Below are 71,910 nucleotides of genomic sequence, written 5' to 3' on the forward strand. Positions count from 1 at the left end.
GTAGTTACAAGACACTTTAATAGTCTTTAATAGTTAGCAGGGTAACGAACCAATGAGAATGTATTCTTTGCTCTTTACATCCATTAATATTGGATGGAGGGTCCTGTCTAGCTCAACCGCTCTACCCCTTGAGCTATTGCATGGCAATTACACTGCCAGGGTTAGGGGTTCAACTCCTGCTAGACTTGCCTCAGAATTTACGCCATCACGGTATTGTAATAAATACAGTCATTGCGTACTCCCACCAAATGGCATCTAGAAATATAATATTGCCGGGTCATTGTTGAGGCATGTGTGGGGAGAACTTAACAGGAGCAACAACAGTATTTATTTAGATTTTTTTTATTTTAGACAGAGGTATTTGAACCTCTGTGTTTGCCAACCCATATTGGGTGAGCTCGTCCATCTAGTCTAGGCAGTGCCGGTACTGTGTACCGTGGCACTGCATAGGTGTCTCCTGTAGTGATTGTAAAACGTTCTAGAATGTAATTTCCTGTCGTGGTTTACATATGCTTTTGATGACCTCGACATGATTGCGTACGGCTTTGAACTGTACTAAATGACTGCTTTATTCTCCAGTATCTGGAGTTTTTTTTTTTATCCATTCCATTACTGGCTTCTCAGGGATTAGGGTTCTGATCCTGGTATTATCACCGTGGGAATCACATTGGGGACCTAAACCTCTGAATAAAAGTCCATCGCTGAGAAACATTACAGAGTTGTCTGTCTTTATTTGAGCGGGAAAAAAAAATGTGTGTGGGAGGAGAGTGAAGTTGTGTATGAATTGTGAGCATGTTAACGACCATTAATAGCTTTCACAAATGTTACATTTGTGAATGTAACGAGAAATGTGAAACGAGTGAAAACGAGAAAGGTTTTTGGAAATACATACAAATAAAACCCCTAAAATGCCTTAATTAAAAGGGCAGTTATTTTTAGTGTGAGGCTAAAAGCCTGAACCGGGCCAGGAAGTAAATTGTGATGCTAATGGAGAACAGAGCCAACACTTGTTGGGATGTGTTTATTGTTTCACAGCTCTGGGGAGTATGGGAATGGACATAATTACAATAGCAAACATTAAGGAAAACCTGAAACCCACCACAGAACTACATTGAAAATGATACAAATTGTAATTAATAGCCTTTAATGTACCGTCAAAGTTTATGCTATATATTTATGCTAGGATTCCACGCCAAACTGGAGAAAACACTATTTAGTCATTAAGCATACATTTTTATCGAAAGAAACTGAAGATACATGTCAAGGATGGGTATGGGATAGACTCTAGGATGCTTGCAGATATCGCTAATCGAACCCAGAACCTTTTGTCTGGTTATCAAACACCCATGCCACTATCTGCCCTAATTGTCCAGTTGTCATTGGTTAGCAATCATCTATTGTTTCAACTATTTCAATGTTTAATACTTTCAAATGTTAATTAATTACACAATATAAAACATTCCCCAACAAACCTATGCTGCTTTACACATGTAATCCCAGTAGGCAGAATGTAAGGGTGCTTACACTTGATCACTTTATCACATTAAAATAAATCTACAGCAAAACAAGCCTAGTTATTATGTTGAAACTGCTCTTATTTGTTGCTAAAGATCAAACTGCCCCGCATGGGATTACCAAGTACGCCTACACTTTCACAGCGTGCCAATTTAATAATAAAAGAGTTTGATTCTAAGCCTGGTCTTACTCATTTCCCATGGGAACAAGGCCAGAGGAAGGACTTCCCTGTCCCATCAACAGGCTCAGAACTCAGCATCAGCTGCCTTATTTAAAAATATCAAATCGACTATAAGGTAACCGATTGGTTTAACAGCTTTTCCCCATTATAGTCCTATGATGACATCGATTTTCCAAACTCCAGCTTTTGCTACATTCTTCCATGCGACCACAACAGAGAATAAAACGTGTTTTATTTAGGAAGAAACCCATGATGACGGATGTCTCTTTAACCATGAGATTCAGACACATAAAAGCCTCCAGCTTTTCCCACCATACAGCCCGGCTAAGCAAAAGCTATCATTATGGTCCACTCTGTGGTGTGGCTGTTTGCTTGTATAATTTGTCTCCCATGCTAGGCTTTGTTCATGTTTCCTCCACTATCGTGTTTACACAGGGCACCTCTGAATCAACCAAACATTTAAACGTTGCCATACGCTAACACGACGAGGTCCAAGAGATGTAGCCGCGTGTTTTAAGTGCTTTTATACTTTATGATGAACACGCGCGACTAGAGATTTTAACTGGAGAGATTGTGATCACAAAGTGACGACAGGAAACGGTTGCACTCCAGTGCGCGCGTGGGCTACACTTCTGTATAGCAGCCACCTGCCAGGATGTCTGGTGCGGCGGGATTTGCGGCTGTTGTGTTGTGGCTCATTATCTGCCGATGATAATTTAACCAGTAACCAAATATGTCTATTATGTCCTGTTTACAAAACACACACACAAGTCTCACACTGGTACAAACGCCGTTGGCGTCACAAAGTGAACATCCATCTCATGTAGGCTGGGCCGATCAACAGACCATGATGGGAAACAGAGTTGTGTTTAACATGACGCTTTTGCAACCACAGATTTTAATGATTTTATTTTCTTAAGAGGGGTTTTTATTCCTTAGCCCTCTTCTGACCACCCCGCCTCCTTGTCTTTTTCCCACGCAGGCCCCTTCAACTGTAAGCCGTTTGCTGTTGTAGAAGCAGAACTAAATCAGGAAATCCCTCATAACTAAGAATTAGTTAGCGGATACCAAAACACTAACTAAAGCAACCTTCTTGTGATTCACTTTTCACTCTGCAAATTTGAGACGGGCCTGTCGTAATATAAATAAAGATATAATTGGCAACCTCGATCGGAACATCCAACACGTGAACGGCTAACTGAAATCCCTTTATGACGGTGCTTTGTATTTGAACAAGCCGTGAACGTGCATAGCCTCCAGCTCCCCCTAACCCCCCCCCCCCCCCCCCCTCCTCCGCCTCACCAGGGAAGCCTCTTTGATAGCGGCTAGTTAGCCTTGTATACGGCGGGGGCCAAACAAAACACTTAGGTGTGCTTTTGACACCTCTTTTCAAAGGCGTCGGAAGGAATCCGTGAAATTTCACACGCGGTGGACGGCTGTGACTAATTGTTTTTTTTGCCTAACAAAATACAAAACCTCGGCACCGCAACTGTCAAGACTCCCGCGATCGGACTCCCCTGGTTTCCTGCCGGAAAGTCAACGGAAAAGTCAACCGTTGAGAGTTTTGGTGGAGTTCCGAACCCGGCAACCGCACGCCTAACAAGACGGCGGTTCGGCCTACAGGGGGACGTGTCGACCAATGAGAAGCGTCGGCCCCCGTACCAGAGAGGGACATTCCAGAAGGTGCCGTTGGGGTTTATGGGCGACATGACTTCCCCTCTCCACCTCTTATCGACCGGCCGTCCAATTAACGGGCCTCATCGCCCGCAGGATTACAGACACCGAGACGGCTGAGCCTCGGGCCCTGCGGGGAGATTTTACAACAACTGGCACAGGCCTTAATCCTCCTCCTCCTCCTCCACCTCCTCTTCCTCCCCCCCCCCCCACCCCGGCACAAAGAGCAGGATCAGAGGGGTGGGGGAGCATTTACGATAATCCTGGTATCACATGTCCATACGATAAACAGCCTTCATGTTCCTCGTAACTCATACCGGACGGGGGCCATTGTTTTAAAGGTCGGGACCCCTTTAGAGAGGACGGGGGGGGGGGGGGGTCTCGGCTGAGTAGCGTTGGCCCAGGCATTTCTATTTTAAAGCAGTGGTTGATTTAGGGTTGTATGTTGGGCAATACACAATATGTTAGGTTTGTTTAGCCTTTCAAAATCATTTTTTGGACAAGTGTTTCTTTTTAAGGGGGTCGTTTTCTCGAACCTCTGAGCCACTCACTTAAGTCTGTTTGCAGTCCGTCATAGTTTGCATATAGTCGGTTGGCCGTTGACAGGTCAGTATTTTTAGACGTTATATCCTGTCATGACAAACATGTCTGCGTGTGTGACTGCCTGTGTGTTTAAATCATAGCACTCACACTCACTGTCTCAAAGTACTTTTTATTTGTTGTTTTACGTTTACTACGCTGCAAACTTTAATTGATGCTGACACTACGTCATAGTAACGTTACGACGTGCCTCAAAGTGTCACACACTAGTGACATGTTTTGATTTGAATGTCTCTGGGGGTACAATTCTGACGTTGAAACATGAAAATAAGAACAATTGAACATGCAGCTGCAATTGGATCTGTTCCAACAATTTGAATGCAAACATGGAAATGTAATATTGTGCGTGTTCTGAACAAAAATGCAAAGCGAGATGCAAATAAGTCCCGCAGCCGGCACATTTCTGGCACCGTGCCAGACGTGGGGCTAGACTGAACGACTTCAGCGTCGTTAAAACGGAAGGAAAAACGATTCGTCCACCTGGCAGGTTGAAGATGGCTTCAACAATGAATCCATTAAGTATCACGGTTGAGAATCTAAACCGCCAGAAAGTTGAGTTCATTAAAATGATTCCTATCTTCCCCACTGAGAGACCACTTGGCACGGCCTGAAGGTAAAACCACCCCCAATGTCTGCCTTCTTCTGCTTTTTATCAGTTGGTGAGATAACGCATTTCTCTGTCTTATGCAAAGAGTGCGGAGCTTGAGGTGAACCACTGGTTTATTGCACGTCTTGCTCTGAATGTAAAAAGCAGCCCTTACACACTGATAAGGCCTTCTCATAGAGGCACTATGGAGTCTAATGGAGGAGGAGAAAGCTAGCAACCGAGATATGTTCAGTAAAAGAATAATAATAATTATTATTCACTACTTAATGTTTTTTTCTGAGGCTCAATCCAAATCGATGGGTGGGGGTCCCCTCGAAGCATGCAGTCTGTCCATGACTGGTGTGTGCATGTGTGTGTGGTGTACGTGTGTGTGCGAGAGCGTGTGCATGTATATGTGTTTGTGTATGTGTGTGTTTGTGCATATATGTGTTCGTAAAAGGTACAGCGTCACCCAGGATACAGCTTCTTCTCTTGCCACACAGACAAGAGGACAAGCCACACACACACACACACACACACACACACACACAGACCAATGAACACACTCACACACACACACACACACACACACACACACACACACACACACAAACCAACGAACACACACACACACACACACACTCCTTTAAATATCACACACATGGAAATGTTCATTTATGAGTGTACTCTGTGTGCCATGCAGCTGTTTGGCAGAAGATTGGAGCGGGCATGGAGTGTGTGTGTGTGTGTGTGTGTATGGGGGGGGGGGGGGGGGTGGTATGGTTGGAGATGGGTCAACAGAACCACAGTGTGACCACCTGGCCCGGAGCCCAGGCAGGGTCAGGAAGTGTCTGCAAGGACTCACCCCCACCCCCCCCTCCCCCCCGCCCCTCGTCCATTCAGCCAGTCACCTCAAAGCATTAGTAATGCATTCCTCCACTAGAGCTACATGCAGCGTAATTCAATTTCCTAGACACTGGGACCGTGTGAAATTGAATTCCTGCGTCTTCCCTCCTCATCAGTCTGGCAGGAGAAAGTCCAGATGACCACCTCAATGAGGAGCAGTCACCCCCCAACCTCGACCCCACAACAAACAGAAGAGGATATGATGTCACCTCTACATCAATGTGTCGCCATCTGTCTGCCGACGGAACGCGTGTGTGTGAGCTGGAATGAGCACACATGTGCAGAAATCTCCTGCACACATTCAAGAGCAAATGGCGTCAGGCGGCATTAGGATAAATGCATGCCATCCATCGCACTAAAAATACACTCAAGTTACTAAAACAAGAGCAGGTACGAAACAATGTCCACTGGAAACAATGTGCATGTGTTCCATTCTTTTTATGTACACCCCATTAGGCCCATCCCCATGGAAGAGGTACAATAATAAACTCATTTGTTATTTACACAAAACCTACTAATGTCTTTTTTTCTGTATCCGAGACCCTTTTCTTCTTCTTAAAATATAAAAAGTGCAAGCACCGCACATGTGCCAGATGTTTATTTTTCACTAAACTATTAAAAAAAAGAAATCCTCCCTATGACAACCGTAAGACTCCCCTCATCATGTCCCCCCCCCCCATCCTCCCCACATACCACATCGCCGGCACAACAGCTGGCCGTCGGTCCGCAGGAAGCAGACCGAGCCAGACTCTGTGGCCCGCTGATGACATGGCCCCCTCATTCGCCGTCTGCTCCGAGAGCGAGAGAGCGAGAGAGGAAAGGTCACCGAACACAACGCTCCCTCTCTCTTCCACATGGTCAAAGGAACAGGCATTCGGGGGGGGCGCCTCAGCCATGTTGAGGCAGATGTACAGAGTGCAACCACACAACGGTGGCCCCATGCCTATCACGCTAATCTGTGCAACAGCAGCTCTTCAGTGCTCTGCATCCGGGCTGGACGGATAGTGTGCTGTAGCGGGTGACGGGGTGTTTGACTGCCAGTTTGAAGGTTCTTCTGGGCATGTAGGCATCATTATTTCCCCTACTTGTAAAAAAAAAAATACCCCCCCCAAAAAAATAAATAATAATCCCATCGTTTTAGATAAAGGAGTCTGACAAATTACCAAATCTTTGGAATAATTTACATTACAGACATAAAATATACTGATAGAAATTTCTAAACAACACAAATAAAGAATTTGAGATGGAATGGGGCGTCTGTGTGAGAATGTGTTTGTGCTGCTACCTAGTGTTGTCGGGCCATACTGCTCGCATGTGGCAGCTGAAACAAACAGTTGTTTGTGAAGCCATAACACAGGATGAAATGGCCTTTTTCATCTTTTTTTTTTTTTTACTGTCAATGCATTTAAAACAGAAGCGAATTACAGTTACGATTTTGGTTTATTTTTTATTTTTTAAAACAGTGTTCAAGCTCAATGTAACCACAAGTTTAACAAACATTTTTGTTATCACAAAAAAGATTTATAAAACAATGAGTCAGTCTGCACTGGTCTTCTCAGAGAGAGCGAGAGAAAAAAAAAATGATGAAAGATGTAAACTATTCATTAAATTAAATGAAACGTACGTTTGCAAGATACTCTAAAATGCAATTTAAAAAACATTATCAAAATGAACAAAGCAAAATAAAAAAAAAACGTATGTTGTTTAAAATCAATTAAAATGATTGCTTAAGATAACGTCATCCAAGATTTTACTCAATTTTCAAACATTTATATTCTGTACAACATCATTTCATGACAAATAAACAAAGTGTCCTACCCCCAAAAACAGTAACATCGCGCCGGAATATTAACATTTGTATATTTTACAGAGCACAGAAGAGTACGCTAGTAAGTTTTTAAGTCACAATCCCGATTTCATCGCCCAGGCAACCCCGTGGCGGGAACGTCACAGACCTAGACCTAGATAAGTGAAGACATAAAAAACAAGATCTTGTGCTTTGTCGTTTGGTCCAGTCCTACACAAACCAAAGAAGGACCAACTCCTCCTTCGGGAAACTTGGTACACCATGCAGAAATATGGAGGCAGTAGTAGCACAAATATGTCACATATTTCACTTCAGATTCTTAAGGACTGTCATGCTTACGGAGGGAAAAAAATATGACTATGCAGAGGATTCACATGAACTCTGGAGAGGAATACACCGACACAACAAAACAACGCCCCCACGGCATCCGTCCTGCAGGGTCGGGCTAACTCGTTCACCACTCAAAATGCTAAAACACATTTGTGAGACAGAGCCAATAAAAGCGCCTGACTTAAATCTTCCAGCTTGGCCGATGCGTCAACAGCAAACCCAAACCGCATTCCATATCAACTTTCTTTAGGAAAGTTTAACGCAAGTGACTGCAAACCCAAACTCACAAAGGTGTATTATTTGACGTCTCGTGTATTACCAGACAATGCGGCACGCTTCAGGGGCCAACAGCACTTCAAAATTGTATATACAAAAAAGGGGCAGTTGTGAGTTTACAGACGCTCATTGTAGTTCTACCTGTAAGGCTGCAGATGACAGCAACATCATGACGCGCACTAACGTCTCCTGTCCGTTCGGTCCTCTGTAAGTCATCCTGTACAAACATTTGTGCTTTCTAGCGGTACAAAAGATTCTCTTCTGTAGTAAACGTGATCCCTGGTGGATACCACAGTACTGGGGGAGTATAGAAGGGTAAGAGAGTGGGGGTCCAGTCCAGTCTGGCTCCAATGGCTGGATGGAAATCGTTTTCAAACACTCTCCCCAGATAAACCTATTCCACATATGAACAAAACTTAAAAAAAAAAAAACTGTCCAACATGCATTCCAAATGCGCATCATCAGTGGCTTTCTCACCGCGTCGTAAAAAGGGGTTCAAATCAGTAAGAGATACACACAGGTAACGACATACTTCTGTAAATAAAAAAAATCACAGGCTTTTCTCATGTGACCAGACATACGATACGTGTGCAAGACTGCAAAAATCACTGGTCCCATACAGTCCCCATGTGGGCAGAAGAATAACATAAGACAGGTGAACGGTAACAAAAGTACATGCTTGTTTTATACACCACAGTGTACACTGGGTAGTGGCTCAAATGGGAGTGGCTGACCTGAATATAGCAGGCTGGATTGGGGGCGGGGGGTATGAAAGCACCACCACCCGTCTCCTCCCCCCCACCCGCCCCCGCCCCAAACCTATATCTGAAACAAAATACACCACAATGCGAGATGATGGATATTCAACGAAGGTTGTCTGTTGTTACACTCCCTGAAACACAGCAACGATGGAATGGTGTGAGACACGCGCTCAAGTGGGTCGTGGGTGTTTTCCGTGCCCGTACAGTCGTTTTGCACCCACTCTCTACGACATTTATAGACTAGCGCGGCGTCAAGTGGAACCGCGGGAAACGCCGAGTAGTCATCACCGACAAGTCCAGAATCTCGCATGGATTCCGCTCTGGACTTGTCGGCTCGTCAGATCCTACGCTAGGACGCATTTATCATCAAAGAATGGCCAAGATTAAATCAGAGGAAAACCATTTTGCAGAAAAAACAAAAAAACTAATAATGAATCGCACCGCAAATAAATCAAATTCTGCAATGTTAGTCCAACGGCCTTCTGATAACAGAATATCATCACAGCTGAATGAATGACCAGATGAATGAATGGATCTGATGTACAGATGTAGGGTCACTCTCAAACATGTGAATGATGTGTTCCATGCATCGTTTGTATGTGTATGGGTTTGCGTTTGTGTGCGTCTGTGTGTACGAGTTTTCACGCGTGTGTGTGTGTGTGTGTATGAGTTTGCGCGTGTCTGTTTACGAGTTTGCACGTGTGTGCGTGTGTGTGTGTGTGTGAGAATAGGAGTTTGCGCTTGTGTGAGTGCATGAGTTTGCCTGTGTGTGTTTATAGACGTGCGTGTGTGTGTGTACGGGTGGGTGGAGAGAGAGCGAGGCCAGGCGTGGTCTAGTGGGCTGCGGGTTCGTCCAGCTCTGGTGGGCTGTTGGCCAGGTACTTGGCCCTCATGCTGGAGGTGTACTGCAGAGAAACACAGGACATGGCACACGAGTTAGTTTCGCTTGCGTTTCTTTACAACTATTGCATGCGTGAGCTATTTGGGATTGTATCATTAGCTTCAACATCACAGAAAAATGTTGAAACTTAATAAAGGTGATCTAAAATCGGACAATGTCGATGTCCAACAAGAGGTTTGTAAACTACGTCTACAGCTAAAGTGTCTTAATCATGTATATGGCTGCCGTTTAGGTTTTTAATGAATCCATATTTGTAGTTTTGGTGGCCATCTTAAGTAAAACTACATTGCAAGCGGGCTATATTCCACTCCATACTCCGATACGGATACAGACAAGTCAGTGTATTTTTCTGCCAAGGGTAAAACATACAGTCCATCTTTCACCCTCAGTTCACTGCTTGTTCGACCATCGTCATCTCGTGTGCCACCTTCATGCACACTTCAGCCGGGGACCATGCGAGTCACAATGCAAGTGATCGAAGCTCCAAATACGTACGGGAGGAATAACCTGGTTCGTTTGTACGACCACACTCGCCAAGAAAAGTGTCATCGTACAAACCAAACGTTGGAATGAAAGTTGTTATTATTTACAACGCCTGTGCTGTAGTGCAACGTTGCGCTACGAGATGATATCAAACTTACCTTGGAGGCAGAGTGGCAATATTGTTTTGAATAGTTGTGTGTATGCTACATTACATCATCAAGACATAAGTGCACTGCACTCTACTGTGGTCCATTAGAAAAATGCAACGGCGGGCACTTTCATGTACGTATCAACTTTGGCCGTATCAACAGCCCGTTTAGGGATGAGGAATAAATCAATTGTAACCAATAAACTTAAGTACAATATTTTCCAAGAAACCGATCTATACAGCCCCAGGAATTAGCTTCGACGTACTGATACACCACATCCTAACGTTGTTAATACAATATCCACTCTCCGATCATAGTATCACAACAACAAAAGTTGGGGCCACGGAAATCCAGTTACTGAGAAAAAAAAAGAACAAAATGCGAATAACAAACAGCAGTTTTGTGTCAAGGATTTCCCCAACGTCAGGTAGGAGAGGCTATCTCGTCATGTTGTGATAGCGAGCGCAGGTTCATGTCTTAAGACACGCGGTGGTGCGGGGGTTCTGGGAAAGAGGGAGGGGTGTGGGGGGGGGGTGGGGGTTAAGATGAACATGCAGCCCGAGGCCACAGCCGTCCAGAGTGCAGGTGAGAGACCCTACCTCCAGGCAAACGGACCAGAAGAGAGGAAGGGAGAGTGGGGCGAGCCTGGGACTCTGGCTGGGATGCGGACGTTAAAGGTGCTACTGGGTAGGCTGGGATTTGGGGGGGGGGGCTGCGATTCCAGGGGTGGGGGGGGGGATATGGGAGGGGGTGGGTGTCCACAGTCCAGCAATCAGGGACAGAGGAGGGGTTTGGGTGGGGTGGGGTGGGGTGGGGTCGGGTTAGGTGGTGGTGGTGGTGGTGGTGGCAGGCATGAGTAGTACCTGTTAGCGATAGGAGATGGAGGTGATGGAGGTTACCAAAACGATCTGGAACTCCCCGAGGGCTTTAATTGCCAGCTCTGACCGCTGCTACTGTCGGCGGCGGTCAAATACAACTGGACGGATTCGGCGGAGGGGGGGGAGAGAGAGGGGGGGAGAGACGACAACAAGAACCACAAGAGAGGAGAGGAGGGAGAGAGAGAGAGAGAGAAAGAGAGCGAGTGGATACAACAACGCCGAGGCTCAGCTGGACATACCAGGAGGAGTTCTCAGAAGGACGGCAGAGGAAACCGGGGGAGGAAAAACCAGGGGAGGAAAAACCAGGGGAGGAAAAACCAGGGGAGGAAAAACCAGGGGAGGAAAAACCAGGGGAGTAGTCGGGGAAGAGGAGAGGAGGGGCGAGACTAAAGCTGGGATTTGCGACACAAGGGACCGACGCGATGTCAGAAACGTTCCATAAACCCCTGGGATCGTTTGTCGCCCTTGCGTCCAGAGTGACGGAGAAGACGAGTGGGTAAGGCTAGGGCCGCGGGGGAATGGTTCAACGTTACGAACACGGGTTCAAGAGGTGCCGTCGACGCCGCATGCTGCCTTTGAGGATACACCCATTCATAAAGGTGGCGTGTGTACGTCTTAAGGTCAAACAGGAAAATTACTAATTAGAAATAAGCACACACACACACAAAAAAAAATCAATAATAATAAGCCTACTGATTTATTTTCTTTTACGTTTAACAACACCTCTCCAAAAAAAAAAAGAGATGGACGGAATTAATTAACCAAAGCGTCGAAGGAAGACGCGAGCGAGCGACCGCAGACATTTCCATGCTTCCCACGTGCAACTAGGGAGAGACGCTGAGAGCACTGGTCAGCCGGGGCAGGGCGCGGCCCTGAGAGAGGACGACGTGTTCGGGGAGGGGAACTGATTACAGCCGCGCCGATCCTCCGGAGGGAGGGGGGGGGGGGGGGGGGGGGGGGGGGGGGGCGCGGTAAGGGGGATCAGACGGGGGGGGGGAGGGGGGGGGCGCTTTTCCCTTTTCTACCCCGGCGAACGGAGCACTGTGCTGTTACTTACAGAGGGGGGAGGAGACTCTCGTCCGATCAGCGGGGTGTTTTCGCAGCGCGGGTTCTGGAAGGCGGCGTTCTGAGCCCTGGGGATCGCACACACACACACATACACACACAGTATATTAATATATAAAGAAGACGAATAAATCCTTCTTCTTATTCACCCGTTGGCGAGCGACATAGGGAACATGTGGACACATTAACATTTTTTTTCAAACAGATGTTAAGCGACACACTTTTGGTAAAGAAACATTCTCACATTACTTTGGATAGGACCATGACTAACTGAAATAAGCTCCATAATACCGTGTTGCACGGAACACAACAAAAACGAATGTGTGAGAATATAAATATATACATTAATGGCACACACACACACACACACACACACACACACACACACACAGCTAGTAGGGTAACAGAGTCAGGGTCTTCCCCCCTCAGCATGCCAAGGCCAGGGGGCCAGCCGAGGTCAGCCCCCACCATCCCCCACCCACACCCCCACTAATCTCGCGCGGGGCCTTGGGTTTCAAAGACCGCCCAGCTGGGGAGCAACAGCTGCATGCGTCGGGCACCGCAGTCAGTACGCACTGGAGAAGTCTTCTCATTTGGCTCAAAACTGTGACCAAAACGGTTGAATTTGCCATCCTCTTATTATGTGGATAGGGCAAAATGACAGGGCGAAGTGGTGCCAGTAAAAATAAAAATAGGAGGCATAGAGGTCATAGTTCACCCAAAACAATATAATTGTTGCTAAGTTGGTGTCGTTTTCTTTTCCCCATTGTAATTTTAAAACAGTTAGATGTTAGATGTTTTATTGGAAAAACACTAACAACAACAACAATAAGAACAATGCAACATCACGAGTAAGTGCTGTGTGGAGGCAGTCAGTGGCTTTCACTCAGTTACCGCAGAGCTGCAACGCAAAGCGAGATCGCACACCAGACCAGCTACGGATCACCGCGTCGGGCAGCAAGAGAAGTAGAGCGACAACGCACGTCGGCACATTGAAGGTTAGGTCTTGTTCTGTGTTTAATGCGATGGGTTTTGAGCAGCGCTGCATGCAGCCACTGTGTGAGTGCTCTCACTGGAAACACGACCCCTTTAAGTTCCGCTTAGGACAAAGGGCTAAAGAAAAATGTGGTTTGTACACGGTGCAAAGTGTACATGTACATGTCAATGAAATTACGCCGCAGCACTAATGCTCATGCATGCGAGATAAGAGAATGCGAACACGAACACACACACGCCAGAAAAGATCAATCGTAACTGAGAGTATATTACATAATAACCAGCCTGGGACCACAAGTGGGTCGAGATAGTTTAGAAAGTAGGAGGGGGGGCGGGGCGTGAAGGGTTGGTTCGTGAGGAAAGAGATGTCGAGGTACTGGGAGTAAAAAAGAAAAAGCCTATGCAATAAAATCGGTTTATTTCAAGTGAGTCAGTCTTTTAAAAAAATGAATGTTCACAAATGGATGGTACGTGACAAAGGCCACGCTTACACTGCAAAAAGGCGAGACCCTGCTCTTGGGCCACCCTTTGGGGTGCTTCCAGTTTGCTCCAGAACCACGGCTTTTACCTGATATTGGGGTTAGCGATTATTCATTGCGATTAACCGAGCATCAGTTTGCCATCCCTGCCACATTCCTCAGACGGACACACAGACGGATTCCGGCGCTCTTAACGACAACGCCTGTTGACTTGTTAGAGCGTAATTGTTGAGTTGCTATCGTTTGCCGTTTCCTTTTTAATCCGCTTACACGGTTTCTCTCAGTGTATTTCTTTGAATGCATGAACCGCGACCTTTAACGATGACCCCCGGCACGGAGACAAAAAAAACGCAAACAACCGTGCGGCCCTTCCCAGAGGGAGGGGGGGGGAGGGCGTTGGCGTTCACACTCACATGTACTCGGTGACGGGCGCGTTGCTGACGGTGTGTGCGGCGGCGGGGATGCTGGTCTCGCTGCCGTAGCTGCTGCCACAGCTGTACAGGCTGGGCATGTGCACGCGGTACAGGTTCTCGTGGTTCTGCCGGCCGCCGTGGCCCAGGGAGTCGTCCTCCTCGCCGTCGTCCTCCTCGCTCCTGGAGAACAAAAACAACCAAGACCAAAGAAAAAAAAGAGGTCAGACGTGCAGTTACAACCGAACCGCCACCAGGAGGAGCCCTTCGCCACTGGGGATGGACGAAGGGCACTACAATACAAAAGGAAAAGGGAAGAAAAAATAAAAAAAGCTCCTCTTATCCACGTTTCCAGTGGATCGAATGTGGTTTCCTTTGTGCTTAATGCGATGGAAGACGGCGTCTAAAAATAGCCTCTCTCGGAACATGCAAAGCTCCCTTTGTGAACCAGAGTTCTTCTGACACTTTGGCACCCGGTGGTTTTCACTGCGATCTGGTGGGGATGATGGTGGGGACGGGGGGGGGGGGGGGGGGTCGGTAACAGTAACTCACATGACCAAGGCTGTTAAATAGCGGCAATAGAAGCACATGGTGCATCATGATGCCCCTCGAGCGTACAGTACCGCTTCCCCCCCCCCCCACCCCACACCCGGGGCGCTGTGCAGCATAGCCAAACAATGACATCACCGCCAGCCAATCAGTGCACGCGTAATAAAAAAGTACAAAGGGCAGAGCGAGAGATGCTGAGCTTTGCATTGTGGGGGCTCTTTAACTCAACGACTAATAATATTATGCTTCTGTATGTTCCAAATTTGCAGCGGTAGGGAAATATTATATAAAGAGCTGGACGGCTCCCAGGGCAGTTTGAAGACGGAGGGGGAACTCACAGAGAGGGGGAACTAAAACAGAGCGGGGAGCTCAGCCAAATGACTTAAAGGCATACACGTAGGCCCGGGAATGACCCACTGGACTCGATCAGGCAAGGCCATATGTCCACTCCAGTTAGGGCACGTGCTAGTCTCCTTCGATGATCAAATGGAGTATAACAGTATGAAGCACAAAGGGTTTTTATATTTCCTGTGTTAACCATGTTAAGCCATCCACTACTTAAAGGGATAAGTCATTTAGGAGCGGGAAGAAGTGAGGTGTCGTCCTGTACAGTTTCCTGCACCCCGTGTTTAACCGTGTTCATTGAGCTTTAGCATAGGAGTTAGACGGTTTAACCATGACAACATTTAGCTGAGGCCGCATTATGTTTTAATCCGTCGCCAAACGAATGCTAATCTCGCCACGGCGACGAAGGAAGCGTTAAGAGGACGAGTAGACTGGCCTCGTCATCGGTTATACCGATCTCAAAGCCAGCGCGCCCGGGCCCCCCTTAACTAACGCCGTGCCGCGGGCCTAGCCGGGCAAAAAGCCCACTTCCCTAAACCCAACGTTGCGCTCAAAAGGAGAGAACGGAAATCGGATGCGTTTCATCCCCTTTTCCACGGCGAGCGACCCGTTCCAAGAGCGCACGCACGCACGCACGCATGCACGCACGCACACACACACACACACACGTCGGAGGTAGGATGTGGAAAGATTCTTTCCTCCGGCCCGGGGCAATTAGGTGGGCTGACAGGAAGCGGTGTCTTTAGAGGGAGCAGCTGGAGTGGGCTGGCCTGGCTCCAGCTGCTCTGGGGAGCACACAGCGAGTCTATCATCGGCGCGGGGCTGGAAAGGCAGACGCAGCAGTGGCCACGCTCAATGGATTCATCCGGCGGTTCGTTAGGGCCGTCTGCCCGCTCCGACGCCGCTCAAAAAGCACCCAGAGGTGCCCTGGACCCCGTGTCCTGATTTAAATTTTTTTTTAGTTTTTTTGAGTTCATGAAGAGGGCCGGGGCGAATAGCGGAAACCCTAATGTTTCACTTCCCCCCCGTTTTAATGTTGTTTACTCGGAAAGACGGAGGGGCGAGGACGGCTTTTAGAGCTTTTTTTTGCGGAGTCACCTTTTTTTTTCTCCCTTTAATAGGCCTGCTTCAGAGTAAAACGTGTATTAAGCAACTCCACACGAGTGGAGTGGGAGCTGGTTGGATCGTGCCGGCGATGAGCGCATCCGACAGGCTTTATGTGACCGCGTTGGTGAATGGTGATGTGTTATTGGCTGGATTACAGGGTAAGCCGGGCCAAGAATTCATCACTTCCAAAATAAAGAATCTTGGATATATTGGTTGGAGATTTGCGATTCGCCACATTGCCAAATAGGGGAATAATACAACTGTACAAAAATGACTATTACTATACTGTCATTTAGCAGATACTTTAAAAAGAGATTTACAGGGAATTGTATAAGAGGTTTTTAATGAGCAGGTAGGGGGTGAGGCATCGTGCTCAAGGGTGCCCTCAGGTAGACTGCCGTGACAGTGGCTTTCAAACTCGCAACCTTTTTCGGCTGGCAGTCACACACACACACACACACACACACACACACACAACACCGTACCAAGCTGGGGACGACCCTGCCACCTGAACCCGGGTGGAGAACCGATTCCATGTGAGCCAAAACGTGGGCGTGCGTTACCCTTTGCTGTGCCAGGTGTGAGGGATGCTGCAGATGATGGAGGTGAACATGAGGGCCGTGACGAAGGAGAAGAAGAGCAGGTAGATCAGGCCCTCCAGCCCGTCGTAGCACAGGCCGGTCATGGCCTGCACGTAGTCCTGGAGCACACAGGGAGGAGGAGGGGGGAGGAGCTTTGGTGAGGCAGCACGTGTTGATCACGGTTAAGACGATTAAGATCAGCTTTTTGTTCCGAACAGCTTTTCTTTATTTGCTTATGAGAGACCGAGGCTGGATGTACAGTATGTGCCCACATTTTGCCACACACACACACACAATAATGACTACTGAAAAATGACATTCATAGGGAGCTACTTGAAAAAACATTGATTTTCTCTCTTCTTCTACACCACAAAATGCGTCATGCGATAATGGAAGACCCATTTTGCTTAACCAAAACCAAGCAATTGCTTCAGCACCACACGTTTCTGTTGAAAAAAAACCCCCTCATTTACGTAGAATAGTAATGTTGTGTGGAATAATTTATGATATGCACGGTCGACACTGCGGCTAGTAGACAACACAGAGGACGGTTTGAGGACACGGAGCAGGGCATCAGACAGATGCCCTGTGTGTGTGTGTGTGTGTGTGTGTGTGTGTGTGTGTGTGTGTGTGTGTGTGTGTGTGTGTGTGTGTGTGTGTGTGTACCATGTGCAGGCTGCGGCAGTCCACCAGCGCCGTGAGCTGGTGCAGGCCGATCTCCGTGGTGTTCAGTACCCCCTGGATCTGCTCCAGATTCGGCTGATGAGAGAGAGAGAGAGAGAGAGAGAGAGAACAAGAGAGAGAGTAACAGAACAAGAGAGAGAGAGAGACAGAGAACAAGAGAGAGAGAGAGACAGAGAGAGGTAAACCCTAAGAATCGGCACAGGGTTGGTGTTCCGTTCCTCTCTCTGGTGTCTGGAGAACGTCTCCCTAAGGGCCCGGCCGTGGGACCACACAACGGGGTCCTTGGTGAACGGACTACATTTAAAAACAGAGCTTTTCTAACCAGTGGCCACTCGAACTGCTTCACAATATTGCCCTGACATTCATGCACACACATTCACACACCGACGGCGGAGTCAACCATGCAAGGCGACAGACAGCTCGCCGGGAGCAGTCTGTCTCAGAAGTGCTCTGTGGTCGTTCTGGGTTATATCGTCAAGGCCGAGAGAAATAACGGGAGAATCTCGTCACACAATGATGCGTTACATCTCTGGTGAGAACGAGGCCCGTTTCTCATCTATTTTATAGATCGGAAGATTACCAGTAAAATTAGGTCAATCGGTTTGAACCTCTTAACAATATAATTATTTTTGAACCTCTTTAAAAAAAAAAAAACCTAATATCAACAATTGAACAGATTGATTAATCAAGGAAAGATGCTTAAGAGTATAAAGAGTCAACGAGAACGCCAATCAATCTCCTCTACATATCCTCCGGGGAAATCCACCCCCCGCCCTTGTGCCTGTTTACTACTCGTTGTAATACTACTACTCCTTCTCCTACTGCTACACATGTCCCATGGCAGCGTACACGCATTTCCGATGACGCGGCACATTTCTCTGCGCGGGCGAGCGAGCTCCGCTGATGAAGCACGGCTCGCTCTCCCCGAGCTCATACCGCCGGCTCCCGCTGCAGTCCCACAACGCTGCGTGGTGGGTACCGGGCAGAGAGAGCATAATACGGTGGCAGCGGACAATCACACGGCCCCTCTAGTTCTCCCCCCCCCCCCCACCCCCGACAACAGGCCCTTTATGTAAACAGGTGCACTTCACGATCTGTCTTACCCCCACCGGGTGTGATTGTGATTGTGTGAGATTGTGTGCGTGCGTGCGTGTGATTGTGTGTGTGATTGTGTGTGCGTGCGTGTGATCAGGCTGTCAAATAACAACCAAAGGGCGGACTGTAGGTGTACAGCGTTTCCTTTTTGTGCAATGTTTGGGAAAGCATGAAGACACAGGCTGCCATGGTGAAGTGACGCTCATGGCTCTTAGTGGACATTCTTTTTTTTTTAGTTTATAAGGGGTACTGTGCTCCATAAAAAGTCTAAAAGATAAGGGGCACATAAAGACCTGCGCGCGCGTACATAATAATAATAAAGAAATGATGAAGTCTAACTAAATCTTTTTTTCAGAACTCAATAAAAATAAAAAACCCTTCTCCATAAAGACCTGCGCGCGCATATATAATAATAATAAAGAAATGATGAAGTCTAACTAAATCTTTTTTTCAGAACTCAATAAAAATAAAAAACCCTTCTCCACATGTATTTGGACTTTGTGTGCGTCAGCAGGTTGGCACCGCTCTGTCTTCAGCTGCTTATGGGCTCAGGATGGACTTGGTGCAGAGCCCTGGTGATGTTGCTACATGCTGCTGGTGGAGAACAGTAGAGTACAGCGGAGCACCCACCCCCCACCACACACACACACACACACACACACACACACACACACACACACACACACACACACACACACACACACACACACACACACACACACACACACACACACACACACACACACACACACACACACACACACACACACACCTACCTTGGTTTCCGTGTACTCCCTGGCCGCGGAACGCAGCAGCTCGGACACGTCGTCCTGCATCTCTACCAGCGCCTTATGGCTCCCGGACAGCTTCTGCATACATGGGGGTTTAAAAGAGAGATAGATATCTATATATAAAACAACACCAGACACACACACACACACACACACACACATCAGTCTAGAGGTCTGCTATCGAGCGCTTAGCGAGGAGCGCGGTCCCGTCACTCTCCCCGCTGTCTGTGCACTCTGAGGCACCGCTGGTGGCGGACGGCGGTGCGTGGACTGTGTACATGTGGAAGCAAAACGCTGTGCATTATACATAACCCGGCCTCTGCAAAAAAAAAAGGGAGCTGCCCGGGGCCTAAGTGGCACTCAGCGGTTTTCATTAATTCATGAAGGCCGCGAGGGTGAAATAGATGATGAATGATTTCAGGGCAATCTGCTGTTTTTTTGGGGGGTTTTCTTGTCTCCGAAAGGATGTTTTATAGTAGCAACATGATTGGATCGGAAACTAGTTCTCCTGTTATTCTCGTATCCCGTTCTGCATGCGTTTTTTTTGGTTTTTCCTTCCTGCTGCCGAGGTGGATGGGAATGTACTTTAGTCTGAAGAACGAGAACCCTTCTCCTCAGGGCCCACGTTTACTGGGGCCGAGAGAGGGATCACTCACGGCCTACCAGCCGCAGGTCATAAACAAGCCAAGAGACCATACGCACAAGTGTGTACGCTTGTATACGCCATCATGCAAATGTGTGTGTACGACGGAGGACTGCTACTCTTGGGTGTACGGAGAACCACAAGATCCCCAGACGTAAATACGGCAGTCGTCATCTTTTTCAAACCAAAATTTTAAATGTCAGTTCCACAAACCTGCTGGAACGGGTTGGCCTGCTCCACATTGCAGGTCAGGTAGTACTGCAGGATATCTGAGGGAGGCGGGGGAACACAGAAACACAATAGGCGTTGGAGTGTGTGCGTCAGCCGCAATGACAATAACACTCACGACCGTACACTTACGCCACCGGTTTAACAAACCCGATTTGAAAAGGGGCCCGTTTCAGACATGTGACTTTTGAATGTGTACCTTTGTGGTGGTAAACAGCCAGCCCTCCCCCTGTTGCCTCCTGTTGACGCGCCGCGCTCGTATTCCATGTGATTAGAGGCGTGCCGCGGTACGTTTATTTTGGTTGTATCGTCTTTCATCAACAGACGCAGACTCGAAAACGATTCCCAGGCCCCGACGGTTTCAGTTTTGGTGTCGCAGGCGCTACTGCCGAGCCCGAGGGAAACCCCGCGGTGGGAAGGGAGTCTCGGCGGTGAGGCCTTGAAGCAGACATTTCCAATCAAAAAAACCCACAATGCCGTTTGTAAATACGTCGTGCCGTCTTGCCTTTCTGACGAATTTTAAAGTCTGGCTTGTTGTTAAAATTCTGGCCGTAATTTTAACCAAGAAACAAAAACACGGACTCGTCGTGCGAGACTGCAGCGAGCGGGACACATTCATCAAGGGCGCAAAAACAAGACGATCATAAACCGTGTCTCTACCAAACGCACACACGCAGCCGTAGATAACAGAGCGGGCGTGTGTACGTGAGGCGGAAAATAGGAGACAGCAGGAGGGTCACATGCATGACTGAACCCTGGGGAGGGGGGGGGGGGGGGCGATGTACAGTACAGCAGCAGCGTACAATGCGAGCGCACAATAAAAGGACCATGGAAATCGTGCTTCGATTTAAAAAAGGCAGCCATGCACCAACCACAGCTGCAGACCTCGTCTCCATTATTCTGGCCCGGGCACAAAGACGTGCGCGCGCGCCGTTGTATTATTACCCCCCCCCCGCATAGAATTGGACGAGAGGACGAGCGGAGATGGACACACTGTGGAAGCCTGCGGGGTTTTGATAAGGCAGGCGTGTGTCGATAAAAAAAAAGAAAAAAAAAAAGGGTCTCTGGCTTTTATTTTCCAAAGTGGCTGGAGAACGACAGAGGGACGGAACACGCATACTGCGTTTCAATTGTTCCGCTCGCGCTCCGCCCACCGAGGGAGCAGATTGGTCGATTAATTACCGAAACGGCCGCACTGGAAAGGCGAGGGTTATATATGGGAAACCCAACCCATTAGCCTGTTAGCCAGAGACGCAGCTGATCATTCATTTTTTAGAGCCCTTTTTATGGCCCCATTGAAAAGACAAAGTCCCCCTCGCTTTGGTCCATAAAACAAGGGCCTTTTTTTAATGGTAATCAGGAACCGCGGGGGCGTTGAGAAGGCACCGGGCTGCCTACGCAAATAAAGACAACCGATGATTAGCGCGTCGTTAGTACCTGGTTTCATCACGCCATACTTCGCCGCTAATTCGGTCACGTAAAGTTGCGGGGAAACGCAGAAATCGCTGGAGGCCTGGAAAAGAAAAAGGACAGAGAATGTTCTTTTACACCCTGCAAAAATTTCACTTATAAAAAAAAAAAAGCTAAAAGAAAAAAAAAAGAATGAAACGGAACAATAACTGCAACACCCAACGGTGCGGGCTCGTTCTATGCTCTCCCTGGAGACCAGAATCATGGTTTCCATGGAGACACTCACCGCGGAGACGGCGAGCTCCAGGCCGAGGGAGGCCCAGCTGATAACCAGGGCCAGCACTGCAAACAGACACACCCTGGAGAGGCAGGAGAGCAGAGGTGCAAAGACATTTACCAATCATCCACTTCTCGGAGTTCTATATTGCATATGGTCTCTCCTGTATATGTGCTCACGTCTGCACTGCTGCTAATGCCTTTTACCCGTCTGCCTTCGTCTACCTCTCTAATATTGGGTTGTGTTGTTTGAGGCCCTTAAATGACCTCCCTGGGACCAGTAAAGCACTGAACCCAATCTCCTCTACGGTGAGTGGAGGAGGGACCTCGGGAGATCAACATTCTCCATCAAGTACGGAATACATAGGTGGGGTCGGATGAAAGCCCATACATTTTCCACCAAAGTCTTCATTGGAGTTCTTCCTTTTATCATTTGGTTTAACATATCCCAGTCAAATATCCCTGGATAGTTTACACAATAGTTTTGCACATGTATTTGGACATTTTGATGTCTTTCAATTTGGCAAACAGTTTTACTAGTTGTACTTACAAGCCTTGTTTTACTAGACACCAGCATAACACATTGCCTTTAGTGCTGCCGGGTGTGCCATTCGAGCGGTACTCACCCAATCAATGTTCCTTTGGAGTTGCGGATCAAGCCAAACAGCACCAGAAGGCAGATCAGCACATCGAACAGCAGCAGGCCTAAGTAGCCTAGCCATCTGTGGAACAAAACAAAGGAAAGATAACCACGGTGATGTCAATTAAATGAAGGCAGAAGAAGCGTAATATCATCTAAAACATAGACTAACAAACCAGATCTGGCTCCACCACACAGAGTGATATCACATCTATACTGCACTATATAGATCACCGAAGTAGATCACTCTTTGAAAGAACATATGGCCAACAGCAGAGGACCATATCTATCTAATGTTAAACCATTTCTAGACAAACCGAGGCCTTACAAGGAGGCCTAAGGAGCACATTTATCGGCCAGTGTGTAGTGTTTGTGTTCCAGGCTATAAACTCGACCTGCCAAGGTGGAACCAACCCTTTGCTCCGTCTGTACTTGCAGAGTCTGACGTGACCTCATTGTTGCAGAAGCAGGTCAACCAACAACTTGAATTACAGTCACGCACACACACGCACGTTATTCTGACGCTAACGTGGACTGTTGCATTTGGATACGTAATAAGCTTCCCACTGACTCCAAAGCCTTGCTCCTTCTCAACAAAAGCCTTCGACGTTACACTTTTGATTTATTTAGAGATTGCAGTAGCAGTCTTGGCTAGCATGGCGAGTATAGAACGAAACACCGGTTTAATGAGTCGCAAACCGAGCCTTATTATTTATGGATTGTTTCAAATTGTTCTAAGGGGGGTTTGGTTGTTCGGTGCGGTCTATTCACACACATGCCTTTGAAACCAATGCCCTGGCTGTGTTGGTTTGCTTGAGTGTCGCGCTAGAGGCTCAGTGCAATGTTAAATCAGCCGAAATGCAGAAGTTTGATGCAGATGTATAGAAGTTTTACCGCATCCGCTTTCTCGTGGCTAACGATCCAGGGAGATTCAAACATACGAATCGTTTGCAAGCGAAAAAACATGCGATGGCCTGACAGGGAAATTTAAAGATTCAGTTTGCGAACCCTGATGTACAGGAATGTACACGGGATAATGTTGTGCAACATGGGACTAGGGGGACAACAGGAATGAATTTGGAATAATTCAACTCCATGAAGTATAACAGATGTTTCTAACGAAGAGGAACACATTCAGGTCAAGGGAAAATAAATAAATCTAGAAATCGCATAATATTACTTCTTGAGCAAGAAGTAATATTGACATCATCCACAAAACTGCAGATATAATATAAAAACATGTGGTGCTTGTAAATCGTTCATTCCACTACCATCGTCCTTACTTTCTGCCGTCGTTTCCCATCCGGGATTCACAAAAGGACCAGCCTTAATTCATTTAATTAAATTATAATCACTGCATCGGCACGTGGTCCCGGTCCCGCTCCCCAGTGACAGCCCCTCACCTGTACCAGTCGTAGAGCTCCACCTCCGTGGCCAGGGCCTCCAGGGAGACGCGGCCGTGGTCCCAGAAGGTGATGCCCGCCATCTGCTGCACCAGATCCTCCAGCTGGCCCTGCAGCTTCCGGGTGATGGACAGGTAGTCCGTGTGCTTGGTGTACTGCACCTCCAGGTACTGCAGGTCCCCCTCCACCGTCTGGTTGAGGGAGAACGCACCCTCCGACACCTGGGGGGGGGGCATGGTTCAAGGGATGAAATCCAAAAAGGGCTTCGCTGCTAGGCATTGTGGGAAGCATTGCAGAGGGCCAAACAAGTGGGATGCTGTTTAAAAAAAAATCTATATATACATACATTGTTTTTATTTTTGGTTTTGCATAATTTGGCAGTCTGATCGTTTCAGGTCTTACCAGTTTCTGCACCCCTGTGACTGTGCGGTTGGCATGACGCAGTGAGTACGTCAGGCGGTTCACACCGTCGCACGTCTCGCTGTTCCCATAGAAACCGACGGCTATGCCAGCGCTGGGGGCAGACAAAAGAACGGATGGGGGGGGGAGAGGGGGTGAAGAAGAGGGGAAGAGAGAGAGAGAGAGAGAGAGGGGGGGGGGGGTGAGCCAAAATAAAGTAGGGGCAAGCAGGAGGAGAGGCATGTGAACTCCACATTAACCCCGTCAGTCCAGAGGTCTGTGAACAGACAGCATTGAGTTCCTGCGGCGCCATGGTAACCCGGAGGAATGGGCTAGCGATGCTGCGTGGCCCGCGCTGCAGAACCCAAACAAAGACTGCACTGAGAGAGCCGACCAGAGCCCCGGTTCTTGGCCCTTTACATTGAAATAGGAACCGTTTAGGAAATCAAAAAAAAAATAAAAGAGCCCAGAAAAAAAATGATGTCAAACATTTTGACCAGGGAGAAATACGACCAAAAATGTGCCCAGCGGGAACGACCCAGGGTAACCAATCTGATGTTTTCAGCAAGCTGATGTTTTCTGTTTTTTGTTAAAAACACACACTCGTACAAGTTTCACATTTAAATGTCAGCCTCCATATCCTCTGTGGTGTACACGAAACCAGGGCACGCAAAACCATCTAAAATGTGCAGCGATCAACTAACTGGTTGATGCGTAAACATGCTGCACATGAATAAAATAAAACTACTTCCAATTGACATTGATTTGTGTATACACATCCCTTTATACTCTCTCTATTGTAGAAATAAATAACGTTGAAAACCACACAAAATCGCATTATACAGCCAGTCCCGTACAAAGACACTGTGCCATGCAGAGAAGGCCTTTATAAAGCACCACATTGATAACGAAAGTACATTGAGCAACGGAAAAAGCGTTTTGTGGTGTGTGTGAATGGGCATGCCCATTTCCTGAGTGTTGCTAATCTCTTCCTCTCACACCGCTCACAGACGAGTAAAGACACTATCAACATGAGAACTCCAGGAAAATCCTCCCCCGTTTTTATGGTATCACAACACCGGGACCTAAAGGAAAACTCGGCTTAATGCTTGTGGGTTTTTAAAGGAGAGGCTCTTGGTGTGGGTATAGCCCTGCCTACCAATCAGTTTTCCTGTTTACAATAACGCAATCCTATTGGATAAAGGACTCAAGGAGCCTTTTGAAAGTGTGTGTGTGTGTGTGTGTGTGTGTGTGTGTGTGTGTGTGTGTGTGTGTGTGTGTGTGTAATTACTGGGCCACAGAGAAGCAGTGATTACAAGAAATAGAGGAAAACTTTTCATCAGCGCTTCTTCACATCGTCTGCAATACTGCTTGGAGTGAAATGACGCAATGGACTCAACCGAGATAGCTCCCGGGTGAGCCATCAACCGACAAATGAGGCCCAACAGGAAATAACTGAAGCCATGGGCTCTAGCTAGAGAAGGAAACAAACACTGAACAGTCTTCACAAAACAAGGCTTCCTTTTCCATTTAAAACACAAAAGTCCACTAAGGGATTCATGTAACCAAGTACTGGTATCATGTCTCACATTTCAAAGGTTTTGGTGTTGATGGTTGGTCTTAGAAGGAGAGCCTAACCATGCTAAAACAAAGAAGATAAAACAGGGAAGGGGTTTTGGGAGTGTATTTGGAAGATACTGAACAAAGAGAGAGGTACGGGAGGCCATTAGTTATAGAATACATTGGTTATGGAAAAGGATTTTATTGATAACATTATTTAAATCACTATCGAGCTACAGAATTGTCCAGATAATTTGAAGCTACCGCCTAGTAGAAATGTTACACATCGAGAGACTATAAATAACAGACCCCATGTGAGAAAATTAGGAACCTGGCATTTTCTTTTGCCCCGTCAAACAGCTGAACTGAACACCCACTGACAAGAGGTATACAAGAACAGCTGTGGAAGTACAAAAGTGAGGACCTTTAGGGCCAACCTCTTAGCACTACATTAAACCTCCACATTGTCTGCCACACCACTCCTTGTAGACCTTCAATTACACCAAGAGTAATAGACCATCCATCAACATAGCCTTATCGTGGCAATTCAAATGTCTGCGAAAGTGTGCTTGTGTTGACGTGTACAATATTGAAACTGCAATACATTTCTGAATAATTTAAATCCTGAGGATATCAGGTGTTGTGGTACAGCTACTTATGTTAATGAGCACAAGCTGAGCTTTCAACTTCTGTGGTTAAGCCATTGGTCGATTAAAAAAACTTGAGGAATTCCTTAACATGAAGAAACCTATTCAAAAATACTTTGCAAAACCAACATACCTTTGCTTATGAGATATGGCAGGACTTTGCTGCAAAGCTGGTTACTTGAACAAGATGTATAGAAATGTGAATCAGAACTTATGGCAATAATTAGGTAACTTAATATTTATAACACGCCATATGAATGTGTGCATGGCAGAATGTGTTGGTAGAAGGATAGTCCAGTGGTTAGGGTGTTTGAATCTGATCTAGGTTTGATTCACAAAGTCCTAATGGCAGTCTAGCAGTTAGGAATCCGGATGTCTTCCCTCGATCTGTTCTGCAAAATGACGAAATGCTGATGCAGATACTGCAGGCCCCACATTGCCAACATTTTGGTTGAATGAGGAAATGTTAATGTTGTCTATATTTTCCAGTCCATGGCCCTAGTGGAAAATACGCTGTCCTACCACATCCAGCACACACAACCCATCAGCTCCCCCAGAACCATTTCTTTCATGTCTATTGAGCCCAAGTTGAAGAGGCCCTCAACTTTTTACTTCAGCTGGCAAACACTGCTCTGATCATCAACGGAAGTTAGCATCACAGCCATCGCACAAGGTGCATCCGATGGCTCCCCTCCGTCCAAACTAAAAACTAAAATCTCTTAGCTTCAACTCTTGACGAGGAACGCCAGCATCAACTCACCACTTTCTCATGAATGACAACGTCAATCTTTGAACAAGGATAGTTTTTTCCACGTACACAGAAAGGCTTCGTGCGGACCCTCAAGTGGGATCACATAAAACGTCGAGTCGACGTGACACTGATGGCCAACGCCACCCGGCCGGCCTTTCCAGGCGGTCAAGCACCGGCGTTATCTCTGCGAAGGGCTCACCTGCAGACGAGCGTGGCGACGATGACACACCAGGCGGTGCAGCAGCAGTCGGCCCTGGCGGACTCCTGGCTCTTGGTGCGCCGGCAGCACAGCCAGAAGGAGTAGAAGAGCAGGAAGACCAGGTCCAGGGCCAGGCAGGCCAGAGCGATGCCGGCCAGCAGCACGATGGACTGTGGGGCGGTGGGAGCACGTGGACAGGAGGTCAGAGCTAAGGTCATTCATGGCGTTTGAGGTTAGGATCAAATGCCTGCTGGAACTTTTGCAAGACAATACAATACAAACACGGGATGCATTGGATCAGCTTTTGGATGTGTTTTTAAACCCTCAAATCTGTAAAATAAGAAATACAAGGATTTTTCCATAACTACTGTACATCATCACGTGGTTATTACACTTTTGACGTTACTTACTTGATGTACAGCATCTACAATTACAAATAATCTTTGGAATCCCTAGAAACATTGACTATATCACCATGTGTGGTCATCTCTACCCTAAAATACAGCTGTGCGTCACTCATTATGGCCGTGCTATATAAATAAAGTTGCCTAAAGGTTTGATAAACAATACAGCATCTTGAGAAGGAGGGGAAGCATAGTGCCCTTGGATGACCTCTGATCATTTGCCCAACAGCTGAGCATCTTGGAGTTATTCTGTCAGACATCATGACGTACCCAACAGCGGCTAGCATGGTGGGCCAAGTAAGAGAAACAGAGAGCTTTGCCCCTGTTTATGCAATGCGACTCACTGTTAAATTAAATGTTCAACGTTTAGCTGGTTAAAGTAATACAGATTAATTCAGGAACGTGATACATAATCACCACTATCATTTCAACACAATGTGTGGTCACAATAACAATGGAATCAAAGGCTATGTGCTTCTTGAGCCAACCAAAACAATTCAATGACAGATTTACCTCTTGATATGTTGGATCTGCAGGTTGAAAATCACTGCTGGTCTGCTCGAACCGGAGGTTGAAATGGGGAAGTCTGTGCAGGAAATTCACCCACCATGGAGGTGAGTAGCTCACAACTGCTGCCATCGCCACTCAAAAGTCAGTGCCGCTGTTTGCGGAAGCGCCTCGGCTTTTAAAAAAGGAGTGTGTTGCCGAAAGACACTTCGGATAGCGATGTTGTTGTTGTTGCTGTTGTCATCAATAAACCCCAAGGTTAGATGACTGACATCCTGATCGCCAGGCAGAACAAGTCACAGATGGTTGTTGTTTGAATCAGCACGTAAAGACCACTGACCAGTGTCTTCTACATAATCTAATAAAATAAACCACACGTATAACGCGACAGGCCGTTTACGCAATCTCCGATGAACACACGCAGATGAATCACAGCGGGTGAATTCGCTTCCTAATCATACATCACATCGCTGGAGAACTGCGTCCACTGGCTTAGCGATAGCATGGTACCTTGCTAGCGGTTGAGCCAGGATTAAAGTATCCCGTGTGACCTCGGCCGAGGTGGAATATAAGTGGAGATCCCAGTGTGTTGTGGCGTATCAAGTGTCCGCGACGGGTTTCAGTTTTGCTTCTTCAGACGTCCCCTCACCGTCTTCCGAAATGTCTCTTCCCTTCTTCTCTGCTAGCTGGGTTAGCCTGTAGCTAGCTCAACGGGGGTAGGTTACTCCACCGGTGATTTGTCAACGATGCAAATAACAGAGCCCCCCGTTGTTCCACTTTGTCGACATCTTGGTCTTCGGGTCGATCTTGGCTCATAGAGTAAGATATGTATGCAGTTGACTCATGTCATCTTTCTCCGTTGGTTTCAACCACGAAACGGTGAACGAGAAAGCGGTGGGAGATCGCCTCCAAACATTGAACAACGCAATCAGTAGCGCCAGACTATGCCTGCCGAGCACTGCGCCCAATGGAGGAGCTGGTAGGCAAATCGTCAGAATCAATCACACGCTGGGCTGAGAGAGGATGCTGAATTGTAGCGTTATCCCGGTCTACTGCAGTGTCATTTCCGGTGTCTTATTGCCTAAGAAGAAATGACCACGTTAGAAGAATAACAACATGACGATAAGAACAACGGCAATAGCAATACATTTGGAGTTTGTACTAATAATTTGACAAAGCTATATCTCAAACCTATCGAGCTCTCTGTCAAAAATCCCTCCCTCTCACCCTAAACCATGTAACTGAAAGTCCCGCCCCCTTTCTCTCTCGACAATAACGCTCATTTGGGGGAATCCTGTTCCAGGGGGACCGCCGGGAGATGAGCGCATGGGAACGCTCACACACAGCTCCACAATGGAAGTGGCGCCCCGAAGAGGCAAGACTGCGCTACTGACGGCGACGGATTAAAAAAAACCTAATCGGAGGGTTTCGATAGTCTCCCCATCAGCATTATTAGCGGAAAACACCACAACACACACCCACAGCCACACACATCTCAACTCAGTCAGAGGCCTACCAGCGTACAATGATAAATGAGCAGACATTTACCCTTTCTGATATCCCGAGTTATAAGGTGCACTATACTTAGACATACACACGTGTTATTCTAAACCGTTAGATTCAAACGTAAAGCTTTGTTTTTCTACAACATATAACACATTCATGACACATTCGTTAAGTCACTACGCAGCGATGGGGCATGGCATTATTTCTGTGGACGTGTTGCCTCTGCCTGTCTCTGGGAATCACTACTACTTTAAGGAAGGAAGAATACGTTTTTCTTTTTTTTCTACTTTCTTCAGGAAATCACATGGGGGTGCTGTGGCGCTCACATGACAAGCTGAGCCATGGCAGGAGAGATCAATGAAGGTATGTACGAAATCTCAGCGGTGTCCAGCGACACACTGTTTTAACGTCAACTTCTTTTTAAGTTGCATTTGGTTTGCCAAAACGTGTAAAGCCTAGTCAGACGCCGACTGAAAGCACGGCGTTGACTTGGCAGAACGTGGTGTACTTTTCAGTGGAACTCACTTATGTAAGTTTAAATGATTATTGCATGGCAAATTGTGTAGGCTACTTTATAAAGATGCATAGGCAAGTCGTTAACTAAATGCGTGTAGGGTTTCGCCTCTCTTTTTTGGTTTTGTTTACAGACGTGTATTTCTGTCGGTGATCCACGTTATGATTTAGGATACAGTTTGACAAACAACATGTCTCAATTAATTATTATGTGCGCACGTAAATGTGTCACCATGGTAGTCCGACGCTCGATCTGTGTGCGACTGAAACAACGTGATTTCAAAGATCTTTCGGGGGGATTTTGGTTTGGTTTGCAGGGTCCGTACCCCCGTACTACAGGGAAGTGTATGAAGCCATCCGATGTAGAACGGATGAGAGGGTGCAGGTGGAGGTGTTTCAGAGGTTACTCGACAGGACGGATCTCCAGAAGGCTGCGATAGGACAGGTGGGAACAACGCACCCCGATGGACTCTGATAAACATACAATTGGCAATGTTGTTCTTAATCTATTTTCATTTAGCCTCTTTCAGAAAGAATCCAGTCGATTAAAGATTTGCATGTCAGAAAATATTCTGACATACAATTGTTTCCTAATTGCGTCATATTTCCAATATTGGCGTGGTTTTTCACGAATGTCATCATCTTTGCTTCATGTGACTTGTTTTTATAGGCCTACTAGCGTTTTTTCAACATTTACATAAGTATATCACTGTGTAAAATGTATTGAAGTCATGGCTAAACCTCGGTTGGTGTTATGTATAAACCTTGACCTCTCGAACTTTATTATATGCGCTTGATTTTTTTGCGACGGCAGATTGCTGAGCACGTTGATTCGACGGGAGGCTTTCTGAGCAAGTTGTCCCTCTATAAAGCACTGGCCTTGATTGCTCTCGCACAGCAAGGGAAGCAGCCGAGTCCGAAGCTCCTGGAGAACTGCATACAAGGTCGGTGACAGCACACTTCTTCAGGCCGGGACAGCAGTAAAAACATGGGTTAATGATTAGCTCTGTCACTCATCAACGTCTCCATATTTTACGGCTTTTATCGAATCAAAATTATTGTATCAACACGTACAGAATATGTTTGCATTATTCTGATCCAGACGTTTATCTAGACTACCTGACTGTTTAACTGGTCAAATGACTGTATGAGAAATGAGTGGGCCCATATCCTACCATAACTTTTTGGTGCAATAAAAAGCCTGTCTTATTTTAAGCAGTTGGTATATATAAGTGCTATTGTGGGTTTAAAAGAGAGGAACCAGTTGCTCTTGTTTGTGTTTCTATATAGAGGTAGCTATTATATGGTGTCCTGGCCCGGGGTTATTTTAACTCACTGAAATTGAGGCACACTGTGCTATTCCAGGTGTTGTTAAAATGGCGGCTGACTTCCACACTATACTACCTATCTTTGTTGAATACGGGGAATGGGTTGACCTCACAATTGTAAGTGCTTGGCACTTGTTCTATGAACATCCTTACTGTACTGAAACCAATATATTGTTGTTTCTCTTTTTACTGGCTGTGTGTGTGTGTGTGTGTGTGTGTGTGTGTGTGTGTGTGTGTGTGTGTGTGTGTGTGTGTGTGTGTGTGTGTGTGTGTGTGTGTGTGTGTGCATACGCATGTTTGGCCGATTTTCATTGGCAACAACATTACATTACTTCTCATGATTTAATTGGACTTTGCATTGGTTGCATGGTTTTAACATGACTCAGAAGCAACCGGTGTCTGAACTATGACTGTACAGGCGGGTCTATTGGTGAAGAGAGCACAAAGTCAGCCACAGCTTCCGTTCTGACCAGTTTGGTTTGGAACACAACTTGACCTTCACTCCTGGGCCTTCAGTTGTACTATATGGTCACAAAAACCTAAGCAAAAGTTGATCGAACCTCTTAGAACCGGTGTGTTGTGCATATATTAATTGATTTGATACAGCTTATGATTACGTGATAGCCACACAAACACTAGCTCACTCACTCACTCTTACACACATCAGCAAGTTTTCATTAATAGTGTCACTTTAGCGTTTTGCTCGTTCAATTCATCACGGCATGACATGGCCCCTTTGTCTGTGTCTGCCTGGACACAGAGCTGCCAAAGCCCCAGCTCGGTGAGCCCAAGGACCTGGGCGCGCTGAGGATGCAGCCGACCCCAGATGACCCGCTCACGGTGGCTCACAGCCTGGATAAGCTGCTGGTCCGGGACTGCGTTCAGGTCGAGCTGATCCCCGAGAAGAAGGGCCTGTTCCTCAAACACGTGGAGTACCAGGTCACCAGCCAGGCAAGTTTTATTATTTTTTTAAAATGTATTAATCTCATGGGAAAATGATTGTCAATAAAAAAGGCCATGTTTTTGTTTGTCGTCACGATCAAAGTGTTTAATATACATTTTTGTGTCTGCCTCCACAGCATCACAAGATATCTGTTTACAGGCGCTACAGTGATTTTGACGTCTTTCATGAGCTGCTGGTGCAAAGATTTGCCTACAGAATGGTGCCGGCCCTTCCACCGAAGAGGATGTTAAAAGGAGGTTTGTCCCAAGCTATTCTGTTTTTATTTCTATTTTATAAAACACGTTTTATTCTTTATTTCCAAAATGCAACCTTATGTCAACTTTTTCATAGTAGTCATTTTCAAAAAGCCATTCCTATCACAAATTCTGTGGGATTTTGGTTGAATTTCCTTCGGATTACTTCGGAAATGATTAAATCCCTTGTGATCCTGTAAAGAGAAATTAATTTCCGGAACAAAAGCAGAACTGGAATAGAGATGTCAATAAATAAGATATGAGAAATAATGCTGTGGAATAGATGCAACCAATTATAGAACAATGTATACAGATAAAGTGTGTTGACAGACTTGCAGGTTGATGTACTGTATGTATGCTGTTGTGTGCAAGTGCAAATATGTGGGCTATTACTTTTTCTGGTGCACAGATGGCAGAAGGAATTAATTGACATTTGTGTTGGAGTATGTAATTGTAGTTATTCACAGATGAGGATGGCACATTTCAGACAGTATGTGCATTCGATAAGTATGATTATATTTTGAGAAAATTCTGGCAGAAGATACAGCTTTCAACATTCAAATTAGCATTCCAAGCAGATGTAAACACTTGCAGCTGGTATTGATTGATCTTATGTGACAGAAATTATTGTAGACAAAATGTATTGTTTTTACATTCTGTTGATTTGATGACTGTTAAAGTTAAGTGAAAGTTAATTGTATGGAAAACATTTCTCACTTTATCTCGACACATGCTTTGGTTTTTCCATTTGTCATCAGTAACATGTGTTACTTCTGTTTGTCATTTTGGGCCGAGATCAATGCTCTGTTATATAACAGCAGATTATAAAGTCATATTCTGCCTTCAGGCTATGACAAATAATCATTGAAGCACTGCATTTTAATACTTAAGGCAATTCCATTCTGACAGCGTTCCTTACTATAAAATATACAGCGGCAATATCTCAACGGCATTGTGAGATGCCTTTTGATGTATTTATAAATCAGCTGGTATGTGAGCCCATCTGTCCCAACTGTATTTCATTCTCCTCATGTTCCACTGTTGATACTGATGAATACTTTTTGATTTGCATCATAATCATTCTAGTTCTTTCCACCCACAGTCCTGACTTCTATCTCGGAGCGAGAGTTCATCGAGGGGCGGCGGCGGGCTCTGGGCCGCTTCCTCAACCTGGTGGCGCGCCACCCGTTTTCCGCGGACGACGAACTGGTGAAGATCTTCCTCGTCTTCAACGGATCGGTATGCAAGCTCCCTTGAGCACGCGTCGGGTTGCGTCCATGGTTATTTGTTTTGGGGAGGCGGTTTGGGGGGGATGTGGTAGAGTTGGGAAATGGGTGTTATCAGGACAATCAGCCAAAGAAAACGTGTGTCACATTCCGATGGCTCCTTATCTTTTGTGCAACAGGACGTCCAAATCAAACTACGTGACGCCTACAAGAGAATGGGCGACGAGTTCATCACAAACCGGATTGCAACCCAGGCGAAGGTGTGCGTGCTGTTCTGTACAATGAGCTATTTCAAATGTTTGTTTCAAACAAATGCATTTCAAACAAATGAATGAAAATGAATAATATAGTTGTATGTATTTTTTTTAACAGGACTAGACTAATGACAAACTAACAGTTTGGTTTCCGTGGTTATTTTAGGAATATCTTCCCACTGACATCCAGAACCAATTCTCAGCCAGCAGAGAGTTGATAAGAAACATCCACAACAGCTTCCACAAGCTGCGAGACAGAGCTGAGAAAATGGCTGAGCGCTCTAAGGAGAACGCAACCGATTTGCTCATGTTTGGCCGAGAACTCAGGTATATCACAAGATTTTTTTGTTGTGCTACACTTTTAGTGCATTTATGTTTTTTACTCCTGGATGTGTAGTTGTAGGAGAAGTGAATGGGTACTGGGTTAAATCCCTAACCTACATAAGCTACCTCAAGGCATCCTTGAGCAAAATGACTAATCCATATATACATATATACCTTCCCCTTAACGGCATGAATCTGAATTCAATGCAAGTCATTCTGGACAGAAGCGTCTACTTCATATGACCAAAATCAAAATTCCTCTCTTGTTTTCAAAGTACGCTGGGCTCAGATGCCTCATCGATTCCCCCCCTGGCGTCCTCTCAGAGCACCTGGGCGACCCTGAGGAAGTCTCTCAAAGGCCTCTCTGTAGAGTTTGCATTGCTGTCGGACAAAGCCGCTCAACAGGTGAAAATCTGCGTCTGCGTCTTTCAAGCACCTTTTTGCAAAACTTTTGCCAAGGACCAACCTTCTCAATGCCAATGTCTTCAGGGGCGGAGGGAGGAAGACGACGTGGTGGAAAAGCTGAATTTCTTTCTGGATTTGCTGCAGTCCTACAGAGTAAGTACAATCATTGCTACACTACACAATATAACATGCCACCTGGTAGGCGTTCTTTATATTTGATTAAATGTTTATCAATCAAATCAATAATAACCTCAATCTGCATCCACCCGATCAGTTCTTTAATCCTGGATTAAAGAACGCATGTATCTTGAGTGAATAAGTAAGGGATAATGCACCCCTTGAGTCCTGCATCACCCTGTCGGGTTTATTTTCGCAAATAATGATGGATTATCCCACTTATTACACGCCACTTACTAAAGATATCAAGTCTCTGATCACAAAATAAAATGACAAACGATTATATTGCTTCCGCTCAAATATATAGTCCTTTAGATTAAACGGTTGGAACTGCGTCCATAGCAACCGTCATTCATCGACAGCGGTCTGCTGTTACGAAACAACAGACCGTAGATTGCCGTGATTGACCAATCACAATCAAGTATTCAACAAAACGGTGTAATAAACGGAGAGCCGTCTCCATGGTGGTGATGCTGTGCAGGACCTGTGTGAGCGGCACGAGAAGGGCGTTCTCCACGAGCACCAGAGAGCCCTGCAGAAGTACAGCGTGATGAAGAGGCAGATGATGAGCGCCACCGCGCAATCCAAGGAGCAGGTGTCTGTGGAGCAGCTGGAGTCCCGCATCGTTCAGGTGATTCTCTCCTTTTGCGCCCACTGTAATCGAAGCCTCTTCTTTTTAGTCGGTCAAGGGTATTGACATGTGAGTAGGTGCGGTCCTCTAGCTTTGTCGTCAGGCTGAGCAATTTGCGTGGTTATTTTGTTTATTTTTATTTTTAGTTATTTATAGCTAATGCCAGATTCATGGAATATGTAGGTAATGAAGCAATACTAATATTAATTATAACATATCAATTCAATGTTGTAATTGTATTGTAAGATGGAGCGTGCCCTTCACGAGTCGGTTATGAGGCTGAAGACCTAAAAAAAGTTCTAATCTGATTATGCAGTCTTTGCTCCTGGATCACTAGTCTCACAAAAAACCTTTACAATATGTACAAACAATTATAATAACATGCTGGTTCCGAGATTACTTGATCGCACACATTGCTTCATACACTGGGATAGCCCTGATCATCCATGATCAATACAATCATCGTCTCCTCCGATCACAGCAAGAAAACGCTATCCAGACCATGGAACTGCGCAACTACTTCTCCCTGTTCTGCCTCCACCAAGAGACCCAGCTCATCTTCACCTACCTGCCCATGACCTACCACATCCTGGGGGCCTTCGTCAAGTCCCAGGTCCAAGGACACACAGAGGTAAGGCCTACTGAAAATAACAACCTGTTCTAATCAGTGAACGACTGATATATCGGCCGCGGTTTTTACGTGTATCGGCCATTGGCCGTTTTTTTCCTGGCATGATTTACAGACAGTTCAATAAATGTTCCTTTTTTTAATTAGGCTTGTAACATTTGTTATCATTGTGTCATTTTTATGATAAAGTAAGGGAGCAAAAGCAGTATTGGCTCAAAATATCGGCTCAAGAAAATCTGCAGCCCATATCGGCCATCGGCTAAGGCTGATGAAAAAAAAAACGGTATCAGCATCGGCCATAAAAAACCCATATCAGTCTATCCCTAGTTCTAATTATTACTGTATTGTTAGTGGAGGTTGGATGTTTTTTTTTTTTGAATACCATTTATAGGGCTTGTACCGTCATTTCCCACATATAGAGCGCATCGTGGATAAACCGCAAGCCTTTAATTGATGTATAAGCATAAGCCGCACCCATATATAGGCCACACAAGTTTCCAATGGCCTATTATGTAATGAATAGGCATATAAAACCCTTCAGCCAAGTGGTCACTGCAAATTGATGTTAAACTTGAACTTTCTTTTTCCCCTTAACGTTAACGTTAAGACCGCCTACTGCTTGGCACTCATGCATTTTTGTGCAGGAGAGCGGCGAGAGCACATTAAACCCACACATTAAACCCAAGCAGCTACAGGACCGGTCTTTCTTAACTGTCTCCGAGTGCGTGTCGCTGTTAAACACCTGACAATGAGCTAGTTTACCATGATAAGACCGCCATGTGAATCTGGAAAAAAGGAATAAAGACAGCGAGGATGCAGTGAGTTCAGCAAGGCTACAGTTGAAGATCAAGGTAAATCGTTGCCGATTTATTTTAAACGTCAGCATTAGAGGAGTTGACGCGGTGTTCCCCGATGGACAAATTTAACACACCCGAACCCTGGCTGCACAGACGGCATCACCCCATAAATAGTTTAGAATGCTTTAATAATCAGATTTCATGGTCATGCATGCGCTACACTGCATGCGCATGAATTTCCAGACACTTTGAAAACTTGCAAAACTATTATCCCCGAGCGTCTAATAGTCTACCTCATCAACCCTATTCTAGTAGACTAAATGAATACAGAAGTTCAAACGGAAATCTAGTCCCAAACAAAGACGAGATCACTCAGGGAAGAATGGTAATGAGAATTGGGCATGATGGATGGGACGCCGCTGGAGGCTTTCAGATATGCAATCTTTTTTAGTGATTTTTAGAAATTGTTTTGTATTGGCCGCACCCATACATAAGCCGCATAGCTTACGGAATTATTGAAAATTTGTGTATAAACCGTGGCTTATAGTCAGGGAAATTACGGTACGTTGTAACGTCACATGGTAATGACTCCACATTGGAAGAATAGTAGCATTGGAATGTTAGTTATTGTGTTTTAAGTAATGATTGTTTGGTCATTGTTCAGTAAAGAATCGTGAAATGATTGGTCCTTATGGAGAGACATTGTTGTTTGATACTGCCACAGTGAGGCTCATGCGAGACGAGATGGGTGAAGTAATATTTTCTTGCATTACAATTATACAACAATACTACAACTCTCTTGAGTCCTCTCAAAACATCCCTGGAGGCTTTCTGATGTACAAGCCCATTCGTTTTTTTTGCTTTTACAAATTGGCCTCTTTTAAAAGTTAACACTTTGTATGGTATTGTAGAGGCTACTACTTGTGTAAAACAAGCTCTAACATCAAGTCAATATTTGGAAAAGTTTAGTAACTGTTGAGTAATGATTATTTCAAGGAGAACTTTCAATGTACATTCAGCACTTTTTTAATGGCATAACTGTCATAATAAGTAACTTATCTTTCTTGCTTTCTGTCTAGATGGGTGAAGTGTGGAACGATCTTCAGCCTAAACTTGGATTTCTCTTCAGCAATAATGGGATTCAGCCACCGTTTTAAACCGCCAATCTACAACGGGCTGTTCATGCAAATCATAAACTGACAAGTCCTTATCGCTGCAAGCTAAAAGAAGACGTAACCCAGCATTAAACTTTTGCTAAAAAGAGAAAGTATCCAGTGTTCTATATTGCAAATTATTTTTGCAACATAATCATATGCAAGGTTTTTGTTGTTACTGTATTGCCTTGAAACTGAAAACTGACTAAAGTAATATAAGAAATGTATATTTTTTTCTTTTACATATCACTGTAAAACATGCAAAAGCTGATGAGAAGAAAAACCCTGTACATTTTAATTAAGGGTAGAAGTCAGATATATTTTGTTCATTCCATTCTCTTATGAGCCAAATGTGTAAATACTTTACAAAGTACACCCAAGATAAATTGCACAAAAGTGGAATAGGTGCCTTTTTATCTTGAGCTGGCCATGTATGTAATCATATTTGCATGGGAACATATTTGCCAATGGCCTTTTACATCTGACTAACTGGAAAACACATGGTTATATTCAGAATATATGAATTTAACTGAAATATATTTTTCATAAACAGACATAAAACTTGCAGGTATTTGTCAAACACAAGTGGTATTCATATCATTTACCTGATGAAATTATATTTTCTATTTTGTACATATTTTTAACAATGGGCTGTTGACATTCATTCCAACAATTTTTACCAAAATGTGTTCTCACTCACTGTATTGTCTATCGCTGGCTGTGATAACAGGGCAAGATAAATCATTTTGTGTATTAATACCTTATTCCATTTATGGTATTGAAACATGTGTACAGATTTTTCTATGGAACATCATTTCTAAGCTATGTCAAAGGGATTTGTCCTGTCTGATTCTGAAGCTATATGTATTACACTATGATTCACTCGCATGACTGTAGCTAATACTTTTTGCACAGATGTTTGGTTTAAGAGTTAATGAAGGTAAATAAAATTATTGTTTAATGATGGTTGGATGATTGAGGATATGGAGGCAAAGTGGAAAATTGTGACGTATAAAGATCTATAAAACGTTTATTATGCTCAAGATATATTTACAATAAGGGTTTGAACATTTTCGTTCTGTGAGTGTTAAAACAAAAGTATGTGGAAGAAATTTAGCTCACATAATGTTTACTCTCAAAGTGTATAATACAGAAACTGTAACCCTAAACAAACTAAATAAAGGTTTGCTCCATTATGAGGCCATCCGTGGGTAACGTTATCCAGACCACCATTGGGTGCTCACTCAGAGGTCCTCTACCTCATCCAATGTGTGGCTCAGGATCTTGTCTTGACCCTGGAACTTGAAATAGCCGAGAAATTTCTTCCCTTGTAACATGAGTGGAAACCAGAGGATATCGTCTGCCCACATCAGGCTGAACGGTATTTTGTCAATATCAAACCACTGAGGCCGCATCTCTGGTGTGAGAGAAAAAGAGAATAATCAGTCCTAAAAAGACAATGACACAATCATTTTCAGCCTGAGTTAGATAGCTACTGCTAAAGAAAGGTTAACATAAACATCCTTATTTTGGACTATGAGTGAACTGAAAAATGCGGCTTCAAGAAAAATAACTAGAAAATGTTGATGGGAGTAGAATCTAGGAGGATAATCACTACTTATAGCCTACTTGAGAATTGAAGTAGACATGTCGCAAAACAATGTATAGTTATTAAGGAACAAAAGCTCCCGTTATCATGACCTGAACTATCTTCATGTTAAGACCCATTGTATTATTAACGTAATAACCGGTTGGTTTCGCTTCGCTGTTGATGGTCCAAGCACGCACTGTGTGTGTTGCTTGAATGAAATAGCAGTGTGGTGAAACTTAAAATCAGTATTTTCAAGATAAATTTAGTGAAGTTAAATATTTGCTTTAGATTGCATTATGGAATAGAAAAAATGCTGGCTTTAAAGTACTTGATTACTTTCTTCTGTTTGTGATTGTCACAATGGACCTTTATCTATATTGTTCATTATATGTTTATGTTTCTAATATATATATTTGTGTAGAACGTCATACCATCAGATTCTGTTGGTTCTCCATTATAGGAGTCCGACCTGAAAATATGCACATCAAGCAGTTCTTTTTCGCCAACAAATTCAAATTTGATATTTCCAATCTTCTCAAGGACGTCCACTTCCAGACCACTTTCTTCTTTCAGTTCCCTAAAAAATAAATAGAAGTTAATGAAGTTCAGGATAACATTTATCACATAAAAAAAAAATACATACACACACACACACACATACCGCCTGGCACCATCTTCAATGGTCTCTCCTGTCTCAACTTTGCCCCCAAAACCATTCCATTTCCCTGCCCCAAAACCTCGCTTCTTCATGCCAAGCAAAACTCGCCCAGGCTGGTTCACAATAACCAGGGTTAGTAGTTTGGAGGTTGCCATTTCACCTATAGGGAAAGCGCAACAAAAGCGTTTTAAACATTAAAATGGTGTGCATCATGCTTAGCGGCATGTTTTCTTATGGAACATTGTGTTTACCAGTCAGCGCAACCTTTCAGGGGATCGATACGTATGATCACAACAGGGCCACGCGGTGACTTCCTAGACTACTGATGCAGAAGACTGTTATCATGCTGCATCCAATGCAGACCAGACGTGTTACATTCAAGCATGCTCGACTTAAAACGGAGTGGCTTGTTCATAATGAGTGAAACGGCACAGCAGAGAGTAATGGCTTGTATTTACAACTTAGAATTCGACTACATATACGTGTTTAGTGTTTTGTATATTGTACCTTCGACCATATGTCTTTGCTCAACAAAAAACGATTGTGTGCTGCTAGGTAGGAACTATTCATTCAGTGCGCTCAGGGAAGGGGGACTCTTTTTGTCTACAACCAATTTATATGTTGTGGTTGTAGTGCGCAGTGTGCACGCGTAATTTACCTTGCTTGATGCTAAATGACCTATAGCGATAAATGACGTTTCCTAGCCAAGTATGCAATATTCAAGTTTTCCAAAAAGATATCTGCATACCACACTAGCCTTTATGAGAAAGACCCCACATAACCTGAAAGGCAAGACTACCTCTGACCAAAACTGGCTAGTGCGGCAACTAAATGACCCATATGTGAAGGCATCTCGCGTCCACAATTACCGATGTAGAAGTGCCTTCAAGCTTTTGGAAATCGTTGACAAATACAGACTTTTGAAACCGGGAGACAATGTCATAGATTGTGGGGCAGCGCCGGGTGCATGGAGTCAGATCGCGGTACAGAGGGTTAATTCAACTGGAGCAAGTGAGTGTTACTTTTCACCCTTTCACTTAATTCTTTCATTCTCGTCTTTTAAAAAGCCGAACCCATTCAGCTGCCGTGTGTTATATGCAGTAGGACACATGTCGCGATTGCACGAATAAGGCACAAACCAATGTTCCTTATATCCCAGATGCAGAGCTGCCCCGTGGTACGGTGATTGGGGTTGACCTTCTGAACATAGCACCTCTAGATGGCGCGCACTTCCTTTCCAGTCACGACATAACTGACCCCTTCACACACGCCAGGCTGCAAGACCTGCTGCCCAACGCTAAGGCTGATGTCATCCTCAGTGACATGGCACCCAACGCCAGTGGATGTAAAGATATGGATAAAGAGAAACTCATCACCATGTGTTTGACACTGATTGACCTAAGTGAGAAGATCCTACAACCTGGCGGCTCTCTGGTTTGCAAATATTGGGACGGCTTCCTGGCTCAAACGCTTCAGAATAGACTCTCTGCTGTGTTTGGCAGTGTCCGGTCTCTAAAGCCAAAGGCAAGCAGGAAGGAATCAGCTGAGAAGTATTTCCTTGGGCAAATGTACAAAAGAATAAAGTAATGAGTTTTGTAATGCAATAAAATCTTTTGACTATACATTTTCCCCTGAACTATTTTTATTATCACTATAGGCCTACTCTTCATCTATTATTGCAACGCTGTCCACTATTGTTAACATAATACACATTTCTACCAGAAGATGGCACTGTTGTGACTTAGAATACCATCCTGACAATAGTTCCTCGGCCAGCTTCTGGTTTTTGTTACTGCGATGTGAACACTATAAAGACTAACTAATGCAATATCAGCCCATGCAAGAATAATAATCAGAAGCCGATTTCTCAAGAGCACAATGAAACCCGTGCACCAGCAAAGTTATTGTTTGCCCAGAGTGTTTCCATTCTCAAGTCAATACCCTAAAGTCAATAGGGTATTTGTTTTATAAAAAAGTAATTTTCCAATACAGATTATGCTAATAAACGACAGTCAATCATGTAGAAAGATGTAATCAGTCTCCTATTAACAGTAAATGGAGTGCATAAAAGACCCATGTGCAACCTTGAAAGCCAATCCACAATGCTGTTACTTTTTGATTTTTGACTCCTAGCTGTAAGAAAATACCGCGCTATCTCACTATATATATGAGGTTCAGTGGAATATGAAACTATCTGAATTTAATGATGTGATGAGGTAAATAAGAGATGAGTTTATATATATATATATATATATATATATATAGGGTGGCCTGGTTAAGACCACACTTGTGTCTAACCAACCTTTTGGGGGGAAAGTGTGTGCTTCAAATTTGACCCTTTCCCAGTTTTAATAACAGTTCAGTTACACTTGCACAGTATTATATATGAGTGTCTCATACAGATGCTACACATAACCATTAAAACAACCCCCTATATATCTATATATATATACTGTATATTATACTCAAGTGAGTAGAAAAGGAGCAGTGTTAATGTACAATTATTGGATTCGGCTGAAGTAACAACTTGTTGTGCTTGGACCTGAGGGTACACTCCAAGTAACAATATATTAGTTTCATTATAGGAAGGAGGCTCTGCATGTTGCGACACTTGGGGGCACTTTAGCTTGAGATGTTGGATTTTCAATTCACCGTCGGACATTTCCTTGAAGGACACGACATATTTCCTTTTCTCTGCAACACGTAAAGACAACATTAGACGAGATGGTACTGTATCTATCTCCGAAGGGAAATTCACTTGAAGCTAACACAATAAAGCAGGCAGGGGAAATTACAGTACAAGGGGAAGAAACGTAAAATAAAATGTAAGTGTCTGTATTTACAATAGTATGAACAATAATTATAAATATTAACAGTTTAATTAACTTGTCAAAAGCAGTAGGCCTATAGCCTCCGATTATCCTGAGTAAACAGGGAGAACTGCAATGATTACCGAGCATTCTTACATCCAGCACCTTCAGCAATAGTCATCCGCTGATGTAATACACAACAGTGCTCCTGTCGATGTAAATATTAAGACGTATGTTTTGGTGGAGCGGTTGTAATATGCCCTGGCTTGTCTACAGAACACAAGCTCCTTCTCGCTTTTCTGTGGCGGCGAAGTATGTATGTAAATTCTGTCTTAATCATAGTTGACAGTTCAACAAACACTATGATAGTGAGTTTGCCATGCAAATCATATGCGTGTGTGTGCCAGCGTTTGGCATATCTGCTGATGGCGTTTTTTTTTTTACATTATGTGTGTGTAGGTGTAGGTGTGGGTCTGTCTGTTTGCGTGTGTGTGTGTGTGTGTGTGCGTGCGTGTGTGTGTGTGTGTGTGTGTGAGGGGTCGAGCAAGGTGGGTGTGGGGGGGGGGGGGGGGGGGTGTTATTAGCAGAGTTATGATCAGTAATAAACATAGTTATCGCTGAACTTGCAGGAGTTTTGAAATACCTAAACAAAAAAGAGAAATTGATGAATGACCTCCTCCATCTCAAACATCATAAGCACGGGTCCATTTTCCTCTATACTGAAATATGGTTCGAACCGATGAACCACTTGGTTTAACTGTGAAGGATCATTTATTGGGCAGGGAAATAATGAACAAGCTGAGCTAAACCATCTGTTCTGCATCTGACTAGTTCACTAGTAGCCTACCTCTACTAGTGAACTAGTCAGATGCAGAACAGATGGCTTAGCTCAGCTTATTCATTATCTGTTGCTTATCAAACTCTAGTTCACTTCAATGACTACAAACAACTCTCTGAAACAAAGTGACATTCCTTTGAGTCTGAGTCGTGGAAGACAGCAGTGCTAGCCCCTAATGATGGGCAGGTCAAAGGTTAATTCACTCTTGTCTGGCCAGCTGGTGGATTGTATGTCAATATTAGTAAATGAATAGGAGAATAAGAAACAGCTGGTGTGCCTTGAATATAAACTCTGACGTGATCAAGTTAATTGGGACTCTGAAAACCTTTTATCCTAAAACGTCCAAAGTTAGCATGCACTTGAAAAGTTTAAAATGTTACCCCAGTGTTAAAAGCTTTTATTCCTGGTGACTTTTGCTAATGTGTGACAGTTCCTTGTCAATGAAAGATTTATGGGTATTTGTGAATTCAAATATAAAGGTTACATGGAATAGGAACATGAGGCTGCATTAAAAGCAGTTAAAGCTCACCTCTAACTACTTTGGAGAATGATCTCTGCATATTAACACATTCTTAGAGGAAGAGGATATTTCACATGCATTCACTTATGCATTTACCATGCATTCGATAATAGATATTTTCAACCCAAATTGTCATTTTTTACCTATTTACAAATTTCTCGTTTTAATCTATGCGGACAAACAAAAGTTATTTTTTTTGAATGCGAAGCCCCTCTCAAATCTGATGTCTCAAATTCAACAGGAAATTAAAGAAAAGGAGCTCTCCGCTAAACCCGTTGTGGCCGTTGATTCCCAAAACTGGCTGTGTGACTGCCAGGATGCGATGCTCCAATGACAACATTCATCATCCCCCCTTGAACTGCCCCTGTCCAAATATGTTGGCTGACTGATCCAATATTGCATCCAATAACACGGAGAAATGACTTGATGATGATGATAATCCTGGTCTTTTTAAAAGACGAGAATGAATAATGATAATTACTATGCAACCCTACCTGCCCGCTGTCCAACGTTAATGACCCCCCCCCCTCCACCCAACCCTAACCCCCATCCCCCCCCCCCCCCCCCTCCTTTGGCGTCATGTTCACTTTCATATATTTCTGGCAAACAATTTGACATAATGGCATTTGACAAATATCATTATTATAATTATTATAATCAAATTAATAATATAATCAAATTATTATAATTATCTATATATGAAATATACGTATATATGAAATATAATGTCGAGGGGTAATATAATGTTGCCTCTCGAAGAATGTGGGAGGATAGAGCAGCCTGCAAGTGAATATTCCAAGGCTACCTGGTGAGACAATGTGTTGCCAGGTTACCGATAGAAGTGTTACGGCGCATCGCATGGCCGGAAGAGTTTTAGCAACAGTGAGGAAAGCTCACAGTGTGATTCTTCTACTGCTATTATTTACATCCTTACAATAGAGCGCAACAGTGTGGTTCCGGAAGTAAAAAATCCCATTAATTTTCTCCATAGAGGTTTTGATTAAAAGCCATTATGTCGTAACCATCCAAAGTATACTTACCACGTGCCGTAATACTTTGAAACGATGCTATATGCTCCAGTAGAAGTTAAAAAGATAAACTTCTAGTTTTTAGAAAACACGTTTTATTCGCAATGTCATTTGAAACCACTACACTATCCACAATCCTAAAGTGTAACATGACATCTCTGATTGGTTCGAGCTCGCTGTTACCATGGAAACGTTTACCCGCACACGCAAAAGTCAAATTGTCGATGGCTGCTGCTACTGAATTCGATCGCTTACCACAGATTAATGGAAAGTTAGAGTACAGGAAATGAGCCGTACATGTTGAAAAACATGTTGATATAGATTACATGATCAAAATAAAATAAAAAATATATGATATAGCACTAGCAGTGTTTTTTTAGTAATTTTGGTAGCATAAAAGCTAGGAATCCATAATATTGAATGAATACGTAACTGGAATACAAGACGGAATTCCCATGTATTAAAAACGATTATTCTATCATTATAAACAATATAATAATGACAGAGTTCTTCCGTTTTCCAAATAGTTTTTTGCCCCGAAAAATTGCCCCCAAAATTTGATGATCACGACTAGCCTGACGGATGATTGGCTTGGTTCCAGGCTTAAAACTCTTTATATAGCGATTTTCCGAAAAGTAAATGGAGAAAATGATTGGGAAATGTACTTCCGGAATCAGAGCTGCGGTCACTGTTGCGCTCTATAGGAAATACATAAAAAGGTAAGCGCACAAGTGCACGAGAGTTTTGAATAACAAGAACACACAGTAGCCCACTGGTGAGAGGTGATGGGGTAAAGTGGTTATTTCAGTTAGCATATTTTATGCAACCCTGAGGATTACAGCGTAAGTGACACAAATAGAAAATGAGTGATGATTTTTTAAAAGACTCCATTATAAAAAAAGATGGTAAATTCTGCAGGAGACCCCACGCATCACAAATCAATCAACGGACTATTAATGGACTTTGATGATCCTTGGGATAAAGGTCAAGGTTGCATTTCAAGGACTTATTTTACACACACTGTGTATTGATTGATTATACTGCCCGTATGGTCACATAAATAACCATCTAAACTGTCACCAAAGAATGTCAGGCAGTATATTCTGCATTGAGGTGAGGCACATGTATTCCTGAGCATTAGTCATCATGTTTAAACTTGCTAAATTTAAACAGTAACATATTCTGTCTTACACACTTACATTACATCTTACATTCTTGCATTTTTGTGCAAAAAATATAAATACAATTAACAAAGGGCACGCATGAGGGCACCAACTTTGTGTGGACATCTTGGATTTGGAGTAAAATGAAACCCCCCCCCCCCTCAAAGAAATAACAATTTTCTATTCACTTCATCGCTACCATCATCGTCATTAGCCCCCTCCTCCTCATCCCATTTTCATCACCAATCATCCCTTCATCAAGGAAACGATAAGGAAACGATAGCCCCCCGTTCAGACGTTTGTAAACACCTTTAGTGAATCTATTTATTGCTCCCGGCCCCTTTGACAGCGTCAAGGAGGGACTCCTCGGGAAAAGTAGCTGAGATCAGAGCAGTGGGATGGTCATTAACCGAGGACCCTCATCTGAATGCCACCCCACACACACACACACACACACACACAGACATGCGTGCCCACATACACGCACACACACACTTATGGGAGGCCTCTTACACATGCACGCGCACACACACATGCACACACAGGCAGGGGCACACACACACACACACACACACACACACACACACACACACACACACACACACACACACACTTATGGGAGGCCTCTTACACATGCACATGCACACACACATGCACACACAGGCAGGGGCACACACACACACACACACACACACACACACACACAAACAGACACACACACACACACACGCATGCACGCATGCACACACACACACACACACACACACACACACACACACACACACACACACACACACACACCCACACACACTATGTAAGAGACGCTGCAGCAACAAACCCAGACCTCTCCAGTTCTCTTATACTTGAGAGATCTTGTTAAACTACAATTTATACCGCACAGCCCTGAAGTGGGGATGGGATTGTGGGAATTTCAATCATGATAATGCACTGATTTAGTGGTAAATGATACCTTGAAGTTTATTTTGTGCTATGCCGTTGTGTTATTAAGTGGTTTTGTCCGACTGGGAATATAATACGTATGTAAATATGTTCCTGAATTAGAAGAGCCCTTAGAGCCCTTTAAAATGCATCATCTGGTATCCGTCTTCATCTCTACCTTTCATTAAATGTTATTTTTGGTTAGTTAAAGGGGAATGCATAAAAGGTGTTTGCAATTTAATTAAACTGTCAATACCCACTGAATATAAACAAGTTTTTTATGCGAATGGTTTCAAGTAGCGGTTTATTAGACATGGCATTGCTATGGGCCTAGGCATAAATTCCCATGTAACGAATGAATGCCTTCTATACATGCATAATAAAGAGTTTGTTTACTTTCACTTTCCCTTTACTTAGACATTTCAACAAATATGATGGTGGAATTCTTTGTGAGGATCGATTCTGCTGACCAGACACACAGCATGGATCTAGTGACTTGCTTTTAATGTCCTTTTGGACGACGAAGAGAAGTCTATGGCACAGATAGTTAAAGAGCCATCTGCTGTGTGTGAGAGCGACACTAATTGAGGGCAGGGGAAAACATTGTCACTTTTGGTCATTTAGTTGGCAATGGAGGAAATAATACATAAATAAATAAATAAAAACGCGTAAAATTACATCATTGGTGTCTGGGAAAAGTCATTTTTGAAAAGGTGACCCTTTTCAAAAATGAATTTAAATGTTTGATTCGCTTTATGTAGCCTACGTATAAAGGTGAAGCCTGAGGCTGCTTTCATAAATAGCCTAATTTAGTCCTAATGAGCCTAAATAACCGTTTTTCATGTATTCCACTTGTTAATGGACAGGTGTGAGGCCTTTACTTTGGATGCCTGCAAAGACCTGGCTGGTAGATTCAACAGATTCAACCTGAATGAAACATTATGCTCCAGTGAATGAACGCACCGAAAAGAAGACAGACGGTGTGCTTGTGTGCTTATTCAATGATCTCTTCCTTGATGAATATTACATTCTGGTAAGAAAACCCTGCAGTCTGAGACGTCCATTAAAGGTTCAACTTAAATGATCTATTTTATAACAAGAGCATAAATAAAACGAACCGAAACCAATCACCAAATTCCTCTCTAAGGATTTATTTTTCGCCCATGAATCATAATTGGAATGAACAAATATGAGGAACGAACGGATTCATGTGTATTTAAAAGAAATGCAGGGCAGATTACAGTTCATTGCTTTTGGCTCCGCGCCACTACTTCATTGCCTTGATGAATAATGCACGTTCATCAAATCCGACGCTCCCATTTAAAATTCCTCCCACTTAACAGCTAAAGGTAATGAGTGAAAGATTCCCTGGATATCTTAAGAAGCCGGAGTGGAAGCTGGGCTCTCTAGGTGGAGTACACACGCTCATTAATCTTTGTCGAGGTTGCTGAAGGCATACCTGGACACCTCAGACGCCCCTGGACTTCCGTTCAGAGGCTCCATGTGCCACCTGCTACAATCACAGTCGCTCTATAGCATTGCGGCTTTGGTTGGTTGTCCGATATGTTTTTTTTTTGTTCTCTGTCCCTTAAGGGCGCATACTGGGTCTGTCTTTTGTCTGAGGAGGCCGAAGGCTTCTTCCTTTTCCGTTTTTTTTGTCATTGCAGTTAGTGGTTGATATGGCTCACCTCATCGTTCATTCACCCACACATAGAGAGAAGTAGGCGAAGGTCGTGTTTCAGAATAGATGGCAGCGAGGCCACAGATGGACAAGGAAGTAAAAATAAATACAATTGCTGTCCTTGGTGTTATATAAGAGGTATAAAACTCGTTCTGTTTGATTTGTAGTTTATTTCGTCAACCTCTACCCTTCTCGTCAAATTCCAATTTGAAACATTTGTGTTCAATCCTCTACCTTGGCCTGAAGTTCCTGTGCATTCATTTATTGCTCATGTGGTCTCTCTCACTGAATTCAACCCGGTCATAAGTTGTTATTATACAATTGCCCTTTTCTAATGATTTTGTTTTCATGTTTTGCGGTTGACACTGCAACAAGACATCAATGTCTATTTGTGATGTGTACACCCATCATAAAACATTCCTTTTTTTTCTTTATGACCCGCATTATATTCCCCCGTCTCAAGAGAAATGTAAAATAAAATACAGAGCGATATTCAAACGCATAACCAACCCCAGGGTGCATGATTTGAAGAAATTCAAGAAAATATGATGATAAAATACATGGAGGATATGTCTTGTTATTTACCACAGGAAGTTACAGGAAGGAAAGGCTTTGAAGTTTGACTATAGCCTACAACCGCACGCATCTGAGGGCTGACATTGTTTGTTTGTGTTTCCATCCGCTTCTGTTTAGCAAACATTCTCCACGAATACAAGGGACATTTCCCTCAAGATGTGCGGAAATCTCTCGGCCACTCGTAATGCATAATGAATACGCAACAGCATTTGCAGGTTAAACCTTTTTGTGGTGTACGCGCGAAAGCTCGCTTCCACGGCTTTACAATAAATTTAAAAGCAGAAACACTTTCTGAATGCGGCTTGTACGAAAGAAGATGAACCGAAGCAGAAGAAAAAGGCACACAATAACATCATCCCACGGCCGTTTTATTGTAAAGTTTGAATGGATGTGTGCAGTATGAAATGAAGAGACGAGGTCACCCATTAGTTGGGAAGCGAGGGGAGGTGAGGGTGGTCTGATGGGGACAAGGAGCCACACCTGAGTCCCATTACCACCACCTCCTCCTCTTCTTCCATGTGAGCCTGTACTGAGACCCACCTGTAGGCTGCTACACCAAGCCTGGGAAGAGAACACACACATTACTGTCTGGCTGGCTTCATATGCAAGAGTTTCAGGATCACTGCATGCAGCCAGACATTTTGTTTTTCAAATCAAGCATTTTGATTATCGCGACTTATTCATGTGTTTGCAGGAGATTGTGATATTGGGTTGAATGACGATACAATAAAATGCATTTCCCTCACTGTGAATTGCAATGGATTCTTGGGCCTCGGTTTAAACGTCCAAAATATGAATTGTTTGTTTTAGTTTAGTTTAGTTGTTTTAGTCTTGGTGTGCTCAACTTCTCAAGAAAAGTAACAATTTCAACAACAATTTCAAGTAATATATACCTTCTTATCCATTTTATGTCAATGATGCATTCACTTCTTAGTGCTTTCACTTCTCTGCTTTCTCTTAACTGATTTAGTGGTTAAGGTTTAAAAGGCTGTCTTCAGGAAAAATACCTTCTGGAATAAAAAAGTCTTACATTACACCTGAAACAGAAGGTAAAAGCTTACATGTACTCACAAATTGACGTTCCTCTTGACTTTTTATTCTTTGGTCTGGAAGACGAACGACGAATGGAATGAAAGCATCCAAATAAAATACATTTGTCGGCGAATCACACTCTCTAGGCTGGGGTAAAAGCCAACTGAACCAGTAAATGGAAGTTTCCACTCCATTTCCAATTCCTTTTAATATACCTCTCTTTTTTCCTTCTTTAAACAGTCCACTTTGGCGATTTTGTGAGGCCTATGAGTGGTACTGTGAACACTTGGTGAGATCTGCGTGGGTGTTTAGGGGCTGGTTAGTATTTATACGGACATCTCGGGTAAGGACGGCAGAGACAGAGGCAAACTGCCGGTGGAATGTAGCCATACATCCCCAAAAAAGCAGGAGATTCAGCTCCTATTGGACACATGCCTTATCCCATCATGTCTAACCCTTCTACCAACCCCAGTCCACTTACAAAGAATGAAACCCCTGGCCCTGCCCCATTCAACCACCACTTGGTTCCAATGGGGTAAATGATTGAGAAGCCATCTTAGACACAGCTGTGGTTGTGGTGGGGGCTTCGGTCTGGGCTGATCTAAGCTTTGCTGTTTCCTGGTGTAAGCCAAAGAACAGACGAAAACATGTTCCTTTATTTGGAGAGGAATCAGGCTCTGCTTGTTGCTGCGCGCCGTGCTCCTGAACCAATACTCCACCACCTCACAGACTGATTCAATAACCCCTTTTATCCGACATGTAAAAGGATTTCCTGGCTTTCAGGGTTCTTGGCCTACAGCACAATAGGGTTGGTTATTGAGTGGCATACGAGTTGACTTATGCATCACTCCTAAAGTGATGACTACTATAATCTACTACTAATACTACTACTACTACTACTACTAATAATAATAATAATAATAATAATAATAATAATAATAAAATAATAAAATATAATAAATGTAATAAACGTAATATAAACTATGCCGCTAACCAACAACATATTGTTATAAATGCTACACTTGTATATAAAATAAAACGATGTATGCTACTGAAGCTGGTAAAGTAAATGACTCTAAATAAAGTGGATAAGCCTATTTTCATGAAAACCCTATTGTGATGTAATTTAATACACTAATGATCATTCATGCACAATGCATATCATGAACACACACACACACACACACACACACACACACACACACAAAACAACCATAAAGAAATGTACTGCATAATCTGCAATCATATGTTCCCGGTGCTAAATAAAAAGAAGTCAAATCATACCACTGTTTAGCAAAACAGGAGGGCCATCGATCGGCGGTGGGATTGAAAACAGGCCCGGGAGAGTTCATCTGAATGAAGTGAGTTAATCAAAGGAGCGAGTCGCAGACATAAGGTCCATATTATTGATGTTCCATAAATAAGAAGCATATGTTTTACAGTGTGACAGGCTCCCTGGATAAGGAGCAGTTCCAGACCCCAGGCCATTATTACAGCCGGACACGATATATTGCTGCTGCTGCGGCTGCTGCTGCTACGGCCAATTCGTCGTTATAGGTTTTTTAAAACTATGCTTTCATGCAGGCGGCCAACACTCTACTCCGAGCAAATAATATGCAGCAATGAGACGACCGCTGCTACAACACGAGCCATACTGCTATAATATTCATATTAATTGTTCATATTAATTACAAGAATGCTGAAATTAACACAGGCCGGGGTTAAGAGTTTGATTCCCGCTGGAGCTTCCCATGCTAAGACTGTATGCACTTGTTATTGGTGCTCTGGATCAAAGATTCCCTGATATATATGTATATATATATATATATATATATATATATATATATATATATATATGTGTGTATATGTATGTGGACATGTATACACGTGTGTGTGTGTGTGTTTGTGTGTGTGTGTGTGTTCGCACACAGGGCGAGTGTGAAGCGTCAGTGCACTTGTACTGGGGTAGTAGTGCTTGTAGTTAGTGCATGATGCATGCCGCCTCTGCTTGCTACTTTCTGCTTTCAGCTACAGCCACCAGCTAGCCTCTGTTGGGGGGTGAAAAGAGGAGCAGAGCGCGTAAGTCTCCTTCTGCCGGTACACAGCCTCTCCACCACCAAGTCGCCTACAGTGCCTCCTCGTGGCCACACACGGTCACTGGGTACCTCACGGTCCCAGGCTAAACTGTAGGGGATCTCGGAGCAGCAGTGGGCCCCAGAGAGAAGGCGTGCAGGCCCACCGGTGTGTGGACACGCCCTGGCGCCTCTCAACCACTGCCCCAGCCTATGGGGAAATAGCATGGGCAGATGGGGCTCATAGCCATGGTAGGCAACCCATCTAGGAGAAGGACACTCTGAACAAAAACCTGTGGAGATAACCCGCATCAGGCAGTCACCAACAGACCGGTGGTCTGGCAGTCTTCTGCAACTCCCTTCTACTGAAGGTTGTCGTGCTTTGCATGCCACTGGAGAATGTAGAGGGGAGCCAAGACAGTGAGGGCAGAGACTGAGCGCCATTGCCCTCACTATAATCTACTCTCTTGCGCAGGCCTGCTCCTAATACCCCACCCCCACCCCACCCCATCTCCTCCCCCCCAATAGAAGTCCTGCGGCGATGGGGAAGGGGCGGCAGGTACAGGTCAGGATGTGACTGGGAGTATCTAGCCCAACCCTGCACGCTAGGCGGTGTGAGATAGATGGTCGCCGAGGAGTGGGATGGAACAGCGCTCCTCTCCGGCAGCTCATTACGTGACTGAGCAGCTCCTCCCTGCTCACCCTGAGAAGGGAGGGGCCTAGAAAAGGTGGCCTAAAAAAGGTCTGTTCCGTTCAACCCGGGCAGCCTACCGCAGCTGCCGGGTCATCCCTTCATGCGGTCGAAAATACATGAATAAGAAAACCCACATTAATCTCACCATTGCGACCTGGAACGTCCGCACACTTTTGGATGTGGGTGATGACTCCTGTCGTCCCCGAAGAAGAACAGCGCTGGTTGCACATGAGCTGCAGAGATACAACATTGATATCGCAGCTCTTAGCGAAACCCGCTTCCATGGAGAGGATTCTATAACAGAGGTGGGAGAAGGCTACACCTTCTTTTGGAGAGGGCTTCTAGAAGGCTCCCGCCGCCTCCATGGTGTAGGTTTTGCTGTGCGGTCAAGCCTACTTCAGAGGATCCCAGAATCCCCAGTCGGCATCAGTGAAAGACTGACGGCCTGGCGGATTCCCCTCACCAACAACCATGCCACCCTCATCAGTGCATATGCCCCAACACTGGATGCTGACCCTGAGTGCAAGGAACTCTTCTATGCCTCCCTGCACTCCATAAATCTCCACTGCCATAAATAAAACATCTTCCACCGACAAGCTCATTCTCCTCGGGGATTTTAACGCGAGAGTGGGCTCTGACGGTGCACTATGGAAGGATGTGCTTGGGCAGCACGGTGTTGGTAAGCTCAATGAAAATGGTCTTCGCCTCCTCACTCTCTGCTCTGAGTATCGGCTGGTCATCACCAACACCTTGTTCCAACTGAAGAACAAATTCAAGATCTCCTGGCAACAACCCCGCTCTAAACACTGGCACCTCCTGGATTACATAATTGTCCGCCAAGCTGACAGGAAGGAGGTGCGAGTCACAAGAGCCATGCGTGGAGCGGACTGTTGGACCGATCACCGCCTGATCAGAGCCAAGCTCACCCTGGAACTCCGTCCTCCACTGAGGAAAACGCCACCCTGCAGGAAGCTCAACTGTGATGCACTGCAGTCCCCGCACTCAGTCAACCAGCTCAGAGAACAGATCGCCTTACAGCTGTCCAAACTCCCTGAGACACCAGCTGATCCCGACGTCAACTCCACCTGGAGCAGCCTACGCACTGCTATTTACCAGGCGGCAGTAGAGTCTGTAGGGCACACCAGACGGAGACACCAAGACTGGTTTGACAACAGTGCACCAGGTATCCATAGCCTACTTCAGGCAAAACACAAGGCTCTTGCAGCTCACCTCTCCAACCCCCAACCCACCTCGCTGAAGGCCTGCTTCAGCAACATCCGGGCTGAAACCCAGCGCACCCTCAGGGCCATGGAGAATGACTGGTGGGCAAAGAAAAGTAGCGAGATACAGTATCACGCGGACACCAACAACTCCCATGCTTTTTATGACGCCATGGCCCACAGACGAAGAACATAACCCCGGTCAGATAAGCAGATGGGACAGTCCTATACAAGGACAAACAACAGATCCTGGACAGCTGGGCTGAGCACTTCAACACCCTGCTGAACACCTCATACCCAACCCAGATGGACACACTTGCCGACCTCCCATGCCTGCCAACCCTCACCAATCTGGACTCCTCCCCATGTTTTGCGGAGGTACGGAAAGCCATCACTGGCTTAAAGAACAACAAGAGCCCGGGCCTTGATGGAATCCCGGCAGAAATTCTCAAGCATGGCAAATACCTCCTCACCCGGAGCTTACACCAGCTGATCATCACCATCTGGTCTTCAGAAGTCATCCCGCAAGATTAGAAGGATGCCAACATCATTACAATCTTCAAGCGCAAAGGTGACAAAGCAGACTGCGGTAACAGCAGAGGCATTTCCCTCTTAGCAGTTGCCGGGAAGGTGCTAGCACGGATCATGCTTCTTCGACTAGTATCCCATGTTGCCGAGAACATCCTCCCGGAATCCCAGTGCGGTTTTCAGCGAGAGCGAGGCACTGCGGACATGATCTTTGTTGCTAGGCAGGTACAGGAAAAATGCAGAGAACACTGCAAAGACCTGTACCTAGCTTTCATTGATCTGTCCAAGGCCTTCGACACGGTAAACAGGGAGCTGCTTTGGGAAGTGCTGGGGAAGCTGGGGGTTCCACCTAAGTTCAGGAATATCTTGCGGCAGTTCCATGATGGGACGCAAGCCTGTGTGTGTGTTGGTGGCCAACAATCCCCATTCTTCAGTGTGGATGTTGGGGTCAAGCAAGGGTGTGTCCTTGCCCCAACCATTTTCAACATCTTCCTCTCCACTGTCACCCTCCTCTCCCACAAACTCCTGGACCCCTCTGATGGGGTACAGATACAGTACAGACTGGATGGCAACCTATTCAATATTCGGCGCCTCCAAGCCCTCACCAAAACCACCACCCAACACATCTTAGAACTACAGTATGCAGATGCCTGTGCTCTCCTCCCCCACTCACCAGAATCCTTAAAGCGTGCGCTAAATGTGGTTGCCTCCATATACAGCACCATTGGTCTCCAAATCAACATCAAGAAAACACAGATAGTGGTGCAGGAGTCCATCCCCCAAACTCGTGTGCCCACCTTCACTCTTGATGGTCATCCCCTTGCCATTGTCCCAAACTTCACCTACCTGGGCAGCATTCTGTCCCCCTCTTGCGGCATCGATGACGACATCCAGGTCTGCATCGGTCTGGCCTCCGCTGCCTTTGGCAGGCTTGGTTCCAGGGTCTTCCGGAACAGGGGTCTCACCATCTCCATCAAAGCAGCTGTGTACAAGGCAGTCTGTCTCTCTACACTGCTCTATGGCTCGGAAACCTGGACACCCTACCAGAGGCACATACGAACACTGGAGGCCTTCCACATCCGTTGCCTGCAAAGGATCCTGGATGTGTCCTGGGAAGACAGGGTGCCCTATACAGAAATCTTTGACTGGACCTACACACCTAGCATCGCCGTGCTCCTTGCGCAGAAACACCTACGCTGGGTTGGGCATGTGATCCGTATGCCTGCCCACCGCCTCCCCAGGCAAATCCTCTATAGCCAACTTCTGGACGGCCAGAGATGTGCTGGGGGTCCAAAAAAGCACTATAAGGACCACCTCAAAACCCTCCTGAAGCAGTGCAACATTCCATCTACAGCACTTGAATCACTGGCTGTTGATCGCCATACTTGGAGATCCTCCTGCCACCAGGGAACTACTCACCTTCAGGAGCAAGCCACAGAGAGGAGGGCACAGCGACGTGCACTGAGGCATCAGCGTGCTGCAGGGCCCACACCCTCCAGTGCCACATACCTCTGTCCCTCTTGCATCGGCCTGCACAGCCTCATGGCTATGCACCGCCGCAACACACCCCAATAGATGTCCATACATTTAATTTGGAGCAACGTCATCATCGCAATCGATGGACTGCCATGACGTGTGTGTGTGTGTAGGTGTGTGTGTGTGTGTGTAGGTGTGTGTGTGTGTGTGTGTGTGTGTGTGTGGGCGTGTGTGTGTTTGTGTGAGGAAGCAGATTCCTTATCGCACGCTTGACTTACTGACAGTAGAAACACTAGCATTATAACAGCCTTTATAACATAGTTATATCATGATATTATCATGATCATGAATATCAAATATCATAATATCATATGGTATACCTTTGACTTGACATTGCAGGATATGCCATCCAATTGTTGGATGGGACAACCTGACAAAATACATTAGGTTACATCGCTAACTCTCAGGGCCACCCTCACACTAGCCCGCAACCCCCCCCCCCCCCCCCCCCCCGCCCGCCCCCCACCCGTCAACAATTACGCAAGCCCGCAATTCCATACCAGGAGGGGGGGCGCTCTGAGGGGGTATCGCCCCGGGCACAATCTAGTGTAGAACCGGCCCTGCTAACCCTATCCCTATCCCATAATAAAAACAAACAACAGTATAAAAGTCCCTGAACACTGAAGCATGTTGAAAGTGTTTAAAGCTGAACAACAATACATTTTGACAGTGATAGTTATGCTTGTTTCTCCACAATTCATAAAATGACCAATTAAGGCCAGATAAAGAAAGAGAGAGAGGGCCTTGTTGTGGGCCCCGGGGGGTAAATTACAGCAGATTACTGCACCAGTTCCCCCAGGACACGTTCAGTACTGTATTCAGCATCCCAACCAGGGGATTATTTCAGACTACTAGCTCGGGATATTATTTATTGAAAGGCATGAGCCAGTTTAACTTCAACCATGTGCTAACATTAAACCTTGATCCTTGGAGAGTTTGGCGAGCTTTAGTGAATGTCAAGAGGGCTTAGCGCGGAATTCAGTGTACGGTGACATGAGGAAAAATTAGGCAGGAACCCATTTGTGGTGTACATAGCCTACACGTTGTTTTGCGTTTTCCGCTTTTCCGATAATTTCTTTCTTCAACGCTATGTGATATTCTTTTAATGGGCGACGATGGATTGTCCTTTGTGAGTTCTCGCCGTCATTGCAGCCGGCCGAGGTCACAATGCACATAGCATGCCACTCACCCACGCACGTCCTTTACTCTTTTGTTAGGGAATAATAGTGAGTCACATTAGACAGGCCCTTCCGAGTGTTCTTGTGCATGGCATTCACCTGCGAATGACTCACAGTTTACTGTAAACAAATGACCGTTAACACTTAGCGTAGAGCTAAGGGTTAGCTATGCTTGGGTACATATGGTTCTTCTCGTAAAGGGCAAACTAAAAGGCCGATTTTAATACGTAATGTGTTCAGTCATTTTTGGAAAAGAGCAACGTGTTTCGCTGAACATGTTCCCGAAGTCTCGAAACGGCGGGATAACTGAACTGCAAAGTGATGGCGAAAGTGAAGTATACATAAAAGCGATTGTTGGGTGAAATAAAGCATCCAATCATGCAATTAGAATATCTTACTGTCGGTTACGCGTAAATGTTTGCATGCCATGCCGCATTCTAAGGAAGTAACATGGCTGCTTATTCGCTCCCTGATGTGCTAATCATGGTTTACAATTCCGGTGTGAGGCAGAAAATCAAAGCTCAACGACGGCACAAATCATGAATGCCTGATTGCAATACATTAGTCAATGACATACAAATGAACGACTTAACAATGCAGACATTGTTTGATTTAATAAACGGACACATGTTTTTGGTTAGTTAAACCAAACGGCAAGCGTACTGCAATTATACAATGCATTTTAATAGGTGCATTGGAATAGCTGTGAACAATTAGACTACTGTATTGTGCAGATTAGACACAGAGTACATTGCATCCTTTTACTGAACAACATTGGAATATTTCATGTTAATCAAGTTTGCAAAGGAGGTGGAATCTGACCTATTGATCTGCCCCAAAATGGCTGCATAAACAGGACATCTCCAAGCCAAGAGACAACTGGTTTGGAATTTATTTCCTTCTATGAATGTATCTGCATAAATTACTTACAGATGACATATTTATGTTTCCCACCGAGGTACATGTAACAATCAGTATGCTTAAATGCACAATCACGTACGGGCACACACGCACACACGCACACACGCACACACACACACACACACACACACACACACACACACACAAACACACTGACGCTTCCTGACGCTTGTAGTTTAATTCTGACTTTCAGGGATGGAATATTGCTGTAAACGTGCACAATTGCAGACACTGATAATGTTTATTAAACAGTAATCTGAAGCCAGTTAGGGATTTATTTTTTCCACAGAGATTAGAGCCCAAGAGCAGAACTTCAGCCCGGTGTTTCCGGTGCAGATTTTGTGGTTTAATTTTAACCTATTAGTTTCAAAATTCACTGTCAGTGATGATTTATGTGGATGGGTCCGTTGGATGTTTTGTTGTGATTCAGCAGCAGAAAATGAAGTGGCATTATCCATGACAAAATCGAAATGAGTTTATTCTCCTCTTGTCATTGCTCAGGGTGTGCTATCACAGCGTGGATGGATGGGTGAACTCATGGTTGGGATGTTCCAAATGGGCAGATAGAGGAAAAGAAAGAAAAGGAAAGATATACAGAAATTCCAATCCATTTTGTGAGCCTTGCATATTCATTACATTGGTTGGTTACATTGCAATGACGTCTGTTCAAACAGTTACTATCTAATAAGTTAAAGAAACTATCAGTATTCATAGTGTGCATTTCCTTCGTTTTTTAAAACACTCTCACCGCATAGCTTTGGTGTAACTTGTCTTATATTTCCTGTGGTTTCGAAACATTTCCATTTTTTATTTTCTGATTAATTCCTAAACTGTCAATTAATGAGATACACTTTTCAAATGATTCCTTTGTATTACACAGCTGTATGTTCAAGGTAGAAATATCACACACATAGTATATTACCATCATGACATCATTAAGTTTCTTTAAGGATTTATTTTAATTTGTGGATATATAATACAATGCAAGCCTTATGATGCCAAAGGTACAATGTCCCATTTCCAATAACCACATTCTTCAACTTTGTTTGACCACTTTATAACTTTAATGTAACTTTATTCATGTTCTCTTACCTCTGGCCTCCCTGTAATCTTTTTCATTGTGAGACCTTTATGCCTTGAACAGATTTAGTTTTTACCAGGATTGTGTTATTTCTCTTTCTACAAGGACGCCCGCATAGAGGAACACATAAAGGATTTAAATGCACTCATAAAACATTGTAATGTATTCTCCAATAACCCAATCCATGTATTTTTAATGAATAACTCAAGTTTCATAAGCTACAAATCATTAGAATGGGAAACCACTGTGCGTGGGCAAATACATAACTGCCACTCATTAGTTCTCTTGATGATTATCAGAGGCACTAAAATGCCACATAGCAATGTTAGGTGACACTGCAAATGTGGACAGTCATTATACTCCAAACAATGTAAATGTATGTGTTGAGATTGATGTAGAAGCAAGCCGCTTCTTTCATTCAATCCAAAGGCCATAATGCCCCAACCTCGTGGTTGATTGCTTTAAAGGTGCAGTGTGTAGGATTGTGCGGGATCTAGTGGTGAGCGTTGACTCACAAACGGAATGCCTTCCCCCCCAACCCTCCCTTTCGAACAACGTAGGAGATGCTACGGTGGCGTGTATTGGCTAGGTGCCAGTAGATATTCCCATAGGGTGTAATCGTCTATGACAGTATCGAGTATAGTCAAATGACGAGGTTCCTTGATAGTTTTAAATATTGTATTTAGTTAGATACTCTTCGAACCTATAGGTCATAGCTTACAAGTAAGATAGTCATTATGATTGAAGATTATAAATGCTTCCTCTCTAGAGCTGTTTGTCCATTCTGAGCTACTGTAGGAACTCGGTGGTGCAACATGGCAGCCTCCGTGGAAGAGGACCCACTCCCTATGTAGATATGAAGGCTCAATCTAGGCAAATTAAAACATATTATACACTAATTACAATTTTTATCATTAATACACAGGATCAGATGTTATAATCCCTTGTGCCAAAATCCAAGGAAAACACATATTCAGAGGCCCCTGTCCAAACCAACCTTACAAGCACGCTGGCTACCAAACTACCAACCAAAGGTGAAAAGAAAAGAAAAATAAATAAATAAATACAATACAATGTACCTATCCTATCCTATGGCTATCACAGCCTAAAAACAGCAATGCCACCTTCAACAGACCCAGGCTCCGTTTAAGTGCTATTCATAAGTTCATACTTATGAATATCATGTTCCGTTTCTGCCAAGCCGTTCCTCTAAGTGCCACTACATTCTACATGCATTAAGTGATATTCAAAGAATACACTTATTCTCAACAAGTTGTCAAAATCAATGCTTAGGTTGTGTCTGATTGTTGCAGTGGTGAAGACAAGAAAAGGTTATTTCTGTGGAGAGGGGACCTTTTGTAGGGGCATTATGAGACGCTGCAAAAAGCAGGAAACGCTTCTCTGAAGGATTTGTTCCCATAATTGCGATCCACTTAAAGAGCTTACTACTACTTTTCCACTACTTTGTCCCCAAATCTGAGCGACATTAAAAGTACCTGTGCTTGGCGATGACGATAAGGCGACTAGACTAAGCATATGAATCAGTTATATCCCAGTTATATTATTATACAATATACTGTTCTGGGCTTCTGGGATATAGGGGATCTGCCATGTAATAAGTCTCCTGTGATATATACAGCAACAAGGTAGAGCTTCCTTGATTGAAACTGACTCTTAAGAGTTAAGAGTCAATAAGAATTCCAGTATATTTTTCCTCTCACATATGAAATAGGCCATCATATATACCTTCGATTTTGCTATAATTTTATTCTAACCTCTCAATTGCATTATACAAGATATTATCCAAGCATGCAGGGTGAAAAAACTGAAATGAGTCAATGTGTTCCCTCCTTCATTAATTAAAAGTTACATGACTTACTTACATGAGTCAACAACAACAACAACTAAACCCAGAAGGAGTCAATGTTTTCCCCTCAAAAAGACAATTCCAGTTGATGTTTTCACCCCAACCCGCAGTAGCATAAACCACTTATTGGTTATCTGTGTACCCGTTCAGATAATTCAGTAGACTATTGGGGGATCCCGGAGCCCTGTAGGCACAATAACGTAACTCTATTCATTGTCTCGAATGGAAAGTATCGATTGAATTTCGGATAACACAAGGAAGTGAAAGTGAAAGTAGCTCTCTGACGGGGTGGGGGTGGGGGTGGGGGGGGCAGTTTCCACTGTGTGCTTTGTTGGGAATTAGGAGTAAATCTGTGCACCACCCCTGTGCACTACAAAACATGCGGCATCTCAGATATATTTAGCATTCATGCAAACAGATTTGCCAAATTGATATTGCATTACATTGAAAACCATGGGGGTACATTCTTGAGCATGTAGTGTCTCATTCCACTTAATGAAGAACAAAAAAAAGCATGGTTCACGTTACACAGTAAACAAAGTTTATTGTTAAACTTGTAGTAAGGGATGGGAGTGAGGATGACGGCCAAAACCTCTGATTTAGAGAGCGTAGAATAGTGAGGATTAAAGTGCTGATTCTCGCTGACTCATTTCTGCCCTGGGTGAGCTTGATAGATGGAAATATGCAATGCTTGCCTGTTAGAGCATGATGACATTTAATCCTCCAATCTTTTATATTTATTTTTAAATTAAAATCCATCCCTATCCAAATCAACATGCTTAGCGTTCAATAAAAGGCGAACAAATTGGCGGCCGCAGGCAGAATAGTCTAGTGGCGGTTACGGTGTTTGATTCCCAGCTGGAAGGTTCTAGGTCGGAACACGAATGTCTGCAGTCTAACCTGTGGGCCGCTCTGAACAAATTGCCTCTACTTTCTCATTAAAGACATGCATCATAAAAAAGTTTAACAAAGTAATACAAATGAATGACCACATAATGAATCATAGTTAATAATAAATATGACAAAATAAAATATGTTAAAACAGCACAAAAAGCTAAGTGTTATGTTCTATATGTTTCATCTTCCTGAAACATGCAACCGATATAAGGGACTTATCGTTAAAGTATCTTCATTAAATCTTATTAAGGAAAACCTGTTTGAAAACATCACACTGATGATTTAGAGAAGCAAAAGCGACATGAGGAGATAATCAAATCAAATCTAAATTTAAAGTTGGATTTATGCATAAACACATTAAGAATAACAGCTGAAATGTTTCATATGTATATTCCAAAACACAAAATCAGTTCTGTACATGACTTATAACAAAACTTTTCTCTATACTTACTGGAAGCATTGGTTCTTCCATGACATGTAAACACATTTAAGAAAAATATGAAAAAGTCTTCAGGTCTGTCTTTGGATAAGTGCAGGGGTACCAGAAGACACAGAGCCACAGGTTAAATCTATGTGTGAGGCTATCTTATGAATACTAATACTGGACACTGCCTCAATTTCTAATTGTGTTTCTGTTCGTCAGAGAGTGAGAGAAAAAAACAAGACTGACAACAGTTACGACAAGCTCCAAAGGACAAGGGGAGGAAAATCGATTAACATACAATATATTGTTGTGCTTGTTAAATTATGTAGAAAAAAAAAAGCCCTGCATTGGAGGTGGTCAGGGTACATTGTTCTCCTTGCCTGTCTCTTTAGTTAATTGCAATTCGGAAACCTCTTTGAAGCCTCGTGCAAGTTTGTACAGATTGACAAGCTCCACAAAGACCACGGAGTCCACATTCCAATCCATGGCTTGTCTTTGGATAATCCCTAATTGAACATGCATTTTCGCAGCACGGCTTATTTTGTCGCTGCCGCATTTATTATTAGCACATCGAAGGACCCTGTTTTCGGTTTGTTTCAGGGTCTCTGCGATTGATATCCGCCTGTTCGTTTTTTTTGACACGGATGCGTCCCTAATTGGGCCCTGGGTGGTCACAGAGAGGGATAGGGGGGAAGGGTATAGGTCCTGGACCTCTCGCAACTTCCACAAGCTGCTGTGTCACTTATAAAGAAACACAGCTTATTAAGAAACACAGGTACATATTTTTGCTCTTGTTTTTGATCTTCCTGTTTTTGAAATATGACTTGTGGAGCCTCGTTTGACGTCACCCAAACCATTGTTATTTGTGTTCACATTTCAGCATTACTTTCTAACTGAGTTCCCAGTAGGAAAGGAAAAAAAATAGAAACAAAAACAAATGAGTAATAATAATCATAATAATAATGTTAATACAGCGACTGCATTCGAAAACACACTCTTCTACGGGATGCGTTCATTAAAAGATGTGCTGGAATAAATGAAACAGTTCATTAGGAACACACACAGCATTTAAGAAAAACAGAAACCGGGGCCCCTAGGGGCCAGACAGCGAGGCATCACCACTGTCTGTAATCCTCTCAGCAGACACGGCCAGCAGACAGAGAGAGAGAGAGCGAGAGAGAGAGAGAGAGAGAGAGAGAGAGAGAGGGAGAGAGAGAGAGAGGGAGAGCCCTCCTCCCTAGGGATGCCCACTAACTCCACTGTCTGTTTGTGGAAAAACATAGGGTGTCAGAGCTTCGACCAAGTCTCTGTAACCTTTCCAGGGGCTCCTTGGGAGCTTAAGGACTTTGCTGTTGCCGTGGCTATAGCTGCGGAAATTGTAACAGTTATTGTAAAAGGTATTGTCTGAAGTGTGAGAGGGCCCCTCAGTCAGAGGCATTAAGATGGTGGTTCAGATAGCCTCTCCTGGCCAAAGACACGAATGGAGTCGAAGGTTGAAGTAGGTTGAGGTAGGTTGAGGTTCCCCGGAGCTGCATAGCAAACAGCAGAGCACGTCGCCGTGTTTGGTATGAATGTGATACGCTTCCTCGGGTCAAGAGTGCAGGACATGCTAACTACATGGGCTGTCAGGGGACGACCGGCCATCTGTGAGTTCTGGAGGGCTCCGGAATGTCAGGTAGTTCCTACCATGTGTGTGTGTGTGTGTGTGTGTGTGTGTGTGTGTGTGTGTGTGTGTGTGTGTGTGTGTGTGTGTGTGTGTGTGTGTGTCTACCGGTCCATTCCACACCATGCAGGTCCATTCCACACCAATTTGAATTTAATTTAATTTAATTTAATTTAATTTAAAAAACGTGGTCCTCTAGGTCTGTTGACCTAGAGGACAGAAGCGGCTTGCTTGACCCCCCCCCCCCTATACATCCCCTGGCATGTAATTACCTGCATTTGTTGACTTATCCATATCTATACCAGATATAAAACAGATTGAGCCACAAGAACATATACTGCGCAGGTTCAAACCTAAACAATTTAGGTAACATATAGTGTCACGATTTGAATCTCAGAAAGACAATGTCGCCCAAAACAATTATGCCACAGTAAATCGAGCATGATCCCCACCCTAACCCCGCTCAGAACGTAAGCCCCTCTCCAGAGCGGGAGTTAATTAATCCTAGTAATCATAGCAAGGTGAGGCGAGTACCTCCCCTGACAACCACTAATAAAGCCATCCTGTTCTTATTAGTTCTACACACTGCCGCTCTGACATTAGTCACTAGAAGTGACGCACCAGAATACCGTAAGAACACAAACCAGTGCAGTCTTGGGCTGCCCTGTTGAGCAAGACCGCAGCGTTTTTTGATTCAGGACTTTAGGAAACTAAATGCTTGTGTTTCGTAGTAACCCCTGTGGATGGAATGATGTATTTTGTTGAATAATATCGACTCATTTACCTGGCACTTTTGTCCAAAGCAACTCGATTGTGATTTTTGTTCAAAACATTTCGTTAATGAGCATGGGTCCGTTGGGATTTGAACCCAGAACCCTTCCCTCTGGGCATCAAACACCATGACCACAAGACTATCCTGCCTGCCCCCTTTAATAAGAACTCTCTGGAGAGAAAGTTGTGGTCGTTGGAGCTGTGAGTGTGAACTCCTGTTGTTGTTGTCTATGCTAAGCTATTCAACCATGTTTGTTATGACAACCTATCCGTGCTGCTGTTGCTTGGCTACAGTGGGTCTGCTTCTTTTACCTATCACCGGCGGGCAGTGTCGGGTGTCAGTGACCGGTCATTGGTTTCATGCACTGTCAAAAAAGTCCATAACAAGCTCCCTATTCCCTCTGAGAAGCAGCTGTACCTATGCTGCCTCGGAGCATGACTTTACTTGAAATGTGCCTTCCCATTGCCCAGTGAGGCGGTGGTAGTGGTAGTAGTAGTAGTAGTAGCCCAATTAGGGTTATTATTCTTATATTGTAACTCTTCAAAGCAACCCAATAGTATAACTCGACCATAAACTGTACTATGTTGGGTGTGATGACACAATGTTTCTTCATTGTGTGTGTGTGTGTGTGTGTGTGTGGTTGTGTGTGTGTGGTGTGTGTGTGTGTGTGTGTGTGTGTGTGTGTGTGTGTGTGTGTGTGTGTGTGGTTGTGTGTGTGTGTGTGTATGTGTGTGTGTGTGTGTGTGTGAGAGCGAGGAGGTGAGAGGAGACAGTATCTGGGGAGGACGGGTCAGGTCAGTCACAGCCAGCTGTCACCCACCGGGAAGTACTCTGATTGGTCGCACCTGTGGCTAATTAACCTTCCGTTTCTTTTTAGGGCTGGGTCTCACAGGCGTTCACTCAGAAATGAACTTCAGCAGTGGCAACTTATTTTTATTTTATTTATTTATTGATTTTCATTTCCCATTACCATTAGCAACCTTCCAGGCCTACTACACTTCATAATTACACTCAATCATCATTCCTTTATAAGTCTTTAGTTAATGATGAACTAATCTTAGTTAATCTAAAGTATGATGGATAGATCAGCCTACCAGCCTATACAGTGGATTGATCAGCCTGCCCCTTTGCAGGCTGATCAATCCATTCCACATCAGGGTGGACACTCACTTGATGTTACTAGAGATTTTGAAATGGCTTGTAATGTCTAGTCAACATCAGACCATGGGCAGCCATTAATATTTTTCAATACGTTATCTCCTTGGCCCGTATGTGTTTGTTTGAACTCATTGTGACTTGTAACAATAGAAGCTGTGGTATAACAACGTCATTACCGAACAATGGAGCTTGTTTTGCTGCTACACCCACATCCCTTGAAAGCCTGAAATGTGCATTTGTAGATAAAAAGAAAACCACTCCTATAGCAAAGCACATTTCATATTTGCATTGCCGGTTTTTATATAGAAAGAAATGACAGAACAACATAACAGTATTTCAAGACAATATAATAATACTGCATAATAAAAGGCATACAGTAGGTTAATACATTTCGCACAAATTAAAAACAAGGGGAAAATAATAAGGTGTAAACAAGAATAAAAGTAACAATTATGAAGCAATAAGTCAGCATTTTCAGTGTATTCAGAGTATTATTCAGCTTCCAGATCAGCTTGCAACGTCTCTGTGGCAAGGCTCAGAAAGCAGTCAGAAAGGAGTCCTATTTTCTTTGTTGAACTATAAAAGCAAGCTGGGGTCAGTCCAAATGACTGTGAAACGTTTCAGTATTTTTATGCTTTAATATTGAAAGAAGCATAAGACCAAGACGGCAGAAATTGTCTAGGCCCGAAGGCAGCCAAGCGTGAGATTCCACTGACAAAAAAACACTAAGTCTTCTCATTATGACTCATATTTCATTTTTCCTACCTCCATCCCCCCCCCCCCCCCCCCCCACCCCCGGCCCATCTGCCCAGGTAGTCATAGTCGTAATACAATTATAGCCATATAATTATAATAACAAAAAATGTGATTTTTTCATATCAAAGGAAGGTTCAACAGACTCTTTCACCCATAGCCAATAAGCTCTTCCAATTAAAAAAAAAGGCATTCTCTTCCACTGGCTTCGTTAAATGATCTCCCATTAAGTATGTAAATGTGGTAGTGTTTCAGTCGGTAACATGCACTGCAAACATGCACTCTGACTCCAGAGTCTGATACGATGACCGCTGAAGAGTCAGTGTTTCCGTGTGTTTCCCATGTTTCAGGGAGCCAGAGTGCACACGGGCCGAGTGTATAATGGTTGCCGACGTCCACGGAAAACATTGTACTATCGAGCCTCTACACCCACGCTAACTAAGTTTGCTTCTTCCACAAAAAAATATATTTTTGTGGATTTGAATATCCTACCATTTTAAAAAGGAGCACATGACACAAGACAGCATATGTCTAAGATATAGAGAAGCATACTTCTTTTGAACCAATTAATATCGCCTGAAGGAAGCGAAACCTTCAACTGTAAGAATTGACGTCTCTTTTGTTGCAATATTTTTGGTATCAACAGAACTGTTCAAATGAACAGTATGTTCAGTATGAATATCAAACAGCCAGTCCAGAAGCAGAATAAAAGCAGCATTTGGTGTCATCTTCCCATGGAAAATAAGTGAAATTAGCTTCGAGGTAACATCAATAACAAACTCCCAACGACGCTCAAACAATCCAACTCGCCAAAGAAAATGTGAGCTTGTTTATGAAATTGGGGTTGACATGATTTGTCTCCACGTGGCCTGTTTCCTTTTCTATTAAATGAAAAGCAATAAAACGTTAAAAAGGTTTTTTCTTTGAAAAAAGATTCAATGAATATCTCAGCTTCTTGAGGCACGAAGACCAGCCTGACGCGATAGCCGGAGAGAGAGAGAGAGAGAGAGAGAGAGCTGATTGAGGGAATTAACCTTCACCCGAGCTTAACCCGGGGCTGTCTAGTTCCCAGGGCAGCCTCATATTGGCTTCGGATTATTCCTTCATTTCTAATTAGCCATCTATTCTAAGACCGTGGAGTGCCCCTCTGCTAAGCAAGATCCTCACCAATTATGTTAAACAGAAATCTAAGTGGACCAGGTGGGCAGATCAGAGAAAAAAGCAACAACAAAAATAAAAGGTTACGGTCAGTGAGATCAGGGCTTTCCTTCGTTTGGTGGGGGGGGTGGGGGGGTGGGGAGAAAAACAACGCAGCTCCCTAACGCTCCCGTGTTTGAGTAACGCTGAACCCTCCTGTTTGGTTTGGCACAATTGCATAAAGTAATAGGCGCTGTCCATATGATCATTATATCATCGTATTTCACAGATTATTGTGGCAGTTATACGATTTTTCACTGGAACGGTAAAAACCCATTTCCTAAATCCTTTAAGCATTTTCCGTATTATAAAGCATTTTAACAGCGGAATGGGGCATCAGATTGACCTTGTTGGAACTATTCTAATGAGGCCCTTGAGAGGAACACTACTTGGGCTGTCCCCTGTTCCATTAAGACGAATGATTTCCTTTTAATTGTGCTCAATACTTGAATAGTGTCCTCATTCCTTTAATGGACAGCACTTCGCTGTATCAAAAAGAGTTATGTTAGAATATGCCTTGAAAATGCACAAAGCCGCAATGAATTTCCATTTTCTTTGATGATATATTTCAACAATAAAGCGAGAGAAAAACTTAAACAATTGGTCAGATTTTATAATGGCAACCACAAGGTCATCTTTCGCCTTTTTTCTCCAAACCTCCTTTTTCCAGACCTATTTCCATCACTCGGCGGAGCCATCAATGGGCATCTGACTGAGCAAACAGCCTTCTTTAGAGCCGTGCCGTCGCAGAGGCCCCGCTTTCCCGAGCCAGTCGGCCTTTCATCAATGTCACATTCAGTGAGTTAACAGTAGCCCGGAGAGAGCACCTGTGGCCCCTGGCTCCAGAGATTGCTCTTCATCATTGTTGATCAAGCCAGGGCCATTTTTACTCACCCGGCGCCGCTATGCGTTGTGGCCCTCTCTGTGTCCCCTTCTCTGGGAATTGGATCTTGGCCTCCCATTTCTATCTATGGATTGAGCTGTTTGCGATCCCCTCTACCGATGACCAAAACAAAGTACTGAATCCGAGTGTAGGGTATATGTGCATATATGTTCACGTGAAATCTGAATGATTTTCTTTTGCTGGCTGTGTTTTATCAGCATATTTAATGCCTAAATGATGTAATGTCCATTTTGTATGTAATCTATTAGTATTGATTCTCTTATTAGCCAGTGAATCACCAGAATAGAACACCTAGTGCTTAAGAAGAATGCTAAAATGAGTGTTATCACTATTGTGGCAAACAAACAGAAGACATTATTAATCTCGAGGATCTCACAAATAATGCAGATTGCCCTGAAAACAATATCAAAGCAACCGCAGCGATATGAGAAGCAAAACGCATTATTGTATGTAATATGTGCTGTAGGCGCACATCTGTGTTTCATTTTACCTCTACAAGGTTTTAAAAACAGCCTTGAGTATGACTTGGCCTCGACCTGCTCACGTTTGAAGCATTAACAACAGCAAAATGAGCAAAAACTCTAGCCATGTTTTTGCTGGCTAGAGTTCTAAGTTCACATCTTGCCTCACTTGCCTGTTTTCACATCCACAGCACACCAGACAAAAAGTAAATCGGATTTATTTGAACTGTTGCTTTGTACTGTTGCTTTGAAACAAACGCTTGGGGAGAGCACTGAAACAACACATTCTCCTCCATCTGGGGTCTTTCTATAAGGCCTCCTCCCTGTGCTTTTCCTTTCTCTCTGTAAGCAACTATCTCGACGGGCACTCTGTCTTCTTACGTTGGGAGCCAGACAACTCTCCTGTTGAAACATTTTGGTTATTTTTTTGCAGATGGCACAGATAGATCATAGCACTGAGTAATCAGTACACCACGCCCAACCTTAGCCTGTTCACAAAGGGATACTGTCCACAGTCCTGATTTCCTCCCTCTATGCTCCTGGTAACACAGGTCCTCCCCAATAGGTTAACACATGTATAGACATACTGGGAGATACTATCTTACTTTTTTTTTTATGTAACAGATTAATTGCATTTCATTCGATTAAGACCAATCGGGGACTCACACAGTTTGAGAGATGGGGTGAAGCATCCCAACCAACTAGAGATTACCTGTAGGGCACAATGATCTGTCACACATCCCATCCATGATACTTACATTAAGGTGAAGATCTCCCAAACAATTGAATTCCGGTGGGCCTTGTTAATTCAGCTGAAGCGAACCTCTGTGGACTCTATATCTCACGGCATGCCGAATGTTTTCCAGGAAGAAGCCCCTGAATTTACACCACAATGTAGTTTCTGCAGTTTGTGGGTTTTAATACTTGCTTTGTGTTTTTTTTTTTATACACAGCCAATACATGCACTGTCAACAAGAGTAATGGTGTTATTAAATGCTTATAAATATATAAAGCACATCTTGCTTGTTGATTTACTCAATTAATTGTCCCCCGAAAAACATCTTTTCAACTTCACATTATATGTGGCGAGTATAAAAGTGGGCTCGCATTGAACCGCACTAGCCCCCTCAGGACCTCTCTCCCTCTGCCGTGGCGGGGATGCGAACGGACCGGAGAGGATTTAATGAATGTGGGGTGGAGTGGAAGCACAGAAATTGAACCTATAACGAAAAACCTCTGCTGCCGTGAAAATATACATCACACACCGTTGTGTTCAAGCGGACCATGAAGATGTTCAAAAGAGTGTAACGTACAGACTGACAAGAGAAACCTGCGGCTAGGCGTATCGCTTATTTGATTGTGCTCTGGACTGTGATGCGCTGTTGGGGGGGG

At 44.2% G+C, this 71,910-nt stretch overlaps 5 protein-coding genes across 6 annotated transcripts in view; 3 read left to right on the forward strand and 2 right to left on the reverse strand.

The window, feature by feature from the left end:
- Window positions 1-708, forward strand: part of lfng (LFNG O-fucosylpeptide 3-beta-N-acetylglucosaminyltransferase) — an 8,647-nt gene extending 7,939 nt beyond the window's left edge. The window contains exon 8 of the mRNA XM_084463403.1: window positions 1-708. This exon is cut by the window's left edge and continues 1,069 nt beyond it. The gene's annotated coding sequence lies outside the window, so the exon portion shown is untranslated.
- A 6,193-nt stretch (window positions 709-6,901) lies between these two features.
- ttyh3a (tweety family member 3a) lies at window positions 6,902-29,150 on the reverse strand (the record flags this gene model as incomplete). Of its 2 annotated transcripts, none has more annotated exons than XM_084488416.1 (14): window positions 28,223-29,150; window positions 27,306-27,475; window positions 24,152-24,263; window positions 23,750-23,970; window positions 22,333-22,428; window positions 21,717-21,789; window positions 21,458-21,533; window positions 20,006-20,061; window positions 19,135-19,227; window positions 17,246-17,338; window positions 16,562-16,698; window positions 14,001-14,180; window positions 12,105-12,180; window positions 6,902-9,541 (listed from the first exon to the last, which is right to left on the reverse strand). In XM_084488416.1, the coding sequence occupies exons 1-14, from the start codon at window positions 28,346-28,348 to the stop codon at window positions 9,470-9,472; spliced, it is 1,581 nt and encodes a 526-aa protein (XP_084344542.1). In that variant the 5' UTR covers window positions 28,349-29,150. The 2 variants fall into 2 exon arrangements, with proteins under 2 accessions (XP_084344542.1, XP_084344543.1); XM_084488417.1 differs by lacking the exon at window positions 6,902-9,541 and adding an exon at window positions 11,065-11,145.
- An 883-nt stretch (window positions 29,151-30,033) lies between these two features.
- snx8a (sorting nexin 8a) lies at window positions 30,034-39,250 on the forward strand. The gene is made up of 13 exons (XM_084488356.1): window positions 30,034-30,085; window positions 30,553-30,680; window positions 31,050-31,179; window positions 32,324-32,514; window positions 32,643-32,763; window positions 33,863-33,999; window positions 34,166-34,246; window positions 34,407-34,567; window positions 34,840-34,969; window positions 35,054-35,122; window positions 35,628-35,777; window positions 36,259-36,408; window positions 38,282-39,250. The coding sequence occupies exons 1-13, from the start codon at window positions 30,064-30,066 to the stop codon at window positions 38,357-38,359; spliced, it is 1,548 nt and encodes a 515-aa protein (XP_084344482.1). The 5' UTR covers window positions 30,034-30,063; the 3' UTR covers window positions 38,360-39,250.
- A 239-nt stretch (window positions 39,251-39,489) lies between these two features.
- Window positions 39,490-40,911, reverse strand: nudt1 (nudix (nucleoside diphosphate linked moiety X)-type motif 1). The gene is made up of 4 exons (XM_084488714.1): window positions 40,857-40,911; window positions 40,609-40,765; window positions 40,379-40,524; window positions 39,490-39,773 (listed from the first exon to the last, which is right to left on the reverse strand). Exons 2-4 carry the CDS (start codon window positions 40,758-40,760, stop codon window positions 39,601-39,603), a joined length of 471 nt encoding a protein of 156 aa, XP_084344840.1. The 5' UTR covers window positions 40,761-40,765; window positions 40,857-40,911; the 3' UTR covers window positions 39,490-39,600.
- A 334-nt stretch (window positions 40,912-41,245) lies between these two features.
- On the forward strand, window positions 41,246-42,215 carry mrm2 (mitochondrial rRNA methyltransferase 2). The gene is made up of 2 exons (XM_084488936.1): window positions 41,246-41,616; window positions 41,765-42,215. Exons 1-2 carry the CDS (start codon window positions 41,316-41,318, stop codon window positions 42,190-42,192), a joined length of 729 nt encoding a protein of 242 aa, XP_084345062.1. The 5' UTR covers window positions 41,246-41,315; the 3' UTR covers window positions 42,193-42,215.
- Window positions 42,216-71,910: the final 29,695 nt, after the last annotated feature.

The sequence above is a fragment of the Micromesistius poutassou genome (genome assembly GCF_964030765.1).
Source record: "Micromesistius poutassou genome assembly, chromosome: 1".
Lineage (NCBI taxonomy): Eukaryota > Metazoa > Chordata > Actinopteri > Gadiformes > Gadidae > Micromesistius > Micromesistius poutassou.

What these genes read in the sequence shown, in the direction of transcription:
- mrm2 (XM_084488936.1), top strand. Translation starts at nt 41,316, where the DNA reads ATGCAATATTCAAGTTTTCCAAAAAGATATCTGCATACCACACTAGCC. An exon ending in GGTTAATTCAACTGGAGCAA is followed by an intron (nt 41,617 to 41,764) that starts GTGAGTGTTACT and finishes CTTATATCCCAG; the next exon opens with ATGCAGAGCTGCCCCGTGGT.
- snx8a (XM_084488356.1), top strand. Translation starts at nt 30,064, where the DNA reads ATGGCAGGAGAGATCAATGAAG. An exon ending in TGGAGTCCCGCATCGTTCAG is followed by an intron (nt 35,778 to 36,258) that starts GTGATTCTCTCC and finishes CTCCGATCACAG; the next exon opens with CAAGAAAACGCTATCCAGAC. An exon ending in AGGTCCAAGGACACACAGAG is followed by an intron (nt 36,409 to 38,281) that starts GTAAGGCCTACT and finishes CTTTCTGTCTAG; the next exon opens with ATGGGTGAAGTGTGGAACGA.
- nudt1 (XM_084488714.1), bottom strand. Translation starts at nt 40,760, where the DNA reads ATGGCAACCTCCAAACTACTAACCCTGGTTATTGTGAACCAGCCTGGG. An exon ending in ATTGAAGATGGTGCCAGGCG is followed by an intron (nt 40,525 to 40,608) that starts GTATGTGTGTGT and finishes TTTATTTTTTAG; the next exon opens with GGAACTGAAAGAAGAAAGTG. An exon ending in AGAACCAACAGAATCTGATG is followed by an intron (nt 39,774 to 40,378) that starts GTATGACGTTCT and finishes CTCTCACACCAG; the next exon opens with AGATGCGGCCTCAGTGGTTT.